A 57,615-nucleotide genomic window follows, 5' to 3' on the forward strand; every position below is an offset into this window, starting at 1 on the left:
CTCTCGGAAGGCTGTGGTGCGGATTCAGCTCCTGAAAGATGTCGTGGGGGAAGATACGTTCCGTATCAACAACAAATATGATAGCAGTCGGACACCTTTACCCGTGTCTGAGATCATTGAGCGAGCTCAGCTACTGATTGGTCAGGAGGTGTCATATGACCTGTTGGGCAGCAACTGCGAGCACTTTGTCACCCTGCTACGATATGGCGAGGGTGTATCTGAGCAGGTTTTCTACATGGCATTTCTATGTGTCTTCAAATACAGAAACGGATGCAAAGATTCCTATTAGATGTCCTGGACAAGAACAGAGGTTCTACAGTGCCTTACAAAAGTATTCACCCCCTTGAACCTTTCCACATACAGTATTGTACTGATAAAACCTGGAATGTAAATGAACTCTTAGATCTGAAGGGTCCTGATATTCTTGCTAATGGTTCAAATTGCTTATGGTCTATCAGATCGGATAGAAACTTTTGATGAACAGCAAGTCTTGCCACAGTTTCTTAACTGGATGGAAGACTGGGCTTTGACTGGGCCATTCTACCACATTCGGGTTCTTGGTTTTGAACCACTCCAGTGTAGCTTTAGCAGTATTATTAGGATTGTTGTCCTGGTGGAAGGTGACGCTCTGTCCGCTCTCATGTTTCTTGCAAGTCAATTGGAAAAAGGTTTTCTTCTAAGAATGCCCTGTGTTTGTTTCTATCCATATTGTCCTCAACCCTGACCAGTTTCCCAATTCTGACATGATACTGACATGATATCATGCTTCAGTCTTGGGATGGTGCTCTCAGGGAAATGAGGAGTGTTTGGTTCCCATGAAACAGAGTGCTGAGTACCGAGGCCAGAAAGACCTTTTCTGGTTTCATCAAACCAGAAATCCTCCAACATTCCTTTTGGTAATGTGGGATTACAAGTTGAGGAAGGCCATTAAATTAAATTATGCGATTTTTGATGTCAACTGATTGCAGCAGAACAAATTAGGTAGGCCCTGGTCACACTATAGCTCGCGATGGGTTTGCGAATACTTGGCAATGAAAAATTGGTCGTATCGCCACCAATTGTGCGATGCATGGCAAATGTTCTCCAAGCTTCACGAGTTGTTTTTTGATGTGTCTCCACCTCATGAGTGGCCAAAATCCATCCATCCATTTTCTGTAACCGCTTATCCTGTGCAGGGTCACGGCCAAGCTGGAGCCTATCCCAGCTGACTATGGGCAAGAGGCAGGGTACACCCTGGACAAGTCACCAGGTTGTCGCAGGGCTGACACATAGAAACAAACAACCATTCACACCTACAGTCAATTTAGAGTCACCAGTTAGTCTAACCTGCATGTCTTTGGGGGAAACCGGAGCACCCGGAGGAAATGCACGCAGACACGGGGAGAACATGCAAACTCCACACAGAAAAGCCCCCGTCGGCCGCTGGGCTCGAACTCAGAACCTTCTTACTGTGAGGCAACAGTGCTAACCACTACACCACTGTGCCGCCCGAGTGGCCAAAAATGTCACAAAAATTTTCAGTGCATGCATTGACATTTGTTGGTGATGTTTTCATTGGCAAAGTAAGTGACAAATACTCGCAGACGGATTTGGGAATACTTCCCAAAGCTCAGGGAAGCATCGCCACCAAACACCTCATTTTCATCGATAACCCTTTGCAAAGCATCGCGATCTGTACACTGTTAGAAACGGGTACAGTAGGAGTCCATTTCTGTCCCCCAAGGTACAATCTACGCTAATGTACCCCCTAAGGCTCATTTTTGGACCTCAAGGTAACTATGTGTACGTTTTAGGGTCAGAAATGTCCATATATGTTCCCAAGCAGTATATAAAGGGTACAAATAAGTACTTCAGAGCGTACTGCCCCAGTGACAAGCCATTGTACCGCTAAAGGTACAATAATGTACTTTATTTTCTGAGAGAGTAGTGTGACTGTTTCCTTTGGGGTTTAACACCAACAGAGGTGATTTCTATTTTTTTAGCATATTTGTCCTCTTGCTAAAATGTAATGGGCTATTTGGTACAGATTCCTGACATACTGTATAATCCCAGTACCAGACTGGTGTACCACATTGGTGGCATGGTGGTGCAAGTCAAGTCAAGTCAAGTTTATTTGTATAGCGCTTTTAACAATAAACATTGTCACAAAGCAGCTTTACAGAATTTGAATGACTTAAAACATGAGCTAATTTTATCCCTAATCTATCCCCAATGAGCAAGCCTGTGGCGACGGTGGCAAGGAAAAACTCCCTCAGACGACATGAGGAAGAAACCTCGAGAGGAACCAGACTCAAAAGGGAACCCATCCATATCCGGGCAACAACAGACAACATGACTATAACATTAACAGTCCTAACATAAAGTCAGCTTCGTTGATGCTATAAACCCCCCACCGACGGAAACCCGAGCGCAAAACCGTTCATGACAACCGCAGTCCTAAAGTCAGCAAGTCAACTGCAGTCCCTAGCCACAAAAGCACCACTGCAAGAGTCCAGAGCGTCCTCCAGGCGCGACCCCCAACTGCCCTCCACAGGAGCAAAGTGCAGCATTTGATAGTCATATGCCGCTTTTCCACTACCAACGCGGCCGAGTTGGGCTGAGCCGTGCCGTGCTGAGTTGGGCTGAGTCGAGCTGAGTGGGGCTGTTGGAGTTGCATTTCGACTACAACCGCACTGAACTGTGCTGGCTGGAAGTGGGTGGACACATTGGGTGGAGTTAGCGAAAGTGGGTGGACGTCACGTGATGTCGTTAGGCGGCGCAAACAGTCACATCAGTGACCTTTTAAGTGGTAGTCTCACGACCCAGATAGTAAACAATAAACATGGAGGACATGGAGTCGTTAGTGTTGCTGGTCTTGGTGCTGTGGCTTGTTGTCACCGACAACGCCAACAGATACTGGCAAGAGCGTATAGATGAGGCGAGGTGCATAAGGCTTCAGAAATTCTCGTAATTCGTAATTCTTCTTCCGGGTTTACGGTGTTTACAGATCCCAGCGTGCTCGCGGGGCGTGTGTGGGCGTGTGAGGACACTCCTCCTCACCAATCAGTGCACAGGGGAGTGTCTCCTCACGCCCCTAGCCCCACTCGACTCGGTTTGGCTCACTTCAGCCCCACTCCAAAACCGTGCGAGTTTTGGGTGCTGAGCAGGGCTGAAGCGAGCTGAGTCATGCTGCTCTGAGGTAGTCGAAACGCAAGCCGTGTCGGGCTGAAGTGAGCTGAAGCGAGCCGAAGTGAGCCGAAAAAGGGTAGTGGAAAAGGGCCAATACATGGTGAGCACTGTCACCTTATAGCAAGAAGGTTTTGTATTCGAGCCCAGCGGCCGAATGGGGCCTTTCTGTGTGGAGTTTGTATGTTCTCCTCATGCCTGTGTGGGTTTCCTTTGGGTGCTCCGGTTTCCTCCCACAGTCCAAAGATATGCAGATTGGGTCGATTGGCTACTCTAAACTGCCCGTATGTGTGCCCACCACCAGATAAAGAGTTTGGGTCCTTCTGGTATGCTATAATTCAGGCTTCCTGGATCACCGAACCTCAACTATAAGGATGGTGACAGACAGCTTTGTGAAAAAACTCAAGGGGGTGAATATTTATGCAAGGCACTGTGTCTGCACAGGACTTTTTTTTGTTTTGCTATGTTATTTATTGAATAATATCCAGATATGCCTAACTGCATTCAAATCAATCCTTTGTTACATTTATTGTATGTGGTCTCTTGTGTTTTCAGGCGACACGTGCTATCGGGGCGATAAGTTTGATGACAGCGGCAGCGAGTGCTTTCTCTGTGCTTGGTCTCATCAACACTCGCAACAGGAACAGACGTTTCTGATGTTACTGAAATTCACCAATTCAAACTTTTAATTATATACACACTGAAAATGAATGAAATCACATGACTCTAAGTGTGTGTTGGATTTAGTGCTAATTAGTTTGCGATAATGGTTGAGGCTTTGTTCTTTGACACAATGTGAGGACTGTTTTATTTATTTAATGTGTATTAAAGTATATATTCAGAGGTGGACAAAGTACCCATCTTCATTACTTAAGTCAAACTACAGATCCCACTGGTCAGATGTTACTCCGATACAAGTGAAAGTTGTACAGTCAAATTTTTACCGAAGTTAAAGTACTGAAGTACTTGCTTTTAAAAATACTTAAGTATTAAAAGTACATTTTCTGTCAACGCATCATTGTATTATTGCCACAACGCGGAAAAAACCTAATGCCGTTACTAAAGAAAGAAATGTGAATTCACAAAATGAACGCATGCTGTGCCATTATGGTGGTTTAATGTTAAGCTAGCTAGTCAGTGAAACTCCACCTGACATGCTAGCAAACTCTTTTCAAACTCAAAATCATATGGGTAGCTAACGTTACTAGAAAAAGATTTTGACATTGTTTATTTGGCAAGATTATGCTGAAACGTATTTCTGAAAGGACTTCAGATAAGTCAACGTTATTCATGTTAGCGTAACTCTGTTTTTACATGTTAAGTGTCCAAGTTAACTAGCTATGTGTTAACGTTAGCCGTGGACAAGGCGATGGCAACTTGGCGGGCAAATCCATAGAAAGTCATTTGACTAACCAGACTGCATAGCTATTGCAACGTTATCGCTAGCTCTAAAAGCACAGACCACTTCGTTGCAAGCTTTCTCTTGGAATAAAACGTTTATATACCTCGATATGCTTCCACAGGTCGGACGGCGAGTTTTTGTAGGCTGTGATGTGGTTCGTTTTCAGCAAACAAAGCAAACATTTAAAACAAAGCAAATCTTTAATCCTTTCAGAAAACTGAAACATGGGTTCAAGCTACAGCCATGAGTGTCTCCATTCCCCAGAAGAACCACCTCTTTCCATTCTGCCATCAACTGATCGTGTTAAATAATGCTGCTGAGAAATCACTGAACTTGATTTTATACAGTCTATAAATGTGACGTGACCCTCGTGATTACTGATCGGCTGTCTAAGTGTCACCTGCGAAAAAAACAATCACATATTAGAAAAGAAAAGAAAAAACATCCACTTTCAAAGCTGCTTCATAGTAACGAGTAACAAGGACCTTGATAGAAATGTAGTGGAGTGAAAAGTACGATATTTGCCTTTCAAATGCAGAGGCTCCAACTCTCCCACCGTGGACGGGAGATCTCCCGCTTTAGGGAACATTTTGAAAATCCTCCCAACCTCCCGCTGACAACATAAAAATCTCCCACCCACCCTTACTACACATGATTAGTTAAAAAAAATATAACTTGATACACTTATGTTGACGAAAATTAATAGTTGACTTTCCGCTTTTCGTGTGTCTGACATTGTATGGGTTGACTCAAGTGTGCACCCCGCGGTATATGCCGATTCCCCGGTCGGTACACCGATCGGCATAATGGGGGGATTGGAGTGAATGCCGGAGGCGTGCGTGCGCAGATCAAGCGCGCATATGAATCGAGCAGAATTTGGTACACCGGGGGTACACACTTGAGCCCACCCAATGTCTTAGCAGTTACCAATAAAGCATACAGATGGCGCTATTAATGATACGTGCGAGAGAACGAGAAAACCCGCGACACTCAACCATTTTGTTTGTTTTTTCGCGTCTGCATTTCATCTGCATTTATCGCCTGCTCGTCTTTAACTTTATGTTCTCTTGAATGAGATAATGAAACGAAGTTCCGTTGGTGGAAATGGCGAAAGCCAAACTACGAAGAAAAAATATCAGAAAATCACCAAGATAAAGTTGGGATCGCCCGTCGCGATGGTCGCCAGGGACGAATGGCGGACTATTTTGGACGGCAGCAAGACGACCCTATATCTGACAAGGTTAGATCACCAGACCAGACGTTGGATTCTAACGAACTCGTCTGACTTTTTTTGTCTGACTTTTACTAACTTAGACTTAGAAATAGAATATTATTAGAAGAACATTATCATCAGAGGGTCTACCATTGGCAATTTATAATAGTCATTGACATTGACTTTAGGCATATTAAAGTTTGGTCTATAGTCACTGGATTTATCTAGATCTGTTACTATTAATAAGATTTAATTGACATGAAATTGACACAAAATGTGGTAAATCATTCATATATAACCCCATTCTCATTATCTCTAGCTGCTTTATCCTGTTCTACAGGGTCGCAGGCAAGCTGGAGCCTATCCCAGCTGACTACGGGCGAAAGGCGGGGTACACCCTGGACAAGTCGCCAGGTCATCACAGGGCTGACACATAGACACAGACAACCATTCACACTCACATTCACACCTACGCTCAATTTAGAGTCACCAGTTAACCTAACCTGTATGTCTTTGGACTGTGGGGGAAACCGGAGCACCCGGAGGAAACCCACGCGGACACGGGGAGAACATGCAAACTCCGCACAGAAAGGCCTTCGCCGGCCACGGGGCTCGAACCCGGACCTTCTTGCCATGAGGCGACAGCGATAACCACTACACCACCGTGCCTCTGCAAATGTAGTGATGTTAAAGCCATGAGTTTCCAAAAAAAAAAAAAATTCAAGTCAAGTACAGATACTCAAAAAGTGTACTTAAGTACAGTACTCGAGTAAATCTACTTCGTTACTGTCCATCTCTGTATATATTAGCATTATAGCAAGCAAGTTATAAGAATAGTATCGCTAAATTTCTTTATTCTCTTCATTTGCATTTGTGTGAACTGAAGTGTCAGGTTTTGACTACATGATGAAGTAATGCAAGTTAGTGTACAGGTTTTTAAAGTTGTTAACAGTTTAAAGTGACTTTTTATGCTACTTTTTAAAGTATTTACACACATACTGAGATACAAAGGTGTGTATGTACACTACCGTTCAAAAGTTTGGGGTCACCCAGACAATTTTGTGTTTTCCATGAAAAGTCACACTTTTATTTACCACCATAAGTTTTAAAATGAATAGAAAATATAGTCGAGACATTTTTCCAGCCATTTTGAGCATTTAATCGACCCCACAAATGTGATGCTCCAGAAACTCAATCTGCTCAAAGGAAGGTCAGTTTTATAGCTTCTCTAAAGAGCTCAACTGTTTTCAGCTGTGCTAACATGATTGTACAAGGGTTTTCTAATCATCCATTAGCCTTCTGAGGCAATGAGCAAACACATTGTACCATTAGAACACTGGAGTGAGAGTTGCTGGAAATGGGCCTCTATACACCTATGGAGATATTGCACCAAAAAACAGACATTTGCAGCTAGAATAGTCATTTACCACATTAGCAATGTCTCATCTCATCTCATTATCTCTAGCTGCTTTATCCTTCTACAGGGTCGCAGGCAAGCTGGAGCCTATCCCAGCTGACTACGGGTGAAAGGCGGGGTACACCCTGGACAAGTCGCCAGGTCATCACAGGGCTGACACATAGACACAGACAACCATTCACACTCACACCTACGGTCAATTTAGAGTCACCAGTTAACCTAACCTGCATGTCTTTGGACTGTGGGGGAAACCGGAGCACCCGGCCCCGGGGCTCGAACCCAGGACCTTCTTGCTGTGAAGCAACAGCGCTAACCACTACACCACCGTGCCGCCCATTAGCAATGTATAGAGTGTATTTCTGATTAGTTTAAAGTGATCTTCACTGAAAAGAACAGTGCTTTTCTTTCAAAAAAAAGGAAATTTCAAAGTGACCCCAAACTTTTGAACGGTAGTGTATTAGTAAGGCGACGAGAAATGTCGCTCAAGCTCAATGAATGAATGAATGAATGAATGAAAAATAGACTTCATTTCCCACAATGCTTTGCTTCGAAGCTTCCGGACGCCATTTTAATCCCAGGAAAAATCCAGGAGCATCTGGAAACGTTAAAATGTGTTCGACTGCAATATCCTTCCGTGGCTTGATATAGTTCATAAACTTTTGTGTTGTATATTAGTTTTTTTTGCCTTGTATTTATCTAACAGCGTGTTAAAAACTGTTTATTCGTTATAATAAAAGTGGATGAAAGTTGTTTTTTGGTTAGTGTTTATTAAAAAAAATATATGCCGGAACTACAGAGAAGGAGCGAGTCGGCGGATTGATATGCATCGCGCACTTCCTGTTTAAGCTAACGCTCAAGCTTCGGTCGGATCATGTCCAGCGGTTCTGCGGATTATAACAGGTAATAACCGCGATATGACGCATGCATAAGCATTCCGCATGTTTGTGCTGATTTATCTCGGGGTAATTCTGACATATAAATCCCGTTTTGTACAATTAAAGGTCTTTTCGGCTAATTGGGTAGCTACATAACAAGCACTGTCTGGGTTAGTGAGGTTAGCCTGCTAGCTAACGGCAACTGGCGTTATGGTGGGAAGGCTAACAATTGGTTAGCATGTAAACAGTATATGCTGTGCAGTAGGGTGGTCCCCCCAATTTTTTTTTTTTTTAGGATTTTGTGACGACCACCTTACCTTTTTTTTTTTTTACATTGCCTAAAAGAAGTTATTGTGCGAAATTTGGTTAAGATTGAACAATGTTTAGAGGTGCCACAAAGCCATTAAAGTTTTCACTCAAGACACAATATAAAATAATGTTAACTGTTTCATATGAATACAAACAATACAGTAATATAACTTCCTGTGTTCAAAGTAACAATAGCTGTTACTTGTCTGTGATTTTCTAAACCCTTCGGTATTCTGGTATCTTGTGGAGATAAAAGAACACACTAAGGACTTCCCTAGCAGAAGGAAGCTTTCTCCCAGACAGTTCCTTGGAAGTGGGACCAATTAACCAAACATAATTGTCCTTTTCCTGCAATTGTCCTAATCCTGCAATGATAGGACGAGGAACCAGACAGGGGTGCTGCTTGTCCCCTTTGCTGTTCAACATCTATGCAGAAGCTATGTTAAGAGAAGCGCTAGACCAGGTGGATGAAGGCATTAGAGTAGGTGGACATCTCATCAAGACACTCACTACGTTTACATGCACATAGAGAGAATCGAATTTCTGCCGTTGCTCGACTGAAATCGAAGTTCAAAATGCCATGTATACACCTTAATTCGGCTGAAATTGAACCGAACTTGATTTCTCGGAATCGAGCTACACGACCTAGTTTATGCGATTTCTGCCGAGCTACTTTGTGCCAGGGCTTTGAACCGGTTCAAGGAACGAAAACGAAAACCGGGAACTTTTTGTATTTCACATGGAACAGAAACGAAACCAGAAACTTTATTATTTTTTATGTTCCGGAACAGAAACGCTTATTAAAAATAATGGTAACCGGTTAATACCGGTTTTTATTTCGTTCCTCAAAGTTTCTGTAGCCTACAAATAGTCATTCTTCTCCTGCGCAAGTTTCTATGACCCGCTGGGGTTCACTTCCTGTGTGACGTTCGCTGATTGAATGGAGAGAGCGGGAAGGTGGACTACTAGTGAATACTAGGTGAATTACTGAGTGTCTGAGCAAAGAAGAGCCTGAACGATGCAACCTCCCTATTGGCTGTTTGTAAAAATGTATCAGTTGTTGCCCTTCCCACGGGAATCATCGCGGGCTCGAGAGACGAGACCTGACGAGTTAGTTCGTTGGTAGCAGAACAAAATGTCTGGACACAAATCGGGTTTTCAGAAAAGGAAAGAAAATAAACGGAGGGTCGAAAATACAAAAAAGGAGGCAGAAAATGCAAAACGAGTTTTAAGGTAGGACAAATGGTTACTTTTTAAGGCAGCCCGCTGTGGCTGCAGGCTTTCAGTTGTCATTGAATGGTTAGTTTTCTGAGGCAGCCCGCCGTGGCTGCCTGCAGGCTTATTTATTATAGCCCATTTAGTTAAAATAGTTGATATAAAATGTCTATAGTTATGTGATGGTTGTCCTGATTTAGACTGGTGGTTTTTTTTTGGGGGGGGGTTGCGCGATGTTGCACCCGGGCCCAGATTAGGGCAGAACCGGCCCTGGCTACATTTCAGCTGTAGTTTGTTTTATGTATGTATGCACTTGCATAGATGTGTACTTCCAATATGGCGCCTAACAAAATCTCGCGGCGCGGTGACGTCATGCGGTAGCCCTCTATAGGGCCTGACTAGCCTTTGGTAACACACTAAACGAATTATCTTTCATTTTTGGCACTTTTTCTGTTTGTGTAGCTGGGAAGACATACTGAGAATCCAAATCGCCAACATTTGAAATAATAATTGTTTTGAATTATTTCTTGTCTTATTTAATGAAGGTTGTAATAGAATTAGCCTACATTTGGTTTAAGCTGGATGAGACAGAGACATAATTTTATAGCCATTTGTTAAACAGCTGACAGGGAACGTAATTAACCGTTCCGGGAACGAAATTTTTTTGTTCTAACCGGTTCGGGAACGTCTATTTAATGGTGGAACCCAAAACCGGAAACGTTAAAATTCCGTTTCTGTTCGGAACGAACCAATAGGAAAAAAATTCCGGTTCAAAGCCCTGCTTTGTGCATGTATACCCTATCGAGCTAGTTGTCGAGCTACTTCCGGAAGTGACGAGTGACGAGACCACAAGCGGGAAACACAACAGCCTCGGTCGGCATGACAACGAATCATGACAACGGCATGAATCTTTTCTTTTTGTGGCATTGTTTGCACTGTTAAAATTTAGCTCACTTACTGTATCACCAAATACATCTGTACAGCTGTTGCATAGCTGTGAATTGTGTACATAAACAAGTCATTGTATTTGTGTGTGTATATATATATGTCCAACATCTGAAGAATGTCAATAAAAACAAAACAATTGAACTTTTTGTGTGTTTATTAAGACATAAGTTAAATTGTAAGCAAAAAATATATATATTTTTGTAAGCAAAAAATGGACTTTAGAAAAATATTATTGTGCAAAATAAGTTGTCTTACAAAACAGTGGTCTGCGCCGGACAGTTTGTAGCCATAGTCTGTTAGAGCAAGCCTAACAGCTTGAACACGGAACTGCTAGTGTTGCCAGATTGGGGGTTTTAAGTGCATTTTAGCGGATTTGAACATGTTTTTGGCTGGAAAACGTCAGCAGTATCTGGCAACACTATAGCTCTTCTTCATGACGACAACTGGAAGTGTACCAACACGATGGGGCGTGTAGCGCCACGTGTGGCTCGGGTGCACAATGCACCTTGCACAATAGCCCGATTTCACTTGTGCATGTAGGATTGGATTTCTCTGGCACCCCTGCTGGGACCCTTTGCTCGATTACCAACAGCAGCTCGATTTGGACGTGCATGTAAACGTACTGACTGACTACGTTTACATGCACATCCAAATCGAGCTGCTGTCGGTAATCGAGCTGAAGGTCCCAGCAGGGTGCCAGAGAAATCCAATCCTACATGCACACAATGAAATCGGGCTATTGTGTGAGGTGCATTGTGCACCCGAGCCACAGGTGGCGCAACACGCCCCATCGTGTTGGTACACTTCCGGTTGTCGTCATGAAGAAGAGCTATTCAAGAGTGTAAACAAAGTTATCAGTTCCGTGTTCTCCATTGCGCGTTTTTCTCCCATCCGTGAATTTTAATATATTCAACTCCTTAAGCTGAATGAGCATGAACTCTGTCTCCTCATTGCTCCAGAAGTGCACGTTTCTGCTTGCCTGTGGCAGTGGGGGCGTGGTCAAGCGCCGGTCTGTGACAGGAGGGCGGAGCCAGGGAAGGTGAGTGGCAGAACGATGGTACATCTGACGGTAATTAACCTGTGTTTGTGTGTCTTCCCAGTAACCGCGCCCTATTTAAGGGGGCAGAGGGGAGAGCTCATCCCGGGACTAGAACACAGCGCGCGGGCGTGTGTGTGTGTGCGTGCGCTTCTCTCAAGAATAAAAGTAGGCTGTTAAACTGAAAAGTCTGACAATAAAAAGCCTATTAGTACCAGAAGCTTTGTCCTGCCGTCCTCTGTGCTCCACCCACACTTCAGAGAGCTCTACATCGCCATTTTCTCTTCTCCGTTTGTTCCTCCTGACCTCTTCTGCTGCTCGCTACTACTGTTGTCATGCCGACCGAGGCTGTTGTGTTTCCCGCTTGTGGTCTCGTCACTCGTCACTTCCGGAAGTAGCTCGACAACTAGCTCGATAGGGTATACATGCACAAAGTAGCTCGGCAGAAATCGCATAAACTAGGTCGTGTAGCTCGATTCCGAGAAATCAAGTTCGGTTCAATTTCAGCCGAATTAAGGTGTATACATGGCATTTTGAACTTCGATTTCAGTCGAGCAACGGCAGAAATTCGATTCTCTCTATGTGCATGTAAACGTAGTGAGTGAGATACGCGGATGACCAGGCTACAGTTGCCAGCTCAGCCTGTGGTCTACAACTTATGATGGACAAGATGCAGGAGACTGCAACGGAGTATGGCATGAAAATCAACGCCAAGAAAACCAAGGTGATGAAAATCTCGAAACAGCCTGGGGAAGAATTCGCGGTACGCCTTGACGGTAAACTACTGAGCCAAGTGAAACAGTTCTGCTACCTTGGAAGCATATTGACGCAAGAGGGGTACTGCGACATAGAGATCAAGTCGCGAGTTGCAAGGGCAAAAGACGCATTCTCTAAGAGAAAAGAGCTCCTGACCAAGTCGTTTAGCCTGCCGTTGAAGAAGAGAATAATTAAGACAGTAATCTGGAGCGCTCTGCTCTATGGCTCAGAAAGCTTGGCAATGCGAAAGGATGAGATCAGGAGAATTGAGAGTTGTGAGATGTGGTTGTGGAGAAAGACCCTAAACATCCTATGGTCAGACAAAGTCTCCAATGAGGAGGTACTAAGGCGGGTTGAAGAAGAAAGGTCGCTGATTGATACAATTCGAAAAAGACAGAAAGCGTGGCTAGGTCACACCTTCAGACATGGAGAACTGTTGGTTATTGTGATGGAAGGAAGAATTGAGGGAAAGAGGCCTCCGGGTCGAAGAAGATGCGGCATGATGGACTTAGTGAAGCGGGAGGCGGGCTCATATGAGCGAGCTAAGAGACTGGGAGAGAGTCGGATGCTGTAGTGTCCAGACCTGCTTATATAGCAGGCCACCAGAGATAGAATTGTCCTTTCTGGTTTTGTGCTTTGCACCACTGGTACTACTTGTATTACTGTTGCTAGCCATCTGAAAAACATTCACAACTTCATCAGCATATTACGATCAGTGCTCATTGTTTAAGAACCCCTTAGTGCATGAAAGTTAACCTTCTATCAGTCTATAAACTCTTCCTGCCTCTTCTTTTTCATAGAAGTGGCATATTCCCTCTAGAACTGTGACTTTTTGGGGGTTTGAGATCTTCTCTGCAACAGTCTACGCACCAACTAATGTTAAAGTGCTGATGACACGTTTTTGACATCTTTGGCGATGTTTTATAACATAAAAAGTAATTCCCGATGATCCATATATTAATTCACGAAGGCGCCTATTTTACAAGTTATGATAAAAAACGCAGCTATTTGGGCAAATTTGACGGGGCTGCAGCACCCAGGAGACGAAAGAGGAGGAGGAGCTATATGACGTCAGCGAAAGAACCTTCCTCCTAACTTACCAGTTTGTTGTTGATGTGACAGGTGTTCAGTTTATCATTATTAGTATTTTTATTATACATTATTATACATTATAGTTATTATGCCTTTGCGTTGTGTTGCCGGCTTTTGCTCCAAAACCCACAAGGATGGGGTAAGTTTATTCAAGTTTCCCAGAGATCCCGAGCTGCATGCGAAGTGGGTGAAGCAAGTCAGGCGCACTCGTGACAAGTGGGAGCCCTCACCAACATCCGTCCTGTGCTCTGAACACTTCGATTTGGATTGTTTTGACACCCTTCCCAGCTTAAAGGAATCTCTTGGGTGTTCAGTTCAGCACAAATGTGTGTTACTACCATCAGCAGTGCTTACACAGTGTTGCCAGATTGGGAGGTTTCCTGCCCAGTTGGGCGGTTTCAAGTGCATTTTGAACATACTGCTGACTAGGGCTGTAACGATATGCAAATCGAAATCGCGATACGCAGAGCCACGATCCGTATCGTGATACAAGAAGGCAGAATCGCGGTACACCCTTTCAAACTTCTCCTCAGCCCAAAAACAGAGGCGCTTCCAAACTTCAATTTATGAATACTTTACTTTTTATTTAAATTACATTTTAAACTTACTTAAATTACTTTTATTTTTTTATATCTATTAGTAAGTCGTTTTTTCGCCGACCTGCGACAATCTTCTGTGAGTCACGCAATGTCCACACTCGCCACTGGCAGAGCATTCATTTCTTTTAAGCGGTCGCCATTCTGGTTGCGACGCGGGGAGCGAATCTGTAAACAAGCAGCTCATTGGCTGGCTAGGTGTGCCACAAGCCAATCACAATCACTTCACCGGAAAGGCATGCAGTGTTGCCAGATTGGGCAGGTTTAGGTGCTTTTTGGCTGGTTTTGAACATATTTTGGGGTGGAAAACGTTAGCAATATCTGGCAACACTGAAGGCATGTCTGCTTGGGCGGAAGCCTTCTGCGGCAGTTACATTTTGACACGCGAGCAACGTTTCACCATAAAAATTCCGTAATTTCCATCTGTTTTCCGTGATCACAGAAAATCATTGGCCCTATGAGAGTGAGACAGTGAGAGAGCCACCCCCCCAAAAAAAATCTTAACGGATTTACACGATTTGGAAAAATGACTTTTTCAGAACCGAAAAAACCAGAGCTTGCGACTCAACAGTATTATTTTGAGAAATAAAACAATCTTTGGATATACATTTGTTCATTTTTGCATACATATTACTCATTCTCTGCAGTGGTCTGAAGTATTTGTTATTAAATAGTTAATGTAAGTAAGTAAATGTTAATAAGTCAAATTTACTACTTTAAAAAAACATTTTTAAAAAAATCGTGGGCGTATCGAATCGTGGGTCAAAAATTGCGATTCGAATCGTGAGTTGGGTGTATCGTTACAGCCCTACTGCTGACGTTTTCCAGCCCAAAATATGTTCAAAACCCACCAAAATGCACTTGAAACTGCCCAACTGGGTGGGAAACCTCCCAATCTGGCAACACTGCCAGTATTCCGGAGGGGGTCTACTCGTAGCTATGCCGGATCCAAAGACAGTCCTCCTGTCAGAATATGTGTTGTGAAACGACATAAGATAAAGGTACGTAGAGCTATAGATTCTACATGATAATCATAAATGTAATCATAAAGTCGGCGTGATATCAGTCATGTATTTGCTTGTGAAAGCTTGTGGCTTTCATGTAACTGCCGCCTAGCAACGAGAGGCAAAGGTTAAAGAGGGTAGGCTATCATAGATTCTATTCGGAAGAGATCAACACAATTCTAGACTCCCAGAAGAGGAAGAGCTAGCACTAGAGAGTTCACCGGCGTTTTCATGCGCCATTTCCATTGAGTAGAACCAGAGTAGAACAGCCAGTGAACCGCAGCGTGTTCTTCCGCTGACGTCACAACATGGCCGCGAGCCACGGACCCAGTTTTCTTGCGCTGTGCAATTAAAAGTTGGATATTCGTGTAACAACAGCTTCTTTTCACGTAATTATAACAGAAATCTAACATGTTTGCCGTGTTGTATAGTTTATTTAAGAAATTGCATAGAGTCATGTTCGTGTCATCAGCCCTTTAATGGCTTAACCCAATTTGCAACCTCGTGTGGCACCTCTAAATATTAACCAATTTTTCTGAAATTTTGCTTGTTGCCTTCTTTTAGCCTATGTAAAAAAAATGGTAGGGTGGTCAGAATGTTTGGGTAAAAAAAAATTCTCCCATACATTTCGGGACCACCCTACTGTGCAGAAGTCTTAGACATCCTGTAGACTAGAAAAAAAAAGGTTTAAAATAATGAAATGCAATGTTTCAACATAAAAAAAAAAAATGACTATAAGCAGCAGTAAGCCATAATAAAAGAAACAAATGCCGCTTTTCCACTACCAACGCGGCTGAGTTGGGCTGAGCCGTGCCGTGCTGAGTCGGGCTGAGTCGAGCTGAGTGGGGCTGTTGGAGTTGCATTTCGACTACAATCGCGCTGAACCGTGCTGGCTGGAAGTGGGTGGACACATTGGGTGGAGTTAGCGAAAGTGGGTGGACGTCACGTGATGTCGTTAGGCGGCGCAAACAGTGACATCAGTGACCTTTTAAGCGGTAGTCTCACGACCCGGATAGTAAACAATAAACATGGAGGACATGGAGTCGTTAGTGTTGCTGGTCTTGGTGCTGTGGCTTGTTGTCACCGACAACGCCAACAGATACTGGCAAGAGCGTATAGATGAGGCGAGGCGCATAAGGCTTCAGAAATTCTCGTAATTCTTCTTCTTCCGGGTTTACGGTGTTTACAGATTCCAGCGTGCTCGCGGGGCGTGTGTGGGCATGTGAGGACACTCCTCCTCACCAATCAGTGCACAGGGGAGTGTCTCCTCACGTCCCTAGCCCCACTCGGCTCGGTTTGGCTCACTTCAGCCCCACTCCAAAACCGTGTGAGTTTTGGGTGCTGAGCAGGGCTGAAGCGAGCTGAGTCGTGCTGCTCTGAGGTAGTCGAAACGCGAGCCGTGTCGGGCTGAAGTGAGCTGAAAAAGGGTAGTGGAAAAGGGCCAAAAGTCAATATTTGGTCCCTTTGTTTAAAGGAAATGAGCTGTAGGTTTTCCTGAACAGTTCTTCTGGACACTTTTGACTGTCACACTTTAAGTGCATTCATCATTTTGCACAAAAACCCAGTAACCATTCTCTGTTTTTAATCTGAAAAGTGCTCTCGTGTCATATGTTGCTCTGATACAAACTTTTTTTTTTGTTCTGTAACATTAAATTTTGTGCTGGAAAACGAATGTTTTTGTACTGACTTCATAAAATAGAAACCGATAGCAAAGTTTGTATAAAAAAAACCGGGTGCCTAGACTTTTGCACAGTACAATATTTTATAGATATGACTTTACCAAGGGTGCCAGTAATTCTGTAGCAGCTGATGACATGAATTCTGTAATGAATAAACCACCATTTCCAGGAGAACTGTGTGCGATTTAAATAAACCGAATAAGGCATTTGCGTCAAATAGTTTTTTAGTCGTTTAGTTTAATGGCTTTGTGACAAATTTACGATAGAATCCTGAGAAACTAAGATACCAAAAATAGTCACCGGCAACGAACAAAGAAACTAAATGAAGAGGTGTGACAGAGGAAAGGATCGGAATCGAGCTTATTGCCCAGTCCGTTGTCACATCCAAGGAATTTGCTTTGGTGGTTGATGCTTGAACAGTTAAAGTGCATATCCTGGACCAAATTTTTTTATATGAAAGAATGTCCCTTTACACACTCATCCAGAAGGGTAATTTTGCACAAGGCCATCTGTCTACAGCAGAAATAAATAAAATAAACCGCGTCTGGAAAAATCCCAAGGGAGTCTGGAGCCAGATTCGTGACGTCACCTGCGGAAGCGCCAGCAGGCTGCTAGAGCTTGCACGGTTTCAGTGCACAGCCTGTGTAGACCCAAGTTTAGCAGCTAGCGATTTTGCATTGAAATATGGGATTGTCACCTGAACGCAATGTGGGAAATGATGAGTACTAATCCCATCAAGATTGGTGTTGCTACACCCTCCTACGATACATCTGTTAACCATTTTAATAATTACACGATAACGTTGAAGAAATTTGCAGAAAACCACCAGGTCGTTTTCTCATAAACAAACCAGCGCTGACGTAGGATTCAGAAGGAGGCGTCCCGCACGCGACGTCACGAAAATCAATGTTTGCCGGGAAATCCAAACGCCAAGTTTTTTCAGAGGTGGACCAATTCACCTCAAATAGCTTGATTTCAACTGAATTTTTCTGGTATTGCGCAAGGTAAAGAAATTGCACAAAATGCAAAATGTTACAGATATTTGACCAAAGTTTAATATAAAATAAAGAATTACATTGATCTTGCTCCTGAATTTACCCATGATATGCACTTTAAGGTCAAAGAATTTTAAAAAAGACAAGTAGTTATATAAATAGAACGAAAAATAAGAATAATCTAAAATATACAAATTTGAAAAAATACACACATTTAAGGGGTATCAGGGCTTGACATCAAGGACTGCCCGATTGCCCGGGGCAAGTGAAACATGCAGTCGGGCAAGTGGGATATGTCTCCGACATGCCCAACCGGGCAAGTTGGAATAAGCATGTATTCCGAATTAGCACCACAAAAATTTAGGCTTTTTAATTTTTTATTTCAGTTCCTAAAACCGTCCTTCATTACGTATCCGCCATTATGTCTTGTCTGTTTTCTTCGTCTTGGTTTCATTTACTGCTTTGCAAGTTATTTTATATCCTCCCCCCCCCGCTGTTGTAGTATGGTACGCGTACTGTTTACAGACCCCTTGCGCATGACGTCACGTGATAATTACAGCTAGGGTCAGACAGACAAACACTGTTTTTCATGCAAGCACGGCTTAGTCTGTCTTCAATATGGTTAATTTTTGCGCTGTTTTTGCTTGTTTAAACAGAGAAATAGATAAAAGCCATTACCGTCTCCCCGCTATCAAGATAAATGTGAACAAATAGAAGCAAATGCTTCAAGAACAACGAGGAAATGAGTGGTTAAAGAATACGAGGAGAGGAGTGCAGCCTGAAAACTCCAGAGAAATTCATGGTTGTATTTAAAATGTATTTTACAAAAACCGAAAGTCGGAAGTGAGGATGGAAGAGTTTGCTTAAGAATCTTGCTTTTTTTTTTCCCCCTGCTCACATTCGAGTCAGCTCCTTCATGAAAGGGTTTGATTTTCTTATAGGTGAAACCGCTTCCTTATTCGACACAGAAAACCCAGATTGGTTTCAGACAACTCGAGCATAAAACCTCAACAAAGAGCGACATGAGCGATAAATCCTGAAAGAACAGAACAGATTAAGAGCAGAGAGAGCTGGAGCTTTGTTTCTGTTATCAGAGGAACACGGTCCTGTGAAAAATATTTATGTATTGGTGGTTTTTAACATTTTTTTAGATCATCTACTGGTACCTTGAGGTTTAAAACAGAAAAAAACGGCGCTGCGTCATGATAGACCGGCTGCACTGATTCAGTTACAGGTTGCCAGATCTGTATAAAACACCCACAACCTACACACAACAATAATTTTAAACTCAAACATTATCCTGTCTGTCATGACGCAGTGTGTGGTTCTTTTTTTTTTTAAACCTAGAGGTAGATGATAAAAAGCAAATGTAAATATTCTTTCACAGTACTGTTCAAAAGTCTTGGCACCCTATTGTTTTTCACATACAAACGTTGTTGTTGATTTCTATATTATCGAGTAATGAACCTACAGTCTGAGAGAGTTCTACACAAATACACCGAACCTTACAACAGCTGCATGCATGTGAACTGGAAATAAATCGATTAAGGCAGGAAAAACTATTTTGGATAAAATTGTCCGTTACAAGTAAAAATGAAAAGTAACCAATAACCAAACTTAATAATAAACGTAATCAATAACTGAACTTCAACTCAGTGTGTGATCTTTTATTTTATGTTGCAATTCACAACTATTCTATGGTTTCAGAAAAAAAAAAAAACCCAAAAAAGTAGTACTCGCAAAATAGGGGACAAGTGGAAATTAACCCCCACTTGCCCCCCAGGGCGAGTGGGTTTAAAAGTTAACGTTGAGCCCTGGGGTATGTGTATGGGTTATTTTGAAGTCCAAGCTGTACACTGTGTCCCGGAATGTGCAAAAACAGGTCACAGGATGAAGATGTAGAAGAGTCGGGACACGAGTGCGTAAGAAGAAGAGAATAAGTTAAATGCAAACGGTTCAATACATAGCCAAGCTGTACAGTGTGAGCTGGAATGTGCAATAAAGGTTCACAGAACGAAAAGGACCATATAGAGATCTTGCAGTCACGTGACCGGAAAGTACACAGACGCCATCTTGTCGGTAAAAAACGCAGCTGAATACTGCTGCACTCGTGTACAGAATGGATCAATTTCAACCGACGGACTACACGGCTCATTTTTATAATGAACAGATAACTAGATATATGTCTAAAATAAACGATCTACAGATTAGTGACCCTTATGGCTTACCGGACGTAGTTTTCACGACCGTGTCAGTGGATGTTGAACTGCCAGCGGAATACCCAGACGTGTATAATTACCTCATCAACTTTCCCTCGCTGTTCAGTGGTGAAGCACTGCGTGCTTATAAATCTCTGGACAGTTATCTTTACAGAAATTCAGGATTTATCAGCCGCCCTCAGATGTGGCATCTTGTAAACAAGAAAATAACAATCCTCATTGGATGGGTAAGTCACTTAAGTATTACTAGTACTGCACTGACCAGCCGATAATAGAATAGAATAAGGTAATTCCAGCTGTAATTCCAAATCGTCCGTTTTGTTTACCATGGATCTGGCGTTGGAGAGGTAGAGGCTTAGCAGTGGAGGTTTGAGTGGCTGTTTTCTGAGCTTAGTCAACAGGCCGGCTCTGCCTGCAGCCTCGCTTTTGCTTCCGCTCCCGACGCCGCCTCCTTCGCTTTGCTTCTGATAACAATCCACGGAGACCCCGCTGGTCTCGCTATCTCGTCCGGAATGTTGTGCATGCGATGGAAATCGCTACAAACCGTCATTTTCTGCTGGAAACCAATGTCCAGTAAGTCCATACGGTTGTAGTGGATATTGAAGTCCGGTACAGATGAACAACACGCAAAAATACACACAAAAAACATAAAAAACGTGCACAGGTAGGGAGAGCTTGTAGCCACAGCCGTTGTAGTAGAATTGTATATAGTAGGGTTTTCCAGAAGAAAAGGTAGAAGTAGAAGGCGGAAATATGGCGTTTGACCGACAAGATGGCGTCTGTCACAATCTGGATCGGCTGTGACGTCACATGCAAGTGCTCCATAATGGGCAAAAGTGCAGTTCAGAGATGAAGTGAATTAATGTCACAGATTGAAAGTGTGAGTATAGCGGTTAGTCAGTCGAGGGTCCCTGACCTTATTGATGAGTCCGGCTGCAGTGGGGGGGAAACGTTGGTCTTATGGCATGACGCTTTGGTTCTAATGGACTGCAACCTCCTAACAGAGGGGAGTGATTTGAAAAATTTGTGTCCTGGGTGAGAAGGGGAAGGAAATGTATCACGCTCATGGTTCTCCAGCCTTGAGATTCATTCATCTCTGTTTAGTAATGGCTTTATGTTGGTTAAGGAGCACAAGGTGTGAAGTGGGAATACACCTTGGATGGACCACTGGTCTGTCACAGAGCGAACGTGCATGAAGACATGGGAAGAACGTATGAAACTCTACACGCCCAGAAACCCGAGCTCAGGAACTTGGCGAGCCCTGGAGACAGACCCTCGAGCTGTGTGGTGTCAACATCAACAGTGCCTGCTCCACCACTGCCACAGACAGCAGATAATAGTTCTGTAATTCTGTCCATTAATGATTATTTTGTGTTGCAGCTCTAGAGACAGAGACCATGGGGGCCCTGAGGGGATGGAGCCTGATGGTATCATCGAGGTGAGTGAATAGTCATCGCCACGCAGAAATGATTTAAGTCCATGCTGAATGATTAACTTGAAAGCTGAGCGTTTGGTGTCTGTGCAGAGCAACTGGAATGAGATTACGGACAATTTCGACGATATGAACTTAAAGGAGACGCTCCTTCGCGGTATCTACGCTTATGGTTTTGAGAAACCATCAGCTATCCAGCAGAGGGCAATCATTCCATGCATTAAAGGTAAGTGCTGTCAGTTAGAAACGACAACTGATTTTCATATTGATATTTATAATTAACACGCGCTTCCGTTTTCACGTTCCTTAACGCGTTCTGATGCCATTTGAATACAGTGGAGTGCCGTTATACATAATACGGGTCGCTATTGCACGAAAACTGTCGTAACACAGTCAGCTCATGGCTCCCAACAGTCAGACTTGGAAGAAAAGTTACTTGAAAATGCGTTAAGATCAGTGCGATCAATAGGGGGCGCCGTGTCCCCCCTCCCCCTCCAGTTACCCAGATGAGAGAGGCTGTGATATTAAAGGAGAACTGAAGGCAAATTTTTTTAAATCAAAATTCTGTTTATCTCATTTTATTAAATATATCGGAATGCATTTTTGATCGCTGTTTTGTCGCTGCTAGAGCAAGTTATGAGTGTTTGAAATACGCTCTGTAATATATCAGTCCGTATGTCAAAGCGACGGCCGTAAACGAGATTCGTTGAGACCTGTGCGAGACATCGTAGGACGGAAGTAAAACGTACGGCGGAAACCAAAGTGACCGACATCTGCCAGCATTGTCAAAAGACGCACGCGCCCTCTTTCGAATGCTGACGTAATCAAGCCGGAAGTTTTGTTTGTTTTGATAGCAATCAGGAAAGTTTGAAAAAAGTAGGCAGTAATCGTCATTTAAACTCGTTTTTGTGCAACATTCCGTTTGGAAAACAGTTTTCAAAATGGCGGCACTGACACCTGGCTGACACTTCTTCACATTTCGAAGTCTCGCACAAGTCTCGTGAAGATCGCGCGGATAAGCGACGCCTGCCGTGGACCAAACGAACTAAATTCAACACGGCTAAAAACCGAATAGGCCGATAAATATAATATTTAATTGCGATTAGTTGCCAATACGAGTCACGATATAAGGTTACTAAAACCAAAAACGTAATTGAATAACACGTTAATTAAGAAATAAAGCAAGTTTAAAAATGACTTCTTCGGTTCTCGTTTAAACGAAGCAGCTCCTGAGAAGTGAAGCGAATGCGTAAAGGCCTCTGCATGCTCTTGCGACAAGGCTTTCGCAGATAGCTTTTCGCAGACAGTTGTAATTTATCGTTGAGCGGGGAGTAATAGGCGTGCGCGATGTTATTCACCGCCACAACGCAAGGGGGCGCGAAGTCGCAAAATCGCTAGGAGTAGTTGGTGGGTGTGGTTAGTGGAGTGTTTATCCTCCGGTTACTTATAATGACTAGAACTGGAGTCGTATAGATGTCCGTACTTCCTCACTTCCTCGATCAACCGCTCTTCGTGCTGTTCCATCTTCGCTCGTGTTTTTAAAAATGGCGGTCGTGAAAACAAAACAAACCGGGAAAGTAGGGAAGCGGAAGTGCGTGTACAGCGGATGTAGAGTGGACCAATCAGAGCCCTCTTGTCTGCGACGCTGTCTGCGAGGCTTCTGCGGTGGTCACAATTTTTGGGAGGTGCACACAGAGCGTCTGCGAAGGTGGGGGGGCTACGCAGACGCTATCTGCGGCGCCGTCTGCGAGGACTGGGTTGTCAGCATAAATTGACCTTAAGTGCTCAAATCTGCAGTTCCTCGAATGGCCACTTGAGGCAGGCTCCAAAAGCAAGTCAATTTCCACAGAGCCCCCATGTTAAAATGTCCAACTTTACAGCGAAAACAAACGTTTACAGCCTGGTACAAAAAACGTTTTTGGTCTCTATAGCTAGTTTCCCCCTTCATGATAACTGTACGGGGTGAATTTTTATAGAATTCAACAGTTAAAATTATATCAAGCTGTGCATTTATGCATAATTCAGGGTGGGGTTGATTTGGGCGACGGTTGGGTTTGTGTCATGTTGTTCGCCGCTAGCTGGCATGATCTCAGAACTCAAGCCAAATTCACAGCAGGTGATGGATTCATGTAAATAATTTATGAAGCCTTGCCCATTTTCGTCGAAGAGCTTTTCTATGCAAGCACAACTTTTATACACTACTGCACCTGTAAGTTACTTTCATTTGCTTTATTAGATTGTACTTACTTGCCTTTCAGTATTTTTAGCAAGCTAGCTATTATGCAAGCGAAAGTTAGCTATCTAAGCTATCAGGGGAAATATTATGGCTAATGTTGTTTTTATTACCAATTGCAGTTCCACGCCCGGTGACTGAGTTTTAACTTTATAAACCGGCCGTTGTGTGGTTATGCTCTGTATTTTATGGTGCGGCTTCTTTTAGTTCAGCCAGTAGTTTGTTGGCTTGCTTGCATAGCTACCCTGTTAAGGTGGATGTGAGTAGGCGTGTCCCAGCTGTATTATTCCAGGCTTCACTATCCCTGTCCTTTTTCTCCATTTATGGACAAGCCAGGAGTTAGGCGGAGTCAGGTGCTGTCAAGATGGCGATGCCTGTCGCCTCTTTGTTTGAGCTTCAAAGCCGCTCTTCAGAAATCACAGAGGCTCTGTCCATTATTTTTAGTTTGTCTATAAACAAATTAATTCACCAAAGTATTTATTAAGTCAAAATTGTTTACTCATCCTGCTTCATCCTGTATCTATCGAATTCATTTCACCCGTTTTTAAACCATATTTATTTAAATTTTATGTGAAGACCAACACTTTGGGTGTACTTCCGCTGGCTAAGTGAGTGTGTATGTGGCAGCTACACAAACTTTTGGAGAGCAGGTGACCTGAGGCTGCGTTTTAATCGGCAGATTCAAAATTTGGCCTCGGACACAGCAGTGTGCTCCGGACACGCCTTCTTTTATTAACAGCCAATTGGAATTGTGTGGGGTTTTTTGTTTGTTTTTTTTTTCTCCACGTGATTGGACAATTTCTTACAAACCTTCATATTTGCGGCTGTCGCTCACTGCTGCTCGTTAGACCGGCGCGTTTACGAGATGGCAAGTTCAAGTGAACCTGCGGAGAAAAAAACCTGTTATTTCTTTACAGAAACGTCCTTTTACACAGTGTACGCTGAAAGCAAAAAAATATCTCTGAGCACAGAAGCAAAATTGTGAGCGAGAGTTCGAAGCGCATGGATGTGACAGACAGCAAAATATTTAATTTACGTGTTATTTGTTACATTGACAGTCAACAATTTAAAACTAGACTGCATTTCCGCAGAGAAAATGCAAAGTGTGCTTGCTGAGCTGTAGCAGAACAGCTATCATGTTAGCATGCTAAAAGCTAGCATGTTAACATGTTAATGCTAACATGCGAATAGATAACATGCTAACAGCTAGCATTCTAACATGCTCATGATTAACATGCTATTTGTTAAAATTCTAACACTTTAAGGCTAACATGCTGACAACTATCATGCTAACAGCTAACATGCTAATGGCTAGTATGTTAACTTTTAGCATGCTAACACGCTGAGGGTGACATGCTAACAGCTAACATGCTCAGGCGAATTCTGCATGCTACCATGCTAATCCTAACATGTTAACAGCTCTCATGATAACATGCTAATGGTGAACATGCTAACAACTCGTGAGCTAACAGCAGGCATGATATTGTAATGGGTAACATGCTAACAGCTAGCATGGTAACACGTGAATGCTTATATGCTAATTGCTATCGTGTGCGCGTGTAAGTATTCCTAATAAAGTGGCCATTGAGCTGAAGTTGATTTGCTGTCAAAGTCTCAAATGAGCAGATTAGGGATGTTAACCGATGACCGTTTGACCGATGGTTGACCGAATCAGCGTCAACCGGTTAATTTTTTTTTTTGGTTGTCGGTTTAAAAAAAAAAATCAATCGTTTTGGAGCGGAGAACCTGGAATTCTGTGTTGTAAACGCTTGGGGCATGCCATGCGGTGTAAGGACGACAGCTGACAAATCAGAAACACCCATTCAGTCATGTCCCGCCCTCCCGCCCCAGTTGAAGACAGCTGCCACTCGGCGAAAGAAAAGTGTAGACACAGGCTTTTTAGCTTACAAATTACTATTCTGTTTTTTTTTTTTAAATTATTATTAGAAGGCACATCGAGTTTAGTCCTGCCTTGGTCAGTGCATTCTAAAAGTATGTTTCGGTCTGTAGCCAACAATGCATGTTATTGCAGATCATATCTCTCCACACAAACTAAAGGCGCAGATGCCGACTTTTTCACGGCTGAATCGTGCAGATCCGATTTTTTTTTTGGGGGGGGCGCTGGAGTGTCTGAATAATTTCATCAGAGTAAATTCTGTATTAAAATTACTAAATAAGCAAATGCCGTTACAGTCCATGAAACATAGGAAGTATGAGAAGAAAACAGTAAATCAGAAAGCTGCGCACATTTGCGCAGCTTCCGCGCAAACGTGCGCAGCTTTCTGATTTACTGTTTTCTTCTCATACTTATACTTCCTATGTTTCATGGACTGTAACGGCATTTGCTTATTTAGTAATTTTAATACAGAATTTACTCTGATGAAATGATTGACACTCCAACGCGCCCCCCCCCCAAAAAACAAAACAAAAAAAAAACGGATCTGCACGATTCAGCCGTGAAAAAGGCGGCATCCGCCAAAAGGCGCGCCGTTTGCATCCCTGTTTAAACTCATAGGTTAACCGACTTTAACCGGCAAATGAGGCTCGGTGGTCGGTCAAGATTTTTTTTAGTTTTCGCCATCCCTAGCTTGAACATCATTTCTTGTCTTTTTTTTTTTTTTTTCAAGGTTATGACGTCATCGCACAGGCTCAGTCAGGAACTGGCAAGACAGCCACGTTCGCCATCTCCATCCTGCAGCAGTTGGATTTGGATCTGAAGGAAACCCAAGCTATGGTGCTGGCTCCTACCAGAGAGCTGGCCCAACAGGTGCGCTCTCTCTGAGACGCTGCAGTAAGATACTCATGCCAAACATCTCACATAGAAATCAATGTATTTGGTGCAAACATGCATTCTTCATTCCTTCCTCAACACACGAGGATCATTTTGATTCTGTTTTTGACTCTGTAATTTGGATTTGCATACATGTGGGGTGTTTTTTTTTTTTTTGGTTTGTTTTTTGGTTAATTAGATCCAGAAAGTAATCCTGGCACTCGGTGACTATATGGGTGCCACATGCCACGCCTGCATCGGAGGCACGAATGTGCGAAACGAGATGCAGAAGCTCCAAGCTGAGGCTTACCATATAGTGGTCGGGACCCCGGGTCGTGTGTTTGACATGTTAAACAGGAGGTTTCTGTGTGAGTAATCAGCGTTTACATTTACCCTATAATCGTGTCTTTTAAAACTGACTTCTGTTATATATATATATATAGATGTACACTCACTGGCCATATTAATAGGAACTTGTTCTTGGCTGCAGGAGTGGAACCCAGTGTGGTCTTCTGCTGTTGCATGCCGAGATGCTTTTCTGCTCACCACGGTTGTAAAGAGTTTTGCCTTCCCGGCTCGAACCAATCTGGCCATTTTCCTTTGACCTCTCTTATCAACGAGGCGTTTGTTTCCATCCACAGAACTCAATGTTTTTTGTTTTTCGTACCATTCCGTGTAGAGACTGTTGTGTGTGTGAAAACCCCCAGGAGATCAGCAGTTTCTGAAAAAAACTCAAACCAGTCCACTCCTGCCACAGTGAAAGAAAGTCACACTTTCACCGAGATCACAATTTTTCCTGTTCTGATGTTTGAACCTTTAACTGAAGCTCTTGATTTGTATCTGCATGATTTGATGCGTCGTGCTGCCGTCAAGGGATCGGCTGATTAGAGAACCGCATCAAACGCAGAGGAGGATGTATGGGTGTTCCTAATAAAGTGGCCGGTGAGCGTACGTACGAGTGTAGTGTTAAAGGGGAACTGACGTCATTTTTAAACTTGCTTTATTTCTTAATTAACGTGTTATTCGATTACGTTTTCGGTTTTAGTAACCTTATATCGTGACTCGTATTGGCAGCTAATCGCGATTAAATATTCTACTTATCGGCCTGTTCGGTTTTTAGCCGTGTTGAATTTAGTTCGTTTGGTCCACAGCAGGCGTCGCTTATCCGCGCGATCTTCACCAGACTTGTGCGAGACTTCGAAACGTGAAGAAGTGTCAGCCAGGTGTCAGTGCCGCCATTTTGAAAACTGTTTTCCAAACGAAGTATTGCACAAAAACGAGTTTAAATGACGATTACTGCCGACTTTTTTCAAACTTTCCTGATTGCTGTCAAAACAAACAAAACTTCCGGCTTGATCACGACAGCATTCGAAAGAGGGCGCGCGCGTCTTTTGACAACATTGGCAGACGTCAGTCACTTCGATTTCCGCCGTACGTTTTGCTCCCGTCCTACGATGTCTCGCACAGGTCTCAACGAATCTCGTTTACGGCCGTCGCTTTGACATACGGACTGATATATTACAGAGCGTATTTCAAACACTCATAACTTGCTCTAGCAGCGACCAAAAATGCATTCCGATATATATATTTCATAAAATGAGATCAATAGAATTTTGATGATGAAAAAAATTTGCCTTCAGTTCTCCTTTAAAATCCAGAAAATTGCCAAAAAAAAATCATGTCTCGACTGGGAGGTGTGGTCTAAAGTGTGCGATGATGTGATACAGATGATAATGTAGTTTTATATATTTGGTGTCTAATTCTGAGATGAGATTTTTTTTTTCTAGAAATGGTATTTGTGAGCAAAAGTATAGGCCCCCCCCACCCCCACCTTTGAACGTTCTTGCTGTACATAGGCTTGGGCGATATCTAAAAAATGAATTAAGGATGGTCCTTTATTTCTAAAAATAAATAAATAATCCTGAAAATTAGGGCTGTAACGATATGCGTATCGAAATCGCGATACGCAGAGCCACGATCCGTATCGCGATACAAGGAGGCAGAATCGCGGTACACCCTTTCAAACTTCTCCTCAGCCCAAAAACAGAGGCGCTTCCAAACTTCAATTTATGAATACTTTACTTTTTATTTAAATTACATTTTAAACTTGCTTAAATTTACTTTTATTTTTTTATATCTATTAGTAAGTCGTTTTTTCGCCGACCTGCGACAATCTTCTGCGAGTCACGCAACGTCCACACTCGCCACTGGCAGAGCATTCATTTCTTTTAAGCGGTCGCCATTCTGGTTGCGACGCGGGGAGCGAATCTGTAAACAAGCAGCTCATTGGCTGGCTAGGTGTGCCACAAGCCAATCACAATCACTTGACCGGAAAGGCATGCAGTGTTGCCAGATTGGGCGGGTTTAGGTGCTTTTTGGCTGGTTTTGAACATATTTTGGGGTGGAAAACGTTAGCAATATCTGGCAACACTGAAGGCATGTCTGCTTGGGCGGAAGCCTTCTGCGGCAGTTACGTTTTGACACGCGAGCAATGTTTCACCATAAAAATTCCGTAATTTCCATCTGTTTTCCGCGATCACAGAAAATCGTTGGCCCTATGAGAGTGAGACAGTGAGAGAGCCACCCCCCCCCCCCCACCCCCCCCCCCCCCAAAAAAAAATCTTAACGGATTTACACGATTTGGAAAAATGACTTTTTCAGAACCGAAAAAAACAGAGCTTCCGGCTCAACAGTATTATTTTGAGAAATAAAACAATCTTTGGATATACATTTGTTCATTTTTGCATACATATTACTCATTCTCTGCAGTGGTCTGAATTATTTGTTATTAAATAGTTAATGTAAGTAAGTAAATGTTAATAAGTCAAATTTACTACTTTAAAAAAACATTTAAAAAAAAAATCGTGGGCGTATCGAATCGTGGGTCAAAAATCGCGATACGAATCGAATCGTGAGTTGGGTGTATCGTTACAGCCCTACTGAAAATGTATATTATGCTTGTATAAACGGCATTACTGAGCACAGTCAGGCCTTTTGTGGCGAGTGTATGAGCATGCTTCGAAGCAAACCCTTGGAGGAACTTTGTGTCCATTTTATTTTTAGCCAACTTTAACTGTTTGTGTTCAGAAAGAGTTAACCCTGCTCTCATGATGGTTTTTGTAAATGGGAATAGCACGCTCGTAGCTAAGCTACAGTACGTAGGTCCGTGGAGGCGGAGGGCACGCGTTAAATTCCCTTTCACTGTGCACAGCTCCTAAATGGATCAAGATGTTTGTCTTGGATGAAGCCGATGAAATGCTGAGTCGAGGATTTAAGGATCAAATCTATGAAATTTTTCAGAAGCTAAGCACCAACATTCAAGTGAGCACCATTTTTTTTTTTCCCCCCCCCAGCTTGTTGCTTGACCTTCGTGTACCACTGCTCTGTAAAAATGGTCTATGCATGTGTGAGGACACAGACGACTCGTATTGCTTGATGGAAAATATTGTTATGAGCTAATGGAGCATGTCAGGTTCACAGCCCTGTGCCATTTCTTCTGAAGGCGTTATGGTTCGGTGTTAAAAGCAGCACGTCCTGTCCTCGTTGAGCTTGTCTCGTCTCTGTTCCAGGTCGTGCTTCTGTCTGCCACGATGCCCACTGAGGTTTTGGAAGTGACCAAAAAGTTTATGCGGGAGCCTGTTCGCATCCTGGTGAAAAAAGAGGAGCTTACTCTGGAGGGTATCAAGCAGTTCTACATCAACGTAGAACGAGAGGTGAACACCGATCATCAAGATCATGTAGTACATGGTATACGTTTATGTCCGAGATCTCGCCTGGATTCTGGAAATTTGTACCTCCGAACAGCTGCTGTTAATCATAAAGACTGTCCTGTGATCAACCCCAGGGACCTTCATTCACAAAAGGCTTTGTTCAACCTAAAGCTGTCTGACGTCACTTTTTTTTTTTTTCTCAGCTGCCAATAGAGAGACGTTTCTGTTCTAAATATTTTGTTTGTATCCGTTTGAACAGGAATGGAAGTTAGACACACTGTGTGACCTTTACGAGACTCTGACAATCACCCAGGCTGTAATCTTCCTGAACACCAGGAGGAAGGTGGACTGGCTGACTGAGAAGATGCACGCTCGGGACTTCACCGTGTCTGCTTTGGTAGGAAGCGTATATTCTGTGTTTGAACACTGTTAATCAAGGCTGGGTGCATGGTGTTAAGTATTTGTGCAGATATAGTCTTTATTAGCTCATCTGCCCATCAGGCCGATGCGCTGTTGCCGTGGCGTGGCATGGCGTCCGTCGTCTGCAATAGGCCATTTGCAGGAATTGGTCACGTGTCAGTTTTCCCCATAGCAACAAGCCCGTGGTGGGTAAGCTAACTTGACATTTTTTGACAACCATAAGAGTTTGACTGGCGATGCGAAGCAATCCATTTCTATAGAGATCTTGCAGTCACGTGACCGGAAAGTACACAGCTGCCATCTTGTCGGTCAACAGCACAGCTGAATACTGCTGCACTCGTGTACAGAATGGATCAATTTCAACCGACGGACTACACGGCTCATTTTTCTAATGAACAGATAACTAGATATATGTCTAAAATAAACGATCTACAGATTAGTGACCCTTATGGCTTACCGGACGGAGTTTTCACGACCGTGTCAGTGGATATGGAACTGCCAGCGGAATACCCAGACGTGTATAATTACCTCATTAACTTTCCCTCGCTGTTCAGTGGTGAAGCACTGCGTGCTTATAAATCTCTGGACAGTTATCTGTACAGAAATTCAGGATTTGTCAGCGACTCAGATGTGGCATCTTGTAAACAAGAAAATGATCCTCACTGAATGGGTAAGTCACTTAAGTATTGAGTATAGTACTGACCAGCCGATTATAGAATAGAATAAGGTAATTCCAGCTGTAATTTCAAATCGTCCGTCTTGTTTACCATGGATCTGGCGTTGGAGAGGTAGAGGCTTAGCAGTGGAGGTTTGAGTGGCTGTTTTCTGAGCTTAGTCAACAGGCCGGCTCTGCCTGCAGCCTCGCTTTTGCTCCCGGCGCCGCCTCCTTCGCTTTGCTTCCAATAACAATCCACGGAGACCCCGCTGGTCTCGCTATCTCGTCCGGAATGTTGTTTTTTTTTTTTTTTTCTCGTCCGGAATGTTGTACATGATGGAAATCGCTACAAACCGTCATTTTCTGCTGGAAACCAATGTCCAGTAAGTCCATACAGTTGTAGTGGATATTGAAGTCCGGTACAGATGAACAACACGCAAAAATACACACAAAAAACATAAAAAACGTGCACAGGTAGGGAGAGCTTGTAGCCGCAGCCGTTGTAGTAGAATTGTATATAGTAGGGTTTTCCAGAAGAAAAGGTAGAAGTAGAACCAGAAGTAGAAGTAGAAGGCGGAAATATGGCGTTTGACCGACAAGATGGCGTCTGTCACAATCTGGATCGGCTGTGACGTCACATGCAAGTGCTCCATAATAGCTGTTTTTACCTTTTCTACTGTTTTTTTTTTTTTTACCCAAATTTTCATGTGTACTTGGAAAAAGTTTGCGGTTTTAACTTCTGTCGTAAGTTAAAGCGAATCATTGGCCGTCAAAGAGTGTTTTTTGGACTCGAGTTGGTCGCCGCCGAAAGAAATTCACGTGCGAAACGGCGGATTTCTCAGGTATGTTTATAACTTACAGGCCTAGAAATTAATATATTTTTTCACCAGCCAGCCGGATTAGTTCCCTTCCAAAGTAACTAGCCAAACAGAAAATCAACTCGCCAAAATTTGTTCATGTATGAATTTTACTTCTGTCAAAAATAACACAAAAGAGAGTCGTTACCATTGTTCATGACGAATGTGCATTTATTTCAAGACCCGAGTATTTTGATACTGTTGTTAAATACATAAATGAGAACAACACAGAGCACCATAATATAATAATCAACAAATAATAATATATTGGAAAACTTGGCAACTTGGTGTATGAATATTGAAAACAAATTTACTATCATGACTATAGCACCCAAAATATGTCCAACATGCTTTCTGTATTTAACCATTTATGAGAGAGAAAGCATTAGGAGCTTCATATTGACTAGGAATCAACTTGAAAAAAATTAATTATTCCATAAAAATCGTATCGCAGCCAAGGCCTACCCTGCTCCCATGTTTGCTTATAAGTCCTTTGTCGTTTCTCCTTTTCGTACGCTTTATCGGTGGCCTTTTTCTCCTCTTCAGACCGAGGTCGCTTTGTCCCCGTCTCTGGCGGTTTCTGTACACCTTTCAGAAAATTCCACATCGCAACGTAGCTTTGGCAGATGTAGATGTAAACAACAACAAAAACACGTGTTTAAATGGGCGATAATGTGGCCACATCTATTGAATTTGATAACGTGATTACCGCGATATTCAACGAGACGCGTTATATGCATGCGCGGTAGTGAAAAAACCGACAGCCTGACTCGTACACGATACGATTCGGAATTCTTCGGTATTTTCCGTCCTGCCGATAAACACATCGATTAACACGGACACGGCACACGCTTAATATTTGGCGGCTTTAGTTGACGGTGTGTCTGAATCTTCGCTTCATATATATATTTCTTGTTTTCAACTAGCCAGCCGGGCTGGCTAGTGACAGGAATTACCCGCCAAATGACAAATTAAGTCGCCTCGGGCGACCGGACCACCGTGAATTTCGAGCCGTGACTTATACACTACGTTCAGACTGCAACCTGAAACGACCCATATCCGATTTGTTGTGAAATCCGATTTTTTTTGTTAGGCCGTTCACATTACCAATTATATGAGACTTGTATGCGATCTCCAATATGAACGGAAAACGACCCAAAAGCGTCCCGCATGCGCAAATTGACACGTAATAAGCACATCTACGTAATACGTAAACAAAAAAAAGCGCACTCTTCAAGTTTGCAAGTAAAGCATGGAGATGAGGCGAGACCTGGCGATGTGGTTTTTGTGGCGGCGGCGGAACTCACACAATAATCTGATTAATGTGGGCAGCAGACTAATGAGACCGAAGGTGCCAAATTACTGGAAATTTCCAGAACAATCTTATAATCTTGTAATACAGGATGGTTTAAGTTATAAATCAGTTATAGAAACTGTTTTATTTAATCAGGCTAACAGATCAACATCCAGGTCCCTACCAAATCCACCATTAGCTTGATCAATTCTATAAAAGTCTATTTAAATTCTGAAAACTGTACAAATGTTGTTTTCCGCCAAAGAGGCGGGATTAGCCAACGCAGAACAGTGACGTTTGTCTCTTGTTGATGACGTGTAGGTCGCATGAATGCGACCTGTCCGGTCAGACTGCAGTCGCATGTGAAAATAACGGATACGCATCGGAATTAGGACCACATATCCAAGCGGCCTGGGTCGCATGTGAAAAAAATCGGATCTGTGTCGTTCAGATTGTCAGTAACAAATCGGATACAGGTCGCATATGGGCAAAAAAATCGGATATGGGTCGTTTCAGGGTGCAGTCTGAACGTAGTCATAATTTCTCCTTTTCTACCTTTATCATTCGCTTAATGTGTGAAGGTTCTTGAAAATAAATACAGATATATCTGTAGATGTGTTTTTAGCCGATAAGAAGCAGATTTAAAAAAAAAAACTCTTTTACGGCCAATGATTTGCTTTAACTTACAAAAATTCAGGTCAAAAAAGACAGTAGAAAAGGTAAAAATGGATTGCTTCGCATCGCCAGTCAAACTCTTATGGTTGTCAGGGAATGTCAAGTTAGCTTACCCACCACGGGGAAAACTGACACGTGACCAATTCCTGCAAATGGCCTATTCAGTCAAGTCGTATTTCCTCCGTCAGTTCTCCACGGATTTCCATTCCAGTTGCTTTGTTTGAAAGAACTCATCACTTCGTCATTGTTTTGTCATATTTTTTGATAACGAGTTCGTAATCAGGCCAAATGAACGAATTTTGCAGGCCTCTCACCAGAATTCTCCTCCTCCTCTTATATTTCTAATTTAATTCCAGTTCTGATTGATGTTTTTGGGAGATCTTCCTTAAAGTGCATCGAATGCCTCTAAACCACACTTTTTTTTTTTTTTTCCTTTGTACAAAGCAACACTCATGATGTTGATTGACCATGGGTTTTCCAACCATAGCTGATCCAAAAAGGCTATAAACTGACGGAAAATCAATAAGATCAGCCGATTTTCACGGAATCTGCCGAGACTGAACCGGAAGATCCCGAAGGGGTGCATGACGTCACACGTGTAACAATTCAGGTATCAATTTCGTTCCTGTGTGCAGCAGTGGTTAGACCGGTCTCGATATGGAATCACGTTTTGGAGAGGATTCTGATACTGGTTGGGATTCTGATATGTCGGATGAAGGGGCAGATGATTATCAAGGATATTCCGGAGTAAATGGTTATCTTTTCGAGCCCCCAAGACGAGATTCACGACAATCTTCCTCTGGAGCGCACGAGACAGAGAGATGTGCAGACCGCGGTGGTTACCTTTCATCATATTTTCCTGAACAAAACTTAAAATAACTCAAGTCCTGCAATATTGCAATCTGAGAGCATTTAATAGGTTTCAGCACGGAGTCAGATGAACCGAAATGACTCCGATATCCAGGGTTCCACGTGTGACGTTGTGCGAGATTAGCCCTGAGGCAAGGCTGCCTTTTTCCGGGATCTGGACACCACGCTTTATCGATATTTTATCATCAAGCACAAAACTAACAATTTATATTATTTTTTTCCCCTGCTTTATTACTTCATTTTGGTCATTGCGAATGATATATGTTCATTTTAAAGGAGAACTGAAGTCATTTTTAAACTTGCTTTATTTCTTAATTAACGCGTTATTCCATTACGTTTTCGGTTTTATTAGCCTTATATCGTGACTCGTATTGGAATATTATATTACACTTATCAGCCTTTTTGGTTTTTAGCCATGTTGAATGTAGTCCGTTTGGTCCACGGCAGGCGTCGCTTATCCGCGCGATCTTCACGAGACTTGTGCGAGACTTCAAACTTGAAGTGTCAGCGCCGCCATTTTGAAAACTGTTGACACAGCGGCCAGATCGCCATATCGTTCCAATTTAGATTAATTTCGAGATTTGCCAGCTTCATCAGTGATGGAGATTATTCCATACGACTCCGAACCAACATGGAGTAGAGAAGAGTTGGAAAGACGACAGGATAAGGACGAGTCCGTCACGCTGGTATTTACGTCATTTGCTGCCGCACAATTAAAACGTGCCAGATCAGGCAGCTGGTGGGTTTTCAAAATAATAAATACATGCATGTATTTTTGTGATAAATCCGTATTATACCGAGCGCATTTCCCACATAATCCTCACTAAGGTTTTCGGACGGCACTACAAAATGGCGTCCCTGCTATACAGTGCCCGATATAGTGAGTAGGGAGTGATTTCGGACACGGAAAACTCCCGGTTTGATTACGTCAGCATTCGAAAGAGGGCACACGCGTCTTTTGACGACGTTGGCAGATGTCGGTCACTTTGATTTCCGCTATACGTTTTACTTCCATCCTACGATGTCTTGCACAGGTCTCAGCGAATCTCGTTTACGGCCGTCGCTTTGACATATGGACTGATATATTACATAGCATGGTTTTCCCCAAAGCGTTTTAGCGTATCGGGCCCGATACGCTTGCTCTGCCTGCTGATACGCTTAGTTGCTTTAGTTAAAATCTGATATGCTTAGATTTATACCGATACGTTAAATTTCCTACCCACAAGTAACTAGATACATAGGAGAGCAAATTGATAATGTGTTAAACAAGCGGTCTTTTTTCCAATGTTTGTGTTGATTCTGTCAAAGTAATATGTCGGCGTGGTATGATGTAAACAAACTAATCTGTTGGCTGTGTCAAGATCACGTGTTCAAACCGTCCAATAAAAATATCGAAAGAAAACGTCAGACATCCCGGAAGTTTCCGATTCATTATAAGCGATCTCATTGGCTGCCGATGTTGTCCCACACCAGACGGACAAAGCCGAGTGATTTTAATAAGCTAGGAGAAGGCTCGCTGGACAATTTGATCCACATCAGTATGGATGACAGCGAGATGGACTATGAGAGGGCTGCCCAACATTGGGCCAAGCAAAAGCCAAGGAGAATTACACTACGTTCAGACTGCAACCTGAAACGACCCATATCCGACTTGTTGTGAAATCCGATTTTGTTGTTAGGCCGTTCACATTACCAATTATATGAGACTTGTATGCGATCTCCAATATGAACGGAAAACGACCCAAAAGTGTCCCGCATGCGCAAATTGACACGTAATAAGCACATCTACGTAATACGTAAACAAAAAAAAAAGCGCACTCTTCAAGTTTGCAAGTAAAGCATGGAGATGAGGCGAGACCTGGCGATGTGGTTTTTGTGGCGGCGGCGGAACTCACACAATAATCTGATTAATGTGGGCAGCAGACTAATGAGACCGAAGGTGTCAAATTACTGGAAATTTCCAGAACAATCTTATCTTGTAATACAGGATGATTTAACATCCAGGTCCCTACCAAATCCACCATTAGCTTGATCAATTCTATAAAAGTCTATTTAAACTCTGAAAACTGTACAAATGTTGTTGTTTTCCACCAAAGAGGCGGGATTAGCCAACGCAGAATAGTGACGTTTGTCTCTTGTTGATGACGTGTAGGTCGCATGAATGCGACCTGTCCGGTCAGACTGCAGTCGCATGTGAAAATAACGGATACGCATCGGAATTAGGACCACATATCCAAGCGGCCTGGGTCGCATGTGAAAAAAATCGGATCTGTGTCGTTCAGATTGTCAATAACAAATCGGATACAGGTCGCATATGGGCAAAAAAATCGGATATGGGTCGTTTCAGGGTGCAGCCTGAACGTAGTCATAATCTGCTTTAAAGGAGTAGGAAACTTAATTCATTAGTTTGGGTTTGCAGAAAGATTATGCGCTTATAAACACACTCACGAAGTGAAGTTGTCCAAATGTGTCAAATACAGCATCATTTCAAATAATAATCATAAGCATTTTTGGCAGTGTGATGTCACTGGGATCCATTTAACAAAAGAAGGCTCCGGATTATTCTTTTGTTAAAGGCTCACAGCGACATCACACTGACAAATATGCTTATTATTATTATTATTCGCAATTATGCTACATTTGACACTTATAAACAAATTCTCTTCATGAAATGTGTTTGAAAGTACATAATCTTTCTGCAAACTTAAACTGTAGAAATTAAGCTTTCTTTTCCTTTAAATATATGTTTTAATCTTAATCTAGTCCAGCGGTTCCCAAACTTTTTTTGGCCGCGCACCCCCTTCTATACTCCAACCAGGTTGACGCACCCCCAGTTCCCAAGTTTAAAAAAAACACACGCTTTCTTATAAAGGCAGCATCTTTAATCGTGCTAAAATGATAATAAACATCGTTTGCCACACCTGCAGGAAACCACAAAAGTGGAAAAAAAAAAAAAAACCACCAAAGCTTTCTTACAAAGGCAGCACGTCATGCTCGAATGAGAACATCGAATCACATTAACATATGCGCTCTCGTATTTGAATTAGATAGAATTTGATTGAAATGAAATGTAACAGTTTTAAAACGTTGCAACACGGTAAATGCGCAAATTCATTACAAAGGGAGATGGGTCAGTCCATGAAATGGGGTTACCAAAATGTGACCTAGAGGGAGTCACTTAAAACAATTTACAACTGAAAACAACTTTTATTTCCATGAAGCATTGACCATATAAGAAAATATAACATAGTTGTTAAGATAACTCCTGCTCTACAATGTATGATAAAATCCATAAATATTTACCCGGTTGCTAATGTAACGAGGACACGAACAAGCTTTTAAAAATAAAGGAAAAATATTGATGAAATCAATTTTTTGCTTTTATTTGCTTACTTTAAACATTAACACTGAATAAGAATTCATTAGAAATATTAGTTCAACATCATAAACACTGAAAATATGAAATACCAGTATTTCACAAACTTCATAAAATCTCTTGAAGATTTGAACAATAACAACAGTCATTAACAGGAAACAGTTTCATCCTATACGGGGTAAATGAGATTATTGAATTCATTACTTTACTTGGTCACACTTATATCTGGACTTCTCTAGAGCACGTGTTGTGGTGTGTGAGATCCCGCGAGAAGTTCTCTCGCGTCAGTTCAGCTGACCTAGATTGAGTAAATAGGTCTCGCAGGTTGTGAACGAACCAGGAAGTGAGTGGCCGCTAAGTTAGGATGTGAGAAAAAACATCGATAATTTCTTTTATTGCCGTTTGTTTAAATTTCTTTCTACCTACATCGTTGTATAGTATATTCTTCTTTATATTAAAAACATCAATCATGATTTCAACTCGTTTTATCATTTTTTATAAGCCTGGTTTCTAACGTAACACGGTAGGACATCACAATGTTACGTTCACAACCTATTTTTAGTGGATGAATTCGAAGCTAAATAGTTTATAGAACCTTCTTAACTTTATTATGTGAGTGTAAAACTAAATTGCAAGTACCATGAAACTAATTTTCTTGAAATTCTCAGAAAGTAATGAAGGTTTATTTAAGCTCAAAGTCAGCAAATATTCCATGTCACAAAAAACGTGTCATCCGTGTCCAGTCGCAGGGGAAGAAAATGTTTCACATTTCTTTATTTCAAAAGAAAACTTCATTTTTTTATTTATTTTATTTCTTCAAACAATATTTATGGATAATCTGCTAAATATTTCTTTAAATCATGGAAATTAAAGATGAAATGATTATGTAAACCCGGACCAATGAAAAGTAACATCATTTCATGGACTGACCCAGATCACATCGAGGCATGTAGTCTACCAGCCAGATATGGGGAAAATATATGATTTTCATCCGTGTTTAAAACACTAGCAACACAACCCTGTCATTACAAGGTTATGAAAATGAATTGAGAATGAATTTAATTTGCAAAAAAGTTAACATATAATAACAGTAAAAATAGCAATGATAATTATGAACATATGTATTTTAAAGAGATACAACAATTAAGGAGCATATCAGGAACAGATAAAGAAGAGGATCCATCTGATTGTGAAGTGCAGCGCTGGCGGCTCAGTCTGCACTTCAATGATTCAATTCATTCAGAGCAGAAAAGATGTCCGCCAGGTAGGCTCGCCTCTTCAGAAAGTCTTCGTCGTGCAGTATTGAAGCCAAAGGAAAGGGGTTGTCCTCGAAAAACACCTGAAGCTCGTGTCGGAACTCAAAGAGTCTTGTTAACACTTTGCCGCGGGACAACCAGCGGACTTCTGTATGCAGCAGCAAGGATTTGTGTTCGCTGCCCATCTCGTTGCATAGCAGTGTGGCGCATTTAGTTTTGCCGATTTCAACCAGTTGAGCATCGCGAATGAATGAATGAATGAATGAAGCCACAAACTACTGCAGAACCGTTACGGCGTAGAAGAAGAGTTAAAAATCGACATTACATTTTTTATCTTGCGCACCCCCTAGTGCCAGCTCGCGCACCACACTTTGGGAAACCCTGATCTAGTCCATTTAATCAAGTGCCAAAGTGTAAACTTTATAATATGCAGTTGCCTTACTTTTCTTTTCAGTGCATCTTAGTTATACATATATTACGGTAATTGCATCCGAAACATTCTAAATCATTACAGTTATAGTAATACAGCAACTTATTTTAAGGTGGCAGGTCTTAGGTTCAGATCCCTTTGTGATCAACAGGAGGTCATGATGATCGATTCTCTTCATTGGATTGCATAAGATGGAGCAGACCGCTGTTCGTATTTTCATGCACATTTTTGTTACAACACGACTTGATCATAGGTAATTAAGGGATCCCTGTAGATTTTCAATCTATCGTATACCTCAGTAATCTATAACAAAACAGTTTAACTTGCATGCTGAACTTTAAGGTGAAATTTCAAATGTGTATACATTAATACTAGTGCTGTCAAGCGATTAAAATATTTAATCGCGATTAATGTCGCGACTGTCATAGTTAACTCGCGATTAATCGCAATTTAATCGCACATTTTTGTCACATGAAAAACCATTGTAATTCTCTTTTCAGCATAAAAAAGTGAATGGGCTTGCTCACCGTTCGAACTACGGGGGTACACGGGGGATCCGAGATCCCCTGAAACAGACATGAGATCCCTTGAAAACATGATTTGGGAAATGTTGGGGGGTCTCTAAAATATTGGCAAAATGATGTTTATTGACATAGCAATCGTGTGTAACGGGAAGCATTTGCATATCCGAAGTGAGCGCGCGATGGAGATCCGCGCTCTGAGACAAGCGCAAGCGCGCCCCCCCCCCCCCAAGGGAAAATAAGGGACCCCCCTGAAAATATCGGCATAGTTCGAACACTGGTTGTACCAATGTTTTTTTTTTTTTTTTATTGCAGAGCATAACACGTCTTGTCACAGCCACTGCAAAGTGGGGCTGGAGCCGCCGATGGGAAAACGAAACCTAAGCCGAGCACCGTGGCTCTTCGGGGGAGGGCAGAGGACTCTGGCTGTGCGGGGCGTGGCATCATGTCACAGAGCGTTAATCTCGCGATAAAAAAATTATCGCCGTTAAAATTGAGTCAAGTTAACGCGTTAATAACGCAACATTTTTGACAGCACTAATTAATACTATTTAGGTCAAAAATCATTGAAACACTGGTAAAATCTATCCTATAATCATGGATCTAAAACCTCTGAGAGACCCTGAAAATGCACCTGAAAGCATCTATTTTAAAAAAAATTTCCAGGGAAGCATGCCCTCGCACCCCCCTAGTTTCGCTTCGCACCGTTGGCGCTTGCTTTCACACCATTAGCACCCAATTGTCTGTGTATTATCATGGGCTTTAATTTTTTTCTGGGGAAAACACTGCATAGCATATTTCAAACACTCATAACTTGCTATAGCAGCGACAAAAAACAGCGATCAGAAATGCATTCCGATATTTAATAAAATGAGAAAGAATTTTGATGATAAAAAAAATTTGCCTTCAGTTCTCCTTTAAAGCTTTACAAAAAGGCATTATATACACTTTGAGGGACAAAACTTGGTTGTTTGTTGATTTTCCTGCTGTAAATAATTTGTTTACAGCTTTGTTTTTCAGTTAAATCATATCTCCTCCCTCAGTTCTCAGTGGATTTCGATTCTGATTGTTTTATTTGAAAGAACTAGCTAGACCTTCTGTACAAAACTTGGTCATTGTCTTGTCAAATTTTTTTTTTTCGCGAACAAATTAGTAATTAGGTCAGCTTAACGAATTTTCTTCTGATTAGAATTGTATCTCCTCTCGTATTTATCATGCGAATTCAGTTCTGATTGATGTTTTGGTTCGATCTTCACTCGGGGAGCAAAACAGTTCGTCAGAGAGGTTGGTCCTCTCACACATCGTCACGTTTCAGTTCTGTTTGATGGGTTGGTAGTCATGGTTGTTTTGATGAGCTACTACGTCCTTGACGTTCTGGTTTATTGTCGTCATGGTAACCTGTTTCTCATTGATCATTATGGTTTTCGACCTTTTTTTTTAACCGTTCCTGAGGTAAAAAAAAAAAAGTCCCTCACACATGTCAAAAATCATACCCGAATATAAGTTTTAAAGTCCACAGCCGGATCACGTGGTGCCCTGATTACTCCTGATTGTTAGTATATGGCTTGAACAGAGACCGATTACTGAGCGAAATTATTTTCAGTGTTCTGAGCAAGTTGAAATTAAACGCGTTTTGTAATCACTGAACACGTTAATCTTCACCAGTAGCCAATTCTATCATCTTGTCACCCAGCCTTGCTGTTCCTATTTCGAGATTCTCTATTGACCCCCAGCTCTGATCCTTTCAGCACGGAGACATGGACCAGAAGGAACGCGATGTGATTATGAGGGAGTTCCGGTCTGGATCCAGCAGGGTGCTGATCACTACGGACTTGCTGGTGAATTTGCTGTCTTCTTTTCATAAGCTATAGAGATCTTGCAGTCACGTGACCGGAAAGTTAACAGCCGCCATCTTGTCGGTAAAAAACACAGCTGAATACTGCTGCTCTCGTGTACAGAATGGATCAATTTCAACCGACGGACTACACGGCTCATTTTTCTAATGAACAGATAATTAGATATATGTCTAAAATAAACGATCTACAGATTAGTGACCCTTATGGCTTACCGGACGGAGTTTTCACGACCGTGTCAGTAGATTTTGAACTGCCAGAGGTGGAATACCCAGACATGTATAATTACCTCATCAACTTTCCCTCGCTGTTCAGTGGTGAAGCACTGCGTGCTTATTGAGGTATTTCACCTGACGTCACAGGGTCACGTGACGCCCCGGCGTCCGCCATTTTGAACGGCAAGCTAGCTAATGTCAACATCATAGTACCTAGTATGTTACTGTAGCAACATTTAAGTTCAGTCATTTGGATGACTGTTAAAACCTTTCAGTCTCAAGTTTTTCCTTTACTGTATTTACTAGTTTACTGAGCCAGCTAGCCCCGGAGCGCGCTAGCTAGCGCCAGCCAGCCAGCCCCGGAGCGCGCTAGCTAGCTAGCTAGCGCCAGCCAGCCAGCCAGCCCCGGAGCGCGCTAGCTAGTGCCAGCCAGCCAGCCCCGGAGCGCGCTAGCTAGCTAGCGCCAGCCAGCCAGCCCCGGAGCGCGCTAGCTAGCTAGCGCCAGCCAGCCCCGGAGCGCGCTAGCTAGCTAGCGCCAGCCAGCCAGCCCCGGAGCGCGCTAGCTAGCTAGCGCCAGCCAGCCAGCCCCGGAGCGCGCTCAGTAAACTAGTAAATACAGTAAAGGAAAAATTTATAACGGGCCATGTCTCAACAGACTAAGAAGTTATTTCAATGACATTTAATAACATTTTGTTTATCCTGAGGACCGAAAGTAAATGAAAATGTGAACAAACCTTAGCTGTCAGTGAACAGTCCTGGTGGAAGCAGGTAAACGTTGTTCTCTAAGCCTGCTAACCTCAATTTTTGCAAATACCTCTCCCTCTGCTTGCCCTGTAAATGCCCTACGTCGCTGGATAGTGAAGGTGTTTTCTGCATCTCGCTCCTTTTTCTTTTATGTTTTTCGTTTGTCGCCTTCCTCGCATTCAAACTGATTCGAGCCGTGCCATCCAAAATGGCAGCATCACATGACTTGGTCACGTGGGTGAAATACCTCAATAAATCTCTGGACAGTTATCTGTACAGAAATTCAGGATTTGTCAGCGACTCAGATGTGGCATCTTGTAAACAAGAAAATAACAATCCTCATTGGACGGATAAGTCACTTAAGTATTGCTAGTACTGATACTAGATATATCAGTAGTATCTAGTATAGCACTGACCAGCCGCTTATAGAATAGAATAAGGTAATTCCAGCTGTAATTCCAAATCGTCCGTTTTGTTTACCATGGATCTGGCGTTGGAGAGGTAGAGGCTTAGCAGTGGAGATTTGAGTGGCTGTTTTCTGAGCTTAGTCAACAGGCCGGCTCTGCCTGCAGCCTCGCTTTTGCTTCCGCTCCCGACGCCGCCTCCTTCGCTTTGCTTCCGATAACAATCCACGGAGACCCCGCTGGTCTCGCTATCTCGTCCGGAATGTTGTGCATGCGATGGAAATCGCTACAAACCGTCATTTTCTGCTGGAAACCAATGTCCAGTAAGTCCATACGGTTGTAGTGGATATTGAAGTCCGGTACAGACGAACAACACGCAAAAATACACACAAAAAACATAAAAACCGTGCACAGGTAGGGAGAGCTTGTAGCCGCAGCCGTTGTAGTAGAATTGTATATAGTAGGGTTTTCCAGAAGAAAAAAGGTAGAAGTAGAAGCAGAAGTAGAAGGCGGAAATATGGCGTTTGACCGACAAGATGGCGTCTGTTACAATCTGGATCGGCTGTGACGTCACATGCAAGATCTTTATAGAGATTGAGTCATTTGTTTTTAAGAAACAGCGTACCTGTGCTTTTTCAAACAACGTTTCCCTCAGATCTGCTGGCATCTTTTTAATATTAACGTCAAAAGTACAAGCTTTAATGAGTTCACGCTGACTCAGACACTTGGATTAAACGTGCGCATGTTCTGCACGTTATTTTAGTCAGGCTGGGTTGAAAGCTTATGCTAAAGAAGACAAACTATAATAGTTTGGGGAAAATTAGAAACTATTTGAAAATGTACTTGGCTTGGGAAATGTATAAAAGGGTTGAAGAAGTTTACAGTTTATAACCTTCACGGAAATCCTTTTTTCAAGTGGGATCCTTGTAATGATGATCCCTTGCACTCACAATGAATGACCGAACACTGATGACTGAGAACGATCCCCCTCTGAAATTAGCTTCACCATCAATCCTAAAATTAATTAGTAATAAAAAATCTTACAAGTTAAAGAAAGGAGAGAGAGAGAGAGAGAGATATGTATGGCAGGGTAACCACAACAGTGTTAGCCATTTACTGCAGGCCCAAAGTATTAAATATATTCTAAACAAAGTAGTCTACCGACAACATAAGACAGGACGTACAAGACTACGGACTGAATTACATTTCGGACATATAGATTTAAAAGTGCGAAGGTTGTTGCGATCATAATTATTTAAAGCAGAAAAATAATAATAATACTTCAATATGGACAATCTTGGCTCTTTAAAATTTACCATGTTTAAATTCAGTTCATCAGAATGATTCTCGCCGTTCTAACAACAAAAGATTTCTGGTAGGTTGTGGTTTTACACTTAGGTGGTGTTTACATTAGACCGTATCCGTATCGTTTTCGTTGCAGATGCACTGTCCGTGCACATTAAAACGCCGGAAAACGACTCCACAGGCGGAACAGTTTGAATCCGCCAGGGCCCACGTATTCAACCCAGTACGTATCTGATCCGGTGCTGTGTAAACATTGAGGAACGAGGATACGCAGTGCTGAGCTCTAGCTGACGTCGTCATTGGACAACGTCACTGTGACATCCACCTTCCTGATTCGCTGGCGTTGGTCATGCCACGTTGGTCATGTGAATGAGCAATACAGGAAGTGTGTTGAGGAAGTCATTAAGTGAATGAGCAATACAGGAAGTGTGTTGGTTACCATAGCACTAAATAGTCTTGTTGTAATTGCAAAAAACGGCCGTTCTGCGAGGTGAAGAGCGTACCGAACACTGTTAGATCCTTCTAGCATAAACACGAAGGCCATACACGGTGTAAAAAAGGCGTCATTGTAGTACCAGTACCGCCGATAACAGACTGGCATACTTCATTTTTTACAACGACATCCTTCCACTTGCAAGCGGTGAGTGACTTGCGCATGCCCGATATGCACTGGGATCATGTGACGTGCCGTCTAATTAGTCATGTGATTAGCGTATCCGTGTATTGGCGTTGCTGTGTGCACGGGGAACCGTTTTGTTGCGGGCACAGAAATTTTGTGTGTACGCGCGAATCGTTTTAAAAACCTTAATCTGATGATCCGCTGATTCGAAATAATGTAAACAGGGCCTTAGGAACATTTTTCTTAACAAGATTGCTGCTCGAAGATCTGTGCCAAGTCTCCCAAAAGCATCGCAGCGCAAAGATCATCGTTAAATGGTAAAGCGAGCAGCACAATGAGTGCTCTCTCTCTCCTTGTTAAGACGCTCTTGGCGCTAAGAGGCTTTTTGGGAAAGCCGGCTCTGGTTGATCTCGAGCAGCGAGGAACAGGTCGCGTTGAAGAAGATACTCGACCGTGAGACGTTTTAAAAAAAGAAAACCATTTCTAACAAGTGTTGCCAGGCAAAACAAACCTCGCCCGGCAGCGCTTATTGTCTACCTATATGTTGATCATGTTAATTTTTCTCAATCATCAGCTGTCAGGTTATAGTCTGATGAAAATCCGTGACCTTGAGTTTGACATTTCAAAGTCATTAAAGGTCAAATGAAAGCCCATATGGCACCTCATATAAGTTGATAATGGTAAATATCTGTCTACTATCAACCGTTTTCAAGTTACAGCCTTCTGAAAATCCGTGACCTTGAGTTTGACCTTTCAAGGTCAAAGATCATGGCGCCGAATGAAAACGTATAGGAACTCTCATATGGCTTCATAATAGTGAACATTTGTCTATCAGCAACTGTTTTTGATTTATAATGGAAAATGTTATTTTGACCGAAAGGTTGACCTTTCCGGCGACCTTCACGTTCGCCTTCACCTTGAAGCAATTACCCCCAAAATTTAATCAGGTAATCTACGGACAATTGCCCACCTCCCCTGAAAATTTGAAGTCAATCGATACAACCGTCTAGACGCTAGATTGTTAACAGACACGCAAACAAACAAGGTCAAAGGTCATGGTGCGAAATGAAAGCCCATATATGGCTTCCTATATGTTGATAATGATAAACGTCTCTCTATCTCTGTTTGAGTTATCATGGAAAATATGCAAATTTTAGCAATGACCTTGACATTTGACCCCAACCACTAAGAAAACTAAGGGCCCGTTTACACGAGGACGCTGTTGGGTAAAAACGACTAAATATTTTATCGGAAGTGCCTTTCGTCTACACGGGGACGACGTTTCCGAGGCTGAAAAATGGGAAAAATTGAAAACGCCTTCCAGAGTGGATAAGTTAAAAACAGCGCCCGTTGCATATCCGTCTAAACTACCCAATACGCGAAACTCTGCTCGGATCTGCTCACGTCGGGTACGCGTTTACGTCATACATATGTCATGTACTGTACATGCCAGCCCGGGAAGGAAGAAAGTAAGTAAAAAAGTAATGGTGATGATACACGGGGCAACTTTTTGGGCAATGTTGCCGAGCAGTGTTGCTGGCAACGGGCAACTAGGTGAGACACAGGGCAACTTTTCAGGGCAACTAACAATGGGCAACAACAGTTAGCAACAGTTAGCTAAAAAAAATCGATGTCTTAATTTTTGCTGTGACCATTTAATCAAACTGTCTGTTGTTTTTTAGAGCTTTGGTGAGGTAAATTCCTCCATATAGAATATTAAAATAACAACTTACCGGCGTAAAAACAGATGAGGAGTCTCTCCATCTCTTCACTCCACTGACACTGAGCGGCCGCCATATTTGTTTGAAATTTCTGATCCGAACCTCACCGGAGGTCACATGACTCGATACTCGCGTTCTGATTGGCTTATCTCAAAAAGTTGCCAGAGATTATCAAAACCATTCAGAAAGAAACAATGTTGCCCAATCTCAATAGAAAAGAGTCAAAACGCAATTGCCCAGCAACATTGCTCGGCAACATTGCCCAAAAAGTTGCCCCGTGTATCATCACCATAAGAGCATGTCTGATTACATCGATCCAACGGACCTTCAAGCTGCTCTGGCAGCTTTAATAAACGTCCAGGAGTCCTTCGAACATCTATACCGAATCTGCACATATACCGTTAATGAACAGAGGCGGGTATAGTATGCTCTTACTTTTTTACTTACTTTCTTACTTGCCATAGCCAGAGTAGTCAAAGGGTGATGATACACGGGGCAACTTTTTGGGCAATGTTGCCGAGCAATGTTGCTGGCAACGGGCAACTAGGTGAGACACAGGGCAACTTTTCAGGGCAACTAACAATGGGCAACAACAGTTAGCAACGGCAGTTTACAGTTAGCTAAAAAAAATGGATGTCTTAATTTTTGCTGTGACCATTTAATCAAGCGGTCTGTTGTTTTTTAGAGCTTTGGTGAGGTAAATTCCTCCATATAGAATATTAAAATAACAACTTACCGGCGTAAAAACAGATGAGGAGTCTCTCCATCTCTTCACTCCACTGACACTGAGCGGCCGCCATATTTGTTTGAAATTTCTGATCCGAACCTCACCGGAGGTCACATGACTCGATACTCGCATTCTGATTGGCTTATCTCAAAAAGTTGCCAGAGATTATCAAAACCATTCAGAAAGAAACAGTGTTGCCCAATCTCAATAGAAAAGAGTTAAAACGCAGTTGCCCAGCAACATTGCTCGGCAACATTGCCCAAAAAGTTGCCCCGTGTATCATCACCCAAAGTTTTCGCGGCGCAGATGTGCAGATCAGACAAGACGTTGCGCATGCGTGCAGACATAGCGGAGGTCTTTCACAGCACCACCTAGCCGCCTGGCATGCACATCCAATTGAATTCCACACATTTATGCGTCACCGTATAGACGCAGATTTCCTCCTTGAAAACGGTCGTGTAGACGCGGAAAAAAGTGAGAACGAAAACGGACTTTTGCGTTTTTGTTTCAGACCGTCCCCGTGTAAAGTGGGCCTAAGAGATACTCCATCATGTAGCATATCAATGGAAGCAGAATTGAAATTTGAACATTTTGGAATTGGTTTGACGTGAATATGAAGGAAGATATCGTGAAAAAAAATGATTTTGACCCTTTTTGGTGACCCTCAAAATGTTGGTGGTTCTATTTGAGACCAATGCCCGTCTATCCTGAAAGTTTCATGAAGATTGGTCCGGCCGTTTTCCCGTAATGTTGCTAACAAAGAAACCCCATCGAAAACAGTACCTCGCCGTGGATAAATGTCCGTGCCGATATGTAACAGGAAGTAGATGTAAAACTTTTAACCTATCACTATATGACATTGAACCCCAAAATGGCAACTTTAGGATGCGCTTAGTGGCACGCCTCTGTGTGCATTCTCTTCTCAAAATAAGTTCGACCAATTGTGGAGCCCAAAATTGTGTGGCATACGTGTCAGTGAAGATTTAGGAAAAACAAAGTGTACTAAAAGTTAAGGAAAAGAGCGTGGCGTCTCGGTGCCGCTCGGAGGCGTTATCAAGTGTGTTTGCAAGGCTTTCCACTAAGGCTCATACTAGCCAGCCATGACAAATAAGTAGCCAGCCGGGGGGAGTAAACACAAAATAAACTCCTGTGCACGCAGTTCCCAGGATTAAATGTATTTTCCACAGACCATTTATTTATTCACTTTACTCAAATACAAAGTAAAATGGCAGTAAATCTTCTTTCTTTTCTTGCGTATTGCATCATGAGGCGTTCCTGGCTTGTAAATCTCTTATTTTCGGTGCATGACACATTCACGCAGCTGAGCATGCTATGAATTAACAACGACACCGGTCTGCAGTGGGGCGACACAATTACACACTCAGCGAACATTTCTCCATTTGTGTATGAAAATACACTCCAACCACTCAGTTTGGGTTCATTTACAACCAACGGTGTCTTTTGATGCCAGCACGTAATTGAACGAGAGAAGACTGGTTTACCGGAGACAAAATAAGCGTCATCTCTGCTTCTGTTCCCTCCGACGGCCCCGACACACTACTGCCTCCGCCGAGTGCGCGCGCACACGCCGCATGTCGGGGCTGCGGATGAGTTACTCTCCCTTGATCAACGAAGTCTGCAGGGAATTTGTGGTTATTATCGGTACAAACAGCGCGAATCACAACTTAAATGATTGCGGTTCAGTTTGACATTATTGTCAGTCCGTTAGATAAACATTTAATTTTATTAAAATTGAAAATTAATATTTAGAGCCTGTAGGCTACAAAAATACTCATTAAAGTAGCCGGCTGGATTTAATTGTGTTGCCGGCTGTATGGCCGGCGCTTGTGGAAAGCCCTGTGTTTGTAAGCAAAATCAATGTCAAAATATATAAAACTAGATTAGTATAATGCTCAACACAAAGTTTGGCCTGTCAACTCTCAACGTGTAATAGGCCATTTGCAGGAATTGGTCACATGTCAGTTTTCCCCATAGCAACAAGCACGTGGTGGGTAAGCTAACTTGACATTCCTTGACAACCATAAGAGTTTGACTGACGATGCGAAGCAATCCATTTCTATAATAGCTGTTTTTACCTTTTCTACTGTTTTTTTTTTTTTTTTTTTTTTTTAACCCGAATTTTCATGTGTACTTGGAAAAAAATTGTGGTTTTAACTTCTGTCGTAAGTTAAAGCGAATCATTGGCCGTCAACGAGAGTTTTTTGGACTCGAGTTGGTCGCCGCCAAAAGAAATTGATTATCGAACAACAAGTACCAAAGCAAAAAGAAATCTGGTGTTGTACCTTCTGTTTTTAACTGGAGTGGGACTGTAAAGCAAAGAAGAAAAATCGTACGACAGGTAAGAAACTGATTCAGATACATAAGAAGCAATGCTATGTTTGCAAAAGAAACAGTGAAGGGGTTTCGAGTGAATGATAAAGGTAGAAAAGGAGAAATTCTAAGTTATAAACATACCTGAGAAATCCGCCATTTTGCACGTGAATTTCTTTCGGCGGCAACAAACTCGAGTCCAAAAAACTCTTTTACGGCCTGTGATTCGCTTTAACTTGGGACAGAAGTTAAAACCACAAACTTTTTCCAAGTACACACGAATGATGGTACATACATACACAGTATGACGGTAGAAACAATATAAATTTGGCCATGGTAGAGATTTGTGCTCTGCCGTCATACCGTCATACCACCTGCCTCTGTGTGAAAAATGGCCGCAAGCACAGGAACGGCGGCGAAGGAGGAGCTAGTCAAAAAAATCCGGTGCGACATCCGTGATTTGGACGTGGTTCGGGTTTAAAAAGTCGGACGTTGAGCAGAAAAACGTCATCTGCAAAGTGTGTGGAGTAACTGTGGCCGCCAACAAAGGTAACACGAGCAATTTATTTCACCATTTGAAATCAAAACGTGCTCGAGTATGCAGAGAGCCAGAGGCTGCGCTCGGCTCAAACACCGGCTCGGTCTACGAACACGGGAGGAAAGAAAAAAGTTTCCCCCGCGACCCAACAACGGACCTCCATTGCGCAAGCCTTTTCCAGGAGTACTCCTTATGACAGAAAGAGCACGCGGTGGAATGACAGAACAAGAGCCATCGCAACACACTTGTGCAAAGACGTGGTCCCTTTCCAAACGGTTGTGTTCCCGGCTAACAACCTATAAGGTGGGGTTTACATTAGACCGTATCAGCGGATCATCAGATTAACGTTTTTAAAAACGATTAGCGTGCACACAGCAACGCCAATACACGATTCGCGTGCACACAGCAACGCCAATACACGGATACGCTAATCACATGACTAATTCGGCACGCAAGTTGAAATGTGTCAGTGCGGCTCATCGCTTCCTCCTCAGCGGCTGCGCTCCAAATCACTCCGCCCTGAACAGCGAGTGCCCTCTGGAGGGTGCGCGAGTGAAGTGCACGAGCAGTGATTCGGGACTGAGCTGCTGTGCGCAAGTCACTCACCACTTGCAAGTGGAAGGATGGCAAGCCTAAAGACAATCATAACTACACAATGGGCAGTATTTGCATCAGTATTTGCAGTATTTTCATACTTTTATACTCTTTAATGAAAGGTGATACAAGGTGGAAGTCCGCGCCGTTTTTCGGCAGTCGCGTCACATGACCAACGCCAGCGAATCAGGAAGGTGGATGTCACAGTGACGTTGTCCAATGACGATGCCAGCTAGAGCTCAGCACAGCGTATCCGCGTATTCTCAATGTTTACACAGCACCGGATCAGACACGATCTGGATTGAATATGTGGACCCTGGCGGATTCCCGTTTCCCGGCGTTTTAATGTAAACGGACAGTGCATCCGTGAAGAAAACGAGACAGATACGGTCTAATGTAAACTTGGCCTAAAAGAGGATGGGAACTTGGGAAGCAAGTGAACTGGAGTAAACACTAAAGTTCAGTGTTGCAGCTTGTGATTTTAATTTGAAATCTGCTGCTTTTTGTTGTTGTTTTTTACTGAAAAGATGCTAAGTGTACTGTAAGTGTTTCTCTCTTAAAAATACATTGTTCAGTCAGTCAGTGACACTTTTGCACAACAGACAAAACAAAATAAAAGTCTGTTCTGTGTACCTGAAGTCGTGTTCTTTTAGATGTGGAAATTTTGTTTGGTAACTTTTGCACTATTTTGGATTAGAGAAGAAAACCTTATTGTTGGCAACCAAAGTTCAGTGTGTGTGTTTGCAGCTTGATTGTAATTTGAACCATGAAACCAAATGTTCAGTGACCGTTTTTGCAGAAGAGAACAAAAGCCTGTTCTGCCTGTGTACTTGAAGTAGTGTTATTAGAATATCTATTTATTTTTTGTGTTCTTTAAGATGTGGAAAATTTAATGTTTGGTGTCTTTTGCACTATTTTGGATTACAGAACCTTTTCACTGTTTTTGCCATTTGCCTGATAGAAAACCTCTCTTACTTGAAGTACTGTTTACAATATCCACTTTATTTTTGTAAGAATTCTGGACTTCTGAGGCGCTATCCTTACTTCTGTTGTTGTTCTGCACAATAAATGCTCAAAAAATTACATTATATCTTTTTTTTTGTTGTTGTTTAAATCAATTTAGCTAAACAAAACCCATTCAGAAACACTTCCATTATAAGTTTTACACCACGACATTTATACCGTGATGTATACCGTTACCGGGCGGCACGGTGGTGTAGTGGTTAGCGCTGTCGCCTCACAGCAAGAAGGTCCGGGTTCGAGCCCCGTGGCCGGCGAGGGCCTTTCTGTGCGGAGTTTGCATGTTCTCCCCGTGTCCGCGTGGGTTTCCTCCGGGTGCTCCGGTTTCCCCCACAGTCCAAAGACATGCAGGTTAGGTTAACTGGTGACTCTAAATTGAGCGTAGGTGTGAATGTGAGTGTGAATGGTTGTCTGTGTCTATGTGTCAGCCCTGTGATGACCTGGCGACTTGTCCAGGGTGTACCCCGCCTTTCGCCCGTAGTCAGCTGGGATAGGCTCCAGCTTGCCTGCGACCCTGTAGAACAGGATAAAGCGGCTAGAGATAATGAGATGAGATGAATTTTGGGTCATGCCGCCCAGCCCAAGGTAAAAACAGCTATTATAGAAATGGATTGCTTCGCATCGCCAGTCAAACTCTTATGGTTGTCAAGGAAAGTCAAGTTAGCTTACCCACCACGCGCTTGTTGCTATGGGGAAAATTGACACGTGACCAATTCCTGCAAATGGCCTATCGGACAACTTACAGGCCAAACTTTTTGTCGAGCATAACGCTAATCTATTTTTATACGTTTTGACATTGACTTGGATGCCCAAAAGAGGCCTTTTAATTTTTAAACAACATCATTTCAATCAACCGACACATTTCCAAAATAAAAAACCTAATCATCACCTCCATTCGACTGATGGAGTTTGGCCATGATCAGAAAACTCAAGTACATGTAAAGGTGCTGATCAGATTATGACCAAAAATTTTTTTGGGGGGAGATGTAAACATACTTTATACACGAAGTAACTTTAAAAACGCACATTGATAAAACATGCTGAGTTTATCTCAAGAAGAAAAGAAATATATCACAATGGAAAAATAACTTCGTTCCGCCCGAATAAGTTCCAAATCTGTGCTCAAATCAGAATTTAAGGGAGTTGTACTCAATAACGTACAATATGACTCGGGGAGTCAATGACATGGACAGGCTTTAATTTTCAAACAAATTTTGCATACACTGTACACACACAATCTTGCCTATAAACACCCGGGGGAAATGATGGGAAAATTGTCATTATTGAAGATGCCACGCCTAAGCCAAAATCAACGTGAACAGGCCATCGGGATGTCGCGTGCCGGAAGTACACAGACAGAGGTCGCCCGGCACTTCGGTGTTCATCATTCGACCGTTTCCCGTTTGAGTCAGCGTTACAGACAGACAGGGAGCACCAGGGATCGTCCACGCCCTGGTCAGCCTCGAGTCACGACGCCAGTTCAGGATCAGCACATCAGGCTAGCTCACCTCCGTGACAGATTCCTGACCCCCTCAGTCCCTGCTGCTGAGACCCCTGGATGACACAGACCCAGAATCTCCAGCATGACGGTCCGAACATGGACCAACTGTCACTTTGAATTTTTTTATTGTGAATTAATTCTTGAGTTTGACAATAAATGTCCTTTATTGATGTTTCAAGATGTGTGCGCATTACATACAATATCATAAATTTCAAATATATGCATGGATCTAAAGTGATATCGTGTTGAATTCCATTGTGCGTTTTTAAAGTTACTTAGTATATATATTCTAAACAGAGGAACGTTTTCACATTTTAAAACCCTGCTTTTGTCATTTCATCATTTCGTTGCAGGCTCGCGGCATCGACGTGCAGCAAGTGTCTCTCGTCATTAACTACGATTTGCCCACCAACCGAGAAAACTACATCCACAGGTTTGTGCGAATCGTCATTTGGGTGAAATCCTGAGACGTTCTGTCGTTGCGTGATTCTAACCCTACCGACCGTTTTCTGCAGAATTGGACGCGGCGGCCGTTTCGGCCGGAAAGGCGTCGCGATTAACTTTGTCACAGAGGAGGACAAGAGGATTCTTCGTGACATTGAGTCTTTTTACAACACCACAGTTGAGGAGATGCCCATGAATGTAGCTGACCTGATCTGATCTGATCTGATCAAAATAGCGACGCTGGTTTGCTTGTAATACAGTGCTCACTGTTGTTCAATAAAACAGGCGCATTGTCATTATTTTATCAGAAACCATATTTGAATTGTGTGGTCTAAATGCTGAAGTGGAGCGCTCGAAGTCTACTCCTTTATTAGCGTTCTGCCTGGGTATGATCCCGACATGGGTGCTTTTAAAATGATTCCTTCATAGGTATTTTTCCTAGTACAATAAATGTGTGTGTGTGTGGATATTAGATGCTCTTTATCGTTTGACAATAAAGTATACCTGTGAACGAAAAGGTATACATGCTGTATCAAGACAGCCAACTATACCCAATTAACAGAACAGCCAGTTCTTGTAGCACAAGGGTCAGATTTCCTGGCCTTTCGAAATTATATCAGCACTTTATCTTAGGTTATTTTATGCTTGTATTAAAGCTGATGAATTATTTATAACCATTGTGTGGTGCAGGTTTTCTGAGTCGTTGTTTAGTAGTAGTAATAATAATCATAAATAGCACTTCGTTGATTATGAAATGTATTTGAGCTGTCTGGAAAATAAACATGTTTGCTGGTGAGTTTGTGAAGTAATTGAGACAGTACTTGTATCTTCGTGTCTGTGGAATGAGGAAGAATTTCTTCCACACTGTTTAACTGTGATTGTTGCTTTGATTTTGTGTATATTTACACTTTAGAACAGGTCACGAAGCGTATGAGAGTAGGACGTGTCCAGCAAGGACGAGGAGAGAGAGAGAGCTAACGATCGTAAAGTAAAGTAACAGGAGGGGCACAGAGAGATTCATCCACATTCACTTCCTGATGTGAACGCAGCGCAGGAGTCGATGGATATAAACAAAGCAGAGCAGGTATGCAAACCTGTGGGTGACCGGTAGAGTGTTGGGGAAGGCGTTGGGAGTTTAATGAAAAGTGTAAAAGCTCACAGCAGGAGTTTTAAGTCATTGCTAGTTTAGAAAATCGAACCAGGCTGAGTGAAGTGAAGGAGTAAACTTGTAGCAGCGTAGGAGACTTTTTTTTTTAATTTATGTATTGTTAATATCAAATCCTGGGGAAGCAGCTTTGGGACTGAAAGGTCGCTAGTTTGATTCCCTGGACCAGCAGGAATGGTTGAAGCGATCTTGAGCAGGGCACCTAACCCTGAACTTCTCCCCAGGCTGATGTGCATGTTGTACATTGCTCTGTAGAAGAGCATCTGCTAAATGCCATGAACTCTTTACCCCTTAATGATGACATATAACGCCTTGTCTTTAGACTTTTTTTTTTTTGTAAATATGTTCCAAGGGTGAACAGTATATACACTACCGTTAAAGTTTGGGGTCACTTTGAAATGTCCTTATTTTTGAAAGAAAAGCACTGTTCTTTTCAATGAAGATGACTTTAAACTAATCAGAAATCCACTCTATACATTGCTAATGTGGTAAATGACTATTCTAGCTGCAAATGTCTGGTTTTTGGTGCAATATCTCCATAGGTGTATAGAGGCCCATTTCCAGCAACTCTCACTCCAGTGTTCTAATGGTACAATGTGTTTGCTCATTGCCTCAGAAGGCTAATGGATGATTAGAAAACCCTTGTACAATCATGTTAGCACAGCTGAAAACAGTTGAGCTCTTTAGAGAAGCTATAAAACTGACCTTCCTTTGAGCAGATTGAGTTTCTGGAGCATCACATTTGTGGGGTCGATTAAATGCTCAAACTGGCCAGAAAAATGTCTCGACTATATTTTCTATTCATTTTACAACTTATGGTGGTAAATAAAAGTGTGACTTTTCATGGAAAACACAAAATTGGCTGGGTGACCCCAAACTTTAACGGTAGTGTACATATACAAGGGTGGTTGTAGCAACTACTTTAAGGGGTAAAGAGTTAATATTTAATAAGTTATTCCATGAAATCGAGTCATACATGAGCTGATGGCCGACAAGGAGTGTAGCGCTGAGTCGGCTCCAAGCCAGGTACAACGAGATTGAGTGGAATAACTTGTTTATTACATTCACTGGATTTTGGGAATTTTTTTTTTCTTCCTCAAATTCAGTAAATCAAAACTTTATAGAGAATAATTTTTGCCTAGGATGTAAACAAACCAGCGAAATGGCCGTAGCAAATTGTGAAAAATGCAATCATTCTTGAAAAATACGAAAGGAGACATTCTTACTTGTTGCCTTTTTTTTTTTTGGTAGTTGGCAAAGCAACTTAAAGTGCATATCATGGGTAAATTCAGAAGCAAGATCAATGTAATTCTCCTATTTTATATTAAACTTTGGTTAAATATCTGTAACATTCTGCATTCTCTGCAATTTTTTTTTTTACCTTGCACAATACCAGAAAAATTCAGTTAATCAAGCCATTTGAGGCGAATTGGGCCGCCTCTGAAAAAACTTGGCGTTTGAATTTCCCGGCAAACATTGATTTTCGTGACGTCGCGTGCGGGACGCCTCCTTCTGAATCCTACGTCAGCGCTGGTTTGTTTATGAGAAAACGACCTGGTGGTTTTCTGCAAATTTCTTCAACGTTATCGCGTAATTATTAAAATGGTTAACAGATGTATCATAGGAGGGTGTAGCAACGCCAATCTTGATGGGATTAGTACTCATCGTTTCCCAAAAGACCGAACAATGAGAGAGAAATGGGAGCGCTTGGTCTACACAGGCTGTGCACTGAAACCGTGCAAAGCTCGCGCAGCCTGCTGGCGCTTCCGCAGGTGATGTCATGAATCTGGCTCCAGACTCCCTTGGGATTTTTCCAGATGCGTTTTGTTGTTTTATTTTTTTCTGCTGTAGACAGATGGCCTTGTGCAAAATTACCCTTTTGGATGAGTGCGTAAAGGGACATACTTTCATAAAAAAAAAACGAAATTGGTCCAGAATATGCACTTTAAAGGTGCATTACCGCCACCGACTGGGCTGGAGTGTGCAACAGGAGATACTGGGGGGGAGACACTTA

General features: G+C 42.4%; 2 protein-coding genes across 4 annotated transcripts in view; both read left to right on the forward strand.

The window, feature by feature from the left end:
* plaat1 (phospholipase A and acyltransferase 1) overlaps window positions 1-4,104 on the forward strand; it is a 13,623-nt gene extending 9,519 nt beyond the window's left edge. For both annotated transcript variants that reach the window (XM_060940414.1, XM_060940415.1), the window contains 2 exons: window positions 1-226; window positions 3,721-4,104. The exon at window positions 1-226 is cut by the window's left edge and continues 43 nt beyond it. In XM_060940414.1, coding sequence (XP_060796397.1) covers window positions 1-226; window positions 3,721-3,822 — 328 coding nt within the window. In that variant the 3' untranslated portion in view covers window positions 3,823-4,104. The remainder of the gene's footprint in view (window positions 227-3,720) is intronic.
* Window positions 4,105-7,999: 3,895 nt separating this feature from the next.
* LOC132899173 (eukaryotic initiation factor 4A-II) lies at window positions 8,000-55,232 on the forward strand. 2 transcript variants are annotated; one of them, XM_060940870.1, is made up of 11 exons: window positions 8,000-8,097; window positions 21,302-21,359; window positions 21,447-21,579; window positions 26,214-26,353; window positions 26,556-26,724; window positions 29,568-29,677; window positions 29,926-30,069; window positions 30,326-30,463; window positions 42,169-42,258; window positions 54,346-54,425; window positions 54,508-55,232. In XM_060940870.1, the coding sequence occupies exons 1-11, from the start codon at window positions 8,069-8,071 to the stop codon at window positions 54,650-54,652; spliced, it is 1,236 nt and encodes a 411-aa protein (XP_060796853.1). In that variant the 5' UTR covers window positions 8,000-8,068; the 3' UTR covers window positions 54,653-55,232. The 2 variants fall into 2 exon arrangements, with proteins under 2 accessions (XP_060796853.1, XP_060796854.1); XM_060940871.1 differs by lacking the exon at window positions 42,169-42,258.
* Window positions 55,233-57,615: the final 2,383 nt, after the last annotated feature.

Source organism: Neoarius graeffei, chromosome 15 (genome assembly GCF_027579695.1).
Source record: "Neoarius graeffei isolate fNeoGra1 chromosome 15, fNeoGra1.pri, whole genome shotgun sequence".
Lineage (NCBI taxonomy): Eukaryota > Metazoa > Chordata > Actinopteri > Siluriformes > Ariidae > Neoarius > Neoarius graeffei.

Bases quoted from the DNA above. Each gene is read 5' to 3' on its own strand.
- LOC132899173 (XM_060940870.1), top strand. From the start codon at position 8,069: ATGTCCAGCGGTTCTGCGGATTATAACAG. The intron at 8,098-21,301 runs GTAATAACCGCG...TTTGTGTTGCAG, and splicing joins GGTTCTGCGGATTATAACAG to CTCTAGAGACAGAGACCATG. The intron at 29,678-29,925 runs GTGAGCACCATT...TCTCTGTTCCAG, and splicing joins AGCTAAGCACCAACATTCAA to GTCGTGCTTCTGTCTGCCAC.